General features: G+C 39.3%; 2 protein-coding genes across 3 annotated transcripts; both read right to left on the bottom strand.

The window, feature by feature from the left end:
- Positions 1–39,707: 39,707 nt before the first annotated feature.
- On the bottom strand, positions 39,708–68,497 carry ZNF684 (zinc finger protein 684). Of its 2 annotated transcripts, XM_063105342.1 has the most exons (7): positions 68,416–68,497; positions 51,477–51,639; positions 50,718–50,835; positions 50,136–50,174; positions 45,308–45,434; positions 44,873–44,968; positions 39,708–40,735 (listed from the first exon to the last, which is right to left on the bottom strand). In XM_063105342.1, the coding sequence occupies exons 3-7, from the start codon at positions 50,718–50,720 to the stop codon at positions 39,915–39,917; spliced, it is 1,086 nt and encodes a 361-aa protein (XP_062961412.1). In that variant the 5' UTR covers positions 50,721–50,835; positions 51,477–51,639; positions 68,416–68,497; the 3' UTR covers positions 39,708–39,914. The 2 variants fall into 2 exon arrangements, with proteins under 2 accessions (XP_062961412.1, XP_062961414.1); XM_063105344.1 differs by lacking the exon at positions 50,718–50,835.
- On the bottom strand, positions 62,828–68,502 carry EXO5 (exonuclease 5). The gene is made up of 2 exons (XM_063105341.1): positions 68,416–68,502; positions 62,828–64,310 (listed from the first exon to the last, which is right to left on the bottom strand). The coding sequence occupies exon 2, from the start codon at positions 64,278–64,280 to the stop codon at positions 63,162–63,164; it is 1,119 nt and encodes a 372-aa protein (XP_062961411.1). The 5' UTR covers positions 64,281–64,310; positions 68,416–68,502; the 3' UTR covers positions 62,828–63,161.
- Positions 68,503–72,089: the final 3,587 nt, after the last annotated feature.

Here is a 72,089-nt window from a genome sequence, read left to right as displayed (position 1 = left end):
AAGAAAAAAATTGACATGTCTACCACTCAAAGAGATTCCACACATCTTCTTCTCAGTTATTAATGTGTCAAACAAACAAAAATAACCCAGTAAAGATACAGATATTTTGACAAGTCAGGTCTTATGCACACATACAGAAGTTGGCACCCATTGTTAGAGAATACACATTCTACTCAAGCACAGATGAGACACTATGAAAACTGATCATTCATTAGTAGACCATAAAGCAATTATCAACAAAAAAAGTAAAATACTTGAAGGAGGTATGGAAGTTAACCATATATTCACATCTTCTTTAAGAAATAAAAGCTCACTTCCTTCAGGAAGTCTTCCTTAATCATCCCAGTCCACATTAACACTGATATCACTGACTGTACCCCTCAAACTGGCAAGTAAGTATGGCTTCCTTACATTTTATTTAATGTATACACAGGTAGTAATCACTATTTTATACATGTATACATTATCTCCCCCAAAGAAACCACACACTCTGAAGTAAGACCTGCACCCAATTCTACTTGTTTTGCTCTTACAAATCGGCACAGAGTAGCCATGACTAAGTGGATCAATGAACAAGCAACATGTTAGGTAGAGAAGAGATCAAACCTAAAGAAAGCCACCAGGCACGAAGACAGCATTCCCCTTGGAGTCCTTCATTTCACAGATTTGGTCTGGTCCTCTAGATGTGGACAATTGAAACTCAGTCCCTGGATGGGAAGACTTCTCCATTAACAACATGAACAGCAGAGGCAACAGACCCAAAAATGAATCCTGGCTCCACCATTTAATAGCTGTTTGAACTTGACAAGTTTCTTAACCTTACTTAGCTGGTTGCTACATGTAAAATGTGAATAACATCCACTTTTCACAGCTGTTGCATTAAAAGAAAAGTCAGTGTAAAGTGTGTCTAGCACGAAGTAAGTGCTCCATAAATATTGGTTTCCTTCTTTCCTACGGAAGAGAGAACTTATCTTTTTTCTTAAGAGTAGATACATTCTAGACTGAGAAAGAAGAACTGCATCTCACCTGGGAATTGGTCATCTCTTCTTCCTCCTGGGCAAGGTGAGGGTGTTAAAGAGGCGGAGCTGGAGGAGAAAGCAGCCATGAGAGACCAGTCCAGCCTTTACAGCTCCTAGGTTAGCCAGCTGGGACAACTCTTTCTGCCTTGCCTGAACCCTTCCCTCAACCACCCTGCCTATGGTGTCTTCTCTTCTCCAGACTACAGACTGTTCACCACCTTAGGCAAGTCTCCTTTCTGTTCTAAGTCAAAATTTCTATGTCCCTCTCTATTCTCTGAAAGTGGCCACGTGACGCAGGCCTTACTAAGTAACCTCTGCAGCCCCAGCAGCTCCAGAATCCCTTCCTCCTCCAGACTCTTTTTGCTCGGTAGCTTTGGCAGGAGGCCTAAGGTCACAGGTAAGACCTCTGAAGATGGGATCTAGCTGCCTGCGAGCTGCAACCTTCAGTAAAAGCATGGCTTCTTCCTGTGTGCTTAGGAGCAGCTTTTCCTCGGCTAGCGTCTTTCTCCTGAGCCCCAAAACTCTGTTCTCCCAGCAGGAATCCCACAGTCGGAAAGCCAGAGGGGTTCAAAGTTCCAGTAAGCACCTCCTAGGCCACATACCGGGAGGAACTCAGGCGAGGAACCTCTGGACTCAGGAACTGCAAAAGCAGGCGACTAAACCCTTGAAGGAGAAACCTGAGACACCAAAGGCTGGAAGCACCCCGCACACAATGCTCTGTGAGGGGAAATCACGCGGCTGACCCGCACCGCTCTTACCCTGGGACTGTGGCCCCGACCTGGGGCCCTCACAGTCCGGAGGAGCCGGCACAACTGCAGAGCCAAGGTTGGAGTAGAAGGAGAAAGGGATCCTGGAGCCACTTGGGCTGCAGATTCTACTAATGCTCCTGTCTGAGAAGAACACAGCTGGCTGAAGTGACTGCTTTAGAGAACCCGGAAGGATTCAGTCCTCCAAAGTAAAGTGGTGGGCGCCACACTCTTATGGAGACCCAAGGCGTCCCTCCAAGCCCTAGAGCGGCTGCATCTAGAGCCGCGAGGAGCCGACCACGATCACCTCCGGGGAAACCGGACTCGGAGCGCGCCCGCCCCGTGGAGCGCTCGCGGCGCGTCCCATAAGCCCCCGGGGGCGCGTCCCACAAGCCCCCGGGCGCCCCGCCTCTGCGCTTCCCCCCCAGTGGCCCCGACCTCACTCCGTGGCGCGCGGAAATGCCTATTTCAGCCTTGCCGGAGAGCACTCACTTTCCAACTTCCGTTCCTAGCTAGGATCCTACAATGGAGTGCTGAAGGCCTCGCTCTCCTTCAGATGCAGAGGCTCACGCCGCACCTGGGCTCCTAGTGGGGCGGGGCTGAGCCCGCGCCTTGACGCCTCCTCGCGTAGCTCTCGGTGTTTGGTTGGGGACTAAGAGGAGGGGAGGAGCAAGTGTCTCCGGCTTGACCAGTGGTCCTTTCTGGATTGTCACCGCACCGGCTCGCACTGACCTGCACAGGCACCTCTGGCAGGCGTTCAGAGGCAGGGTCGCCAGGGGCTGATATGTGAGACCCTCCTCCTGCACTGTGGTCTGATGGGGAGCTTCACCCCAGTGCGACGTCCTCCAGCCCGGTGGGTCCGCCCCCACCCAGCCAGTGCACTTGACGTGCTGTCCGCTTGGCCGCCCCTCTGTCTGCCTTGCTGTTTCTATACAGGCTTCCAACTCCCTTCTTACAAGCAGCCCCACTGTCCCTGAGGGAATTTTGGGGGAGAGAAATGCCACGGCATTTTCCGCCAAGGCTGTTTCATGACTGCTGATTCCTGTCCCCGCCCCGCAACCAGTTGTCTACTTCTATGAGAGAGCTGGCGTTGGCGGAGCAGGTCTGGAAAGCTGGTTGAGGATAGACAAGCCGGTTTGGTCACGTTTTAATAAGTCCTTGAAGTGGAGAGGTTGTCTGGCCCAAAATTATTTGCGGCCCTTTTCACAGTGTGGGGTACTTGATGCCTCAGCTGTTGATCCTAGTTTCCATCCTGGGCTAAAAATCCCACTTAACTGCTACATGAATGTATCAAATTTAAAACTATTTTCCCACTGTTGACTCTGTAGCTGCGGTAGTCATTAGCGCTATTCGTAAATATTTTGGGGTCCCTCATCCCAGCACATGATAGAATAGAATTGTAATTTTCCATTTCTAGAAGTGACCATGTGATTTGTTTGACCACAAAATATAAGCAGAAGTAATGTGTGCCACTTGCAAAAGGAATCTTTTTAGGGCCAATGCACAATGTGTCATGTTTCTTTTTCCTCTGCCTCAGAGATTATAACGTTCAGTGTGGCCTGAAACCTCTAAAATGGCCTCCAATGATCCCTCCCTTTTGGTATTTAAGTCCTTGTGTAATCCCCTCTCCTTGGTTGTGGGCTGAAGTAATGACTCACTGCTAACAGATTATGGCAAATCTGATGGAATGTCACTTCTGTGATCAGGTTACAAAAAGATCCTGGTTTCCATCTTGCTTGCCCTTTCTTACCCTCTCTCCCTAACTCACTGTCGGGCAGGAATCTCAGATCCTTCTACCCCTTCCTGTGCAGGTCGTGAGTCAGGTAATTGAAAGAAGTTGTAATTGAAAGAAGATTTTGGCAGCTTTATGCAAGGTAGACATACTTTATTCTTCAAAGGTGAGCTTCGTGGACATGCTTTATTCCTTCAAGACAAGCTCAGGTTCTGCCCCCACTCTGCTGACCCTCCATGCTCTGCCGACCAGCAGTTCAGAGCAGTTAGCTTTATACTCTTAGTACACAACAGCAGCCACAAGCCAAGCATTACATAATTACAACAATCATGCTGAATCAGTAAATGGGCACACATGTGCACTTACACTACTTTTATAACTTGTTATTGTGAATGTGCTGAATCTCGCCCATTTTAACAAATAGGAGGCGAGTGAGCCTGATTAAGCTGTTCTAATTTAAACTGTTTTCATTTTCCCTACACTCACTCTAAGAGAAGCCAGCTGCTTTGTTGTGAACTGTTAGCGTGGCACACTGAGAGGTGAGTGTGGCAAAGAAATGATGTCTCCAGCCAGATAGGACCTAAAACCTAACAACAGCGACTTTAAATTTGGAAGTGGCTCTTCTGAGGTCTGCCAGGCACCATTAAATGAGCTTGGAAGCCTGTCCTTCCCCCAGTTGAGCCTTGGGGCAACTGTAGCCCCCACTGATGCCTTGATTGCAGTCTTGTAAAAGACCCTGAACTAGAGGATCCAGTCCAGATTCCTGACCCACAGAAACTGAGATAATAAATGTTTGTTGTTTTAGGCCACTAAGTTTTGAAGTAATTTGTTATGCAGTAATAGATAACAAATACATTCAAGATGCTTCCAGAGTGAGGCAACATGGAGCTGAACCCCCAGCCTGTCCATCATGGGCAGGAAATAAACCTTTGTTGTCATAAGCCATTAAGTAGATTTTGGGGTTGGTTGATGTCTTAGTCAATTCAAGCTGCTATAACAAAGTACCATAGACTGGGTGGCTTATAAACAACAGAAATTTATTTCTCACAGTTCTGGAGGCTGGAAATCTGAGATCTGAGTGGCAGCATGGTCAAGTTCTGGTGAGGGCCCTTTTCCAGGTTGCACACTGCTAACTTCTTGTTTTATTCTTGCATGATGCAAAGAGTAAGAGAGCTCTCTAGGATCTCTTTTGTAAGGGCATTAATCCCATTCATGGGGCCTCCACCCTCATGACTAAATCACCTCCCAAAGGCCCTGCCTCCCAATACCATCACATTGGGGGTTAGGATCTCAATATATGAATTGGGGGGGCCACATTTAGTCCATAACAGTTGACTATAGTAGTAACCTTTGCAAGTGTAAATAACACAGTGAGAAATATCTTTATACATAAATAATTTACCACATTTCTCATTATTTCCTTAGGGTATATTTTTAGAAATGGAATTGCACTGTCAGATGCTATAAAGTTTCAAGACAATGCACGTTGTCAAATTATGGTTCAAAAGCTTATGCCAATTTACATTTCCATCACCTAGGGAGAGTCTGATTCACCAAACCCTGACCAGTTTTTATTTGCCTTTCAATTATAGCACATATATTGGTGTAAAGAACTGTCCGTTTTCCTCTTCTAAATATCTTTTGAATATAACACTTTCTCTCCATTTCCCAGTACTACAGTCTTAGTTTAGTTCTTTATCGTTCCTTACGTTGCCTACTCCAAATATTCTGCTACTTGTCTTGCTTTCTCAAATTATCTGCCACACAGCTTGCCTAAGTGATCTTTCAAAAATCTTTATCTGATCATTATTCTCCTGCTTAAACAACTTCAGTGCCAACCCCTATATAAGTTAACGTAGACTAAACTGCTATGACAAATAGACTTTAAAATGCATTGGCTCAGACAAAATAGAAGTATAGCTTTACCTCATTTCACAGTCCAGGATAGGTGCTCCATGTTGGTGGGCAGCTCTTTTCCGTCGGGTTATTCAGGGACCCAGACTGATGGTAGCTCTGCCCTGTTCAGCACATTACTTACAAGGTTGCTCTGGCTGACGTATTCTAGTCCCCAGAGAGCATCTCCACTACACCACCCTAGTCCAAACACCATCGTATCTTCATTGGACTCTGAGTCTATTGACTCTTAACTGGTTTCCCTACTTGCCCTCTTGCCATCCCTTCCATCTATTCCCCATGCTGCAGCCAGAGAACTTTCCAAAAGTAAATCAGACTACACCACTCTTCTGCTCAAAATCTTCCAAAGCCTTCCCATCATATTTGGAATGAAATCTCACATAATCTGGCACCCGTTTCACACTCAAAACTCATCTTTACTTCTCTACTTCAGCCACACTGGACTTCTTGCTGACACTCAACAGGCCAGGCTCACTCTTTCCTCAGGCTCTTTGCGTGATCCTTTCAGGGATCCTTCCTTCACTTAATTCAGGTCTCTGTTTAAAGGTCTCCTCTTCTCAGAGGCCTTCAGTAGCCACTCTATCTTAGTTTTTTATCACATTCAATCTCCTCATAGGTTTTTAAAATTTTATTTATTTATTTATTTATTTATTTATTTTACATTCTATGATATTGTTGCAGAGCAGTTGGGAGGGAGAGGGGACAGGGGAATGAAATGTGATGGAAGAAGGAGAAAGGAGGAGGAGCTGGATTGAGGCCTGTGGCACCCTCCCACATTCCCACAGGGGAGACCGGTGGCTTCAGCAGTGGCTTGGTCATTGCTGGGCTGGGCACAGATGTCAGCGGGGTGTGGCAAAAGCACTCACCTCCCACCACCCCAGCTTGGGAACCTGAGGCCCTTCTTGCTGCTGCTTGGTGGTCGTACCTGGGCTGGTTGCTCATGTTGGCGGGGGTGTGACTGAGGCCCAAGGCCCTCACCCTCAGGACTGATTATGGTTGTCAGGGGGCATGGCTTAGGCCCCCCGCCTTCCCCCATTTCTGGCTTGGTAGCCCAGGAGACTTCCGGTCCTTCTAGGTGTTTTAGGTATTCTTTGGTGAAATGAATTTACTAGTTAATATCAAACTTTCTCTCTGGTTGTGGGTGCTTTGTTTTTTCTTTCAGTTCTATGTTGGGTTATTTGCTATTCCCACTACTTAAACTCTGTGCTGGAATTAATTTGTTGTCCTTTGCTTACTTCTAAAATGGGGGAACTTCCTGTGGGGACCAATACTTGAGCTCTGTGGTTGAGCTAAATTGCTGCTTTGCTGCCGATACCTTAGGGAAGGATTTTTGTGCAGCTCAGGTTTTAATGGTTGACTTTATAGGTACTTCCAGGTCTAGTGAAATCCAGTACAACTGGGTTTTGTAGAAACACTGGTCTGGGCCTGAGTCTTTTCATCAAACTGCACCCCATACAATTCTGTATTCCTGACCAGTCTCCTCTGAGTGGACCTGTGCTGATTGTGGGGCAGATCAGCTGTCCTTGCCATGACCCATGTTCCCCTGGTGGGCTTGTCTCCCCCACTGCCCATGATCCAAACACTTCCCATATGATGGGCTGTGGGCTGGTCCCTTGGGATGACTCACCAGCCTCTGAGTGGCTCCTTTTTTTCAGTTGTTGTGGCTCCTCGCTCCTATGTGGGTCCATGGGAACCCTGTTAGTGGTCTTGCTGGCCTGGGGGCCACCAAGGCCCTCTTCTCCCCTGCCACCTCCAAGCAACTTCACCAGAAAGGCACAGCTGTGGCTTTTTGCCAGCTCCTTCTCCGTGCGCTCAGCAGCTCCAGCCTGGAAGTGGCCAGGATTTGAAACAGTCAGAGAAGTTTTTTCTTTCTCTCATCATGGCTTCTCCCACTTTCATGCACTCCGTATGTCTCTCCTCCTCTTCCTCTGAGATCTAGCGGCCCCAGCTTGGCTATTGTTGCTTTTTTATAGTTGTAAATTTGTTGATTTGTGGGAGAGAGTGATGCTGGGGACTGTCTATCCTGCCATCTTGACTGGAAACGACCTCATAGGTTTTAATAAATATATTACTTATCAATACCTGAGATTATCATATAATTGATTTTTTAAAAAATTTCGAGTACTGATTACTTGCCTTAGTTACTCACTGCTATATAATCAGTATTTACAGAACAGGGTCAGCAATCCGTGGCCTGTGGGTCAAATCTGGCCTGCTGCCTGTTTTTGTAAATAAAGTTTTATCAGAATACAACCACGCTCATTTGTGTACATGTCTGTGGCTGCTTTTGTGCTACAGCAAGAGTTAAGTAGTTGTAACAGAGACTGTATTGCCAATAAAGCCTAAATATTTACTATCTGGCCCTGTATAGAAAAAGTTTTCCAGCTCCTGATCTATAGCAATTAATACTGATACATTAGCTTTCTATTCTTTGCTCAGTGTATCTTGTTCCATTCCTTTATTTTTCAGCCTTTCTGTGTGGTTTTGCTTTAGTGTTCTTGTATGCAGCTTATATCTGGATTTTAAAAAAACAATCTGAGAGCTGCTGGGACCAAATGCCCCGAGGTGCCCATGCTGGAGCAGGTAGGCACCACCACGGGATGCCCCCAGCCCAGGCGAGTGTGCAATGCCCAGAGAGGACCCCCCCAGAGAGTCCCAAGAGCTGCCAAAAAGCTCCTCTCCAACATGTTATAGTCAAATTGGCAAAACTCAAAGACAAAGAGAGAGTCTTAAAAACTGCAAGAGAGAAGTGTCAAGTCACCTATAAGGGAGCCCCAATCAGACTAACATCAGACTTTTCATCACAAACCCTAAAAGCCAGAAAAGAATGGGATAATATATTTAAAATACTAAAAGAAAAAGATTGCCAGCCGAGAATACTTTACCCAGCAAGGCTATCCTTCCAAAATGAAGGACAAATCGTATATTTCTCAGACAAACAAAAACTGCAGGAGTTCACTACCACACAACCAGTGTTACAAGAAATTCTCAAAGGAGTACTGGGTTTGGTATCTGAAAAACAATCACCATTGCCATAAATACTCAAGAAAAATCAAAACCCACTAGTAAAATAAAAATGCTAACAATAAAGAGAAAAAAAAAGTTTATCTACCACCTCAAGAAACCAACAAATATAGAAGACAAACATTAATCAGAAAGAAAGTAACAAAAGACACTTAAGACATCCAAACAAAATCAATAAAATGCTAGGAGTAAATCAACACTTTTCAATAACAACTCTTAATGTAAAAGGATTAAATTCCCCACTCAAAAGACACAGACTGACTGACTGGATTAAAAAGGTGGACCCAACTATGTGCTGCCTTCAAGATGCTCACCTCATCTGTAAAGACACACATAGACTAAGAGTGAAAGGATGGAAAAAGATATACCATGCAAATAGAAATAAAAAACGAGCCAGAGTAGCTATTCTTATATCTGATAAAATAGACTTAAAACCAAAAGCCATAAAAAGAGATAAAGAAGGCCACTATATAATGATAAAAGGATTTATCCATCAAGAAGACATAACAATCATAAATATATATGCACCCAATGTTGGAGCAGCCAGATTTATAAAGCAAACACTATTAAACCTAAAGAATGAGATATACACTAATATTGTAATAGCAGGGGACCTGAACACTCCACTCTCAATATTGGACATATCATCTAGACAAAGAATCAGCAGAGAAACACAAGATCTAAACAACACTTTGGAGCAATTGGATTTGGCAGATATCTGCAGAACATTCCAACCAACAACCTCAGAATATTCATTCTTCTCATCAGCACATGGAACATTCTCCAGGATAGATCACATGTTAGGTCACAAATCAAGTCTCAACAAATTTTTTAAAAATTGGAATTATCCCATGTATTTTTTCAGATAACAATGGATTAAAATTAGAAATCAATAACAAATGAAACTCTGGAAACTATACAAACACATGGAAATTAAACAGCATTCTACTTAAAGACATATGGGTCCAAGAAGAAATTAAACAGGAAATCAAAAAACTTCTTGAAACTAATGAAAACAATGATACATCATACCAAAACCTGTGGGATGCTGCAAAAGCAATACTAAGGGGGAAATCTATCGCATTAAATGCTTACTTCAGGAGAATGGAAAGATGGCAAGTAAGCAACCTAATACTTCACCTTAAAGAACTAGAGAAACAAGAACGATCCAAACCCAAACTTAGCAGATGTAAAGAAATCAATAAGATCAGAGCAGAACTTAATGAAATAGAAACCCAAAAAACAATACAAAAGATCAATGAATCAATAAGTTGGTTTTTTGAAAAGATAAATAAAATTGACCAACCATTAGCATGGCTAACTAAAAAAAGAAGATAGAAGAAGATAGAAGACCCAAATAACAAAAATTAGAAATGAAAAAGGTGATATTACAACTGATACCTCAGAAATACAAGAAATCATTAGAGACTACTATAAACAACTATATGCTAACAAATTTGAAAATCTGGAGGAAATGGATAAATTTCTGGACACACACAAACTATCAAAACTGAGCCAAGAAGATGTAGAAAATCTGAACAGACCAATAACAATAAGAGAGATTGAAGCTGTTATCAGAAGGCTCCCAACAAAGAAAAGCCCAGGACCAGATGGGTTCACTGCAGAATTCTACCAAACTTTCAAAGAGGAATTGATACCAATTCTCTACAAACTATTCCAAAAGATTGAAACAGAGGCCGTTCTCCCAAACTCATTCTATGAAGCAAACCAGACAAAGATACAACAAAAAAAGAAAACTACGGGTCAATATCCTTGATGAATATAGATGCAAAAATCCTCAATAAAATACTAGCTAACAGAATACAGCAACACATATGCAAAATTATATACTGTGATCAAGTGGGATTCATCCCAGGGATGCAAGTTTGTTTCAACATACACAAATCAATAAATGTGATACACCACATCAATAAAATCAAAGACAAAGACCATAAGATCATCTCTATAGATGCCGAAAAAGCATTTGATAAAATTCAACACTCGTTCACGTTAAAGGCTCTCTACAAGTTAGGTATAGACGGAAAGTATCTCAACATAATTAAAGCCATATATGATAAGCCCACTGCCAATACCATCCTGAATGGGGAAAAGCTGAAAGCTTTTCCTATAAGAACAGGAACTAGACAAGGATGCCCACTCTCACCACTCCTATTCAACATAGTGTTGGAAGTACTAGTCAGAGCAATCAGAGAAGAGAAGGAGATAAAGGGCATCTAGATTGGAAAAGATGAATTGAAACTGTCCCTATTTGCAGATGACATGATCCTATATATCAAACAGCCTAAAGCCTCTACAAAAAAACTCTTAGAGTTCATACATGATTTCAGCAAAGTTGCAGGATACAAAATCAACACACAAAAATCAGTAGCACTTCTTACTCTGATAGTGAACATGGAGAAAAATAAATCAAGAAAGCTAGCACATTTACAATAGCCACCAAAAACATAAAATACTTAGGAATAAAGTTAACCAAGGATGTGAAAAATCTGTACAATGAGAACTACAAACCACTGTTGAGAGAACTTAAAGAGGACACAAGAAGTTGGAAAGATATCCCATGCTCTTGGATTGGAAGAATTAACATTGTGAAAATGTTCATACTACCCTGAGTGATATACGAATTCAATGCAATCCGAATCAAAATTCCAATGACATTTTTCTCAGAAATGGAAAAAACTATCCTAACATTTATATGGAATAACAAAAGACCACAAATAGCCAAAGCAATTCTGAGCCAAAAAAATAAAGCTGGAGGCATAACACTAATTGACTTTAAACTATACTACAAAGCTATAATAAACAAAACAGCATGGTACTGGCATAAAAACAGACACACGGATCAATGGAATAGAATAGAGAATCCAGAAATCAACCCATACACCTACAGCCTTCTGATTTTTGACAAAGGCACCAAGTCCATACACTGGGGAGGAGATGGCCTCTTCAGCAAATGGTGCTGGGAAAACTGGATATCCATATGCAGGAGAATGAAACTAGACCCATACCTCTCACCATATACCAAAATCAACTGGATTAAAGAATTAAATATACACCCTGAAACAATAAAATTCCTGAAAGAAAACATAGAGGAAACACTCTAAGAAGTAGGACCGGGCACAGACTTCATGAATATGACCCCAAAAGCATGGGCAACCAAAGGAAAAGTAAACAAATGGGATTATATCAAACTAAAAAGCTTCTGTACAGCAAAAGAAACAATTAACAGAGTTAAAAGACAACCAACAGAGTGAGAGAAAATATTTGCAAAATATACATGTGACAAAGGATTAATATCCAGAATATACAAGGAACTCAAACAACTTTACAAGAAAAAACAGGTAACCCAATTTAAAAATGTGCAAAGGAGCTAAATAGGCATGTCTCAAAGGAAGATATACAAATGGCCAACAGACACATGAAAAAATGCTCAACGTCACTCAGCATTCAGGAAATGCAAATCAAAACCACACTGAGATACCATCTCACTCCAGTTAGGATGGCTAATATCCATAAGACTATGAATGATAAATGCTGGCGAGGCTGTGGAGAAAAAGGAACCCTCCTACACTGTTGGTGGGACTGAAAAATGGTGCAGCCTTTATGGAAAATGGTTTGGAGCTTCCTCAAACAATTACAGATAGATCTACCATATGACCCAGCTATTCCACTGCTGGGAATATACCCAGAGGAATGGAGGTCATCATGTTGAAGGGATACCTGTTCCCCAATGTTCATTGCAGCACTATTTACAATAGCCAATAGTAGGAACCAGCCCAAATATCCATCATCAGATGAGTGGATATAGAAAATGTGGTATATTTACACAATGGAATACTACTCTGCTATAAAAAAGAACAAAATACTACTATTTGCAGCAACATGGATGGACTTAGAAAAAATATATTAAGTGATAGGTCAGGCACAGAAAGAGAAATACCACACGTTCTCACTTATTTGTGGGAGCTAAAAATAAATAAATAAATACACAAACAGGGGGAGCAGGAAGAAGACATAACAATCATAATTCCTTGAAGTTGTTAAGACAAGCAAACGGATATGATGTTGATGGGTGGGAGGGGGGAGAGGGAGAGGGGGAGCGGATTTGATAAAGGGACACAAAAATCAACCACATTGTATATTGATAAAATAAAATAAAATAAAATTTCAAAAAAATAAATAAACAATCTGACAGTCTCTGCTTTTGAAAAGTGTGGATTTTTAAGTCTCTTTCTTGTTAAGAGAAAAGGAGAAGGAATACAAAGCATTTCCTTCTCCCCCTTGATTAAAAAAGAAAAAAGATAGGGCCAGCTGGTTAGCTCACAGCACAGCATGGTGCTGGTAATGCCAAGTTCATGGGTTCAGATCTCCTGACCAGCCAGCTGCCTAAATAAATAAATAGCAAAAAAGAACAAAGACAGAAAACCTTGATGTAAGAGAAACAGTCACCTTGGCCTTAAAGAAACTTGCACTGCTGCTGTGCCATGAAAGTCTTTGTTCAAAAGTCAGACTCAATTAGTTCTTCCTCTATCCAACAGAAAGAAATAACTCTTCTACTGAATAAACATGTTTACTGCCTTACTAGCTATAATTAAGTTCTAGACTTGAAAGAATTCTTTAAAGAAAACATTTTTATGAGATAGTATTCGTTCATGAAATAATTTAATATCACCAATTTATTTTATTTTTTCCTTCCATTATCCAAAAAAATAAAAGCCAGAAGATCTTTTGATTGGGGGGGAGCACCTGATTAGCTACTGTTCGCAATGAAAGTTATAAAGTGCTTCCGACAGATTTAGAAAAAAACAGAAAATAAACACAGAACATTACTATTCCTCAGAATAGGTGATTTAATCTATCTGCATTTACTAGTGAAATACATTGACACACTCCTGCCATTGTAATTTTGCTTTCTGGTTACCATGTCTTTTCTATGTTGTTTTGGTTTTCCTGTCCTGTTTTCCACTGGAGTTATATTTCTCTTTATTCTCTTTTTTCTTTCCAGCGATTTGTGACAGTCTATTTCTTTCAGTGAGTGGCCTTCAGTTTTTAACATACATACTCAACAAGGTATAAAGTTAACACCTATCCTTTCCCAGAACAAGAACTTTATAACACTTTAACACCGTTTCACCCCACCTTTCCACCCCACCTTTCCAATGTTATTATCTAATATATTCATTTTATCTTATTTCCAGCCCTCTCCCCAATTAGTCATTGTTTAAATTACACTCAACACATTCAAATTCATCAACATGTTTACAATTTCTTTGCTCATCAATGTTTCTTGTGTTCTATTCTTTCTTTTTAGGTTCAATTTTCTTTTTACTGAAGAAATTCTTCCAGTGACATTCTGGGATTGGTATATACAAGGGACTCATCAGCCCTCTGAGACCCAAGCATAAACCTTAGGTTAAGAAATCCAGATCTGGGTCAGGAAGGAGACTGCTGGTACAGCAGGTGCTCTGTGTTTGGGAGGACAGCTTAGTAACCAGCAGCAGACAGCCCCAAGGCAAGGATCAAAATGTGCTAGATCCTGGAAACTTTGGTCCCTAAGGTGGAAATGTAATTTTGAGCCACCAAGTATTGGTGTGAGGATCTGCTGGGCATCCTGGCCCCCAACCTTTGAGGGTGATGAACACAAAGATTTATTCTTTCTGGGAGAAAGCCAGACATTGTAGCAGAGAAGTATATATATAATACAATTCTTCTTTTCTAAAAAACCATCCCAAACCCTCCCCTATTTATGTTTATGATAATAGGAGCATTGAGAAAGTGTCTGTGTATATGGGATAATAGTTGAGGGGTAGGGGAGAGGTAGGTAAAGCAAAGAAAGAGATTGTATTTTAATAAGTACATGACAAATATAACCTATATTACAAAATCCCACTTACGTAAAACCTTATTTTATATACAGACGTAAAGAGTTGCATGAAAAAGGTTCACTAAAATATTAATGATGGTTTTCTCAGAAAAATGAGATTTCAGGCGACATTTTCTTCATCAAAATGTTTTTGTATTTTAAATAAGCAGGTATTATATAAGCATAAAAAAATGAGACTCTCTTTTATATTGGAAAAAATCAATCTGATGTCTAAGTACAAACACTTTAAACAAAGAAAAAAGTGGCAAATTTGAGTGTTCCCATTACATGAGGGATAAAAGTAAAAATAAAAATATCTTAAAGTGTGTAACATATTCTAGAGAGAAGGTAGGTGTCAAAAAGGATTTCTGCTTAACATCAAGCATGACTATTTCTGACATTTTTGACAACTAGACAGAAGCACAGACTTCAAATAAAGAAAATAGCTTCTGGGGATCCAAGATCTTGTTTGAGCTGAGTGTAAATAACGTTTCGGTTTTCTTCATGCCAAATCATGTTCTGAGGTTCAGGTTATACAGGTAAAGAATTAAATTGATGGTAGAAAGTTTTCCACATGGCAAAATATGTGTGTCCAGTACTAGTACTAAGTGTCAAAGAAGTCTGGAAATGTCTGAAAATAATTTTTTCACCAAGACCAAGGGTTCATAAGGGTTCAGATCCCCATACCAGCCAGCTGCCAAAATAATACTAATAATAATTAATTAAAAAGATAATTTTTATTTTTATTTTTTCAGATTAATGATCTTATAGCTTTAAATACAGAAGTATTTTGCCTACAAATGTGTCTGAGGTTGAAAGAAAACATATTAAACATATTACTTGAAAGAATAACTAGTTATTGTTTTAAAACAGAAATTTGTTTCAATTTTTCAAACATCTATTTAATTTTGATTCACTATGGTTCATATTATAAATAATATCATTCTTAACTCTTATCTCTTAATTCTGGCATTTAAGAAAGAGATAAAGCAGTTTAATTGATAGAACTCAGATCATAAGTCCAAATAAAATTCCCAGGATTCTTCTTTTTTCAGTCTGCTAACTTGACACACAAGGCCTCTCTTTTTGGGGTCTCACATCATTATGGCAGCAATGAGATCCTACCCTTGTCCTCCCCACCCCCATGCCAAAGAGTCTTCTTGCTGTCCTAAAGTCTGGATTTGTTCAGATGCTGTTACTGCTAAGGATGGGAGCTGAGAAAGAGCTAGAATGGGAAGAGTAAATGTTAAATAAGCAAAATGACAGCTTCAAGAAGGAAATGAGGGAAAAGACAGTTGAACTTGAAAAAAGCTCCCTGCATTTATAACTATTTACCTCTACTCTTTAAATATATGTATACACACATACACATACACAAACACACACTTTAGTGTTTTGCATAGAGAAGAAGACATTCAATGCCCTCACCTGAGCAGAGGCAGTAGAAGACTACATAGAAGTCCCTGATTTCTATTATTTGAAAGGAGGCTCAGAAAGCCTCAGTAATTCCTACTACATAATAAACCAAATTCTTTCACTTACAATTGGCAATTATACAAATGGCGATTTTGAGGATTTGAAGAGACAGTGAAGGTGTTTACCAGAGACTTTTAATAGGTATACTTTTGGAAGGATTTTGTTCTATTTATTTTTTATTGCAGTAAAATATACATAAGACTTACTATTTTAACCATTTTTGTGTACAATTCATTGGCACTAAGTACATTCACAATGTTGTGCAACCATCACCATAATAGATATAATTTTGTATAATGTGCACAGCATATATTTCAAACCTACGGTTATATAAATTTCTTAAGCAATGCAGACATTTCTATAATTTGTATAAAAATCATAAGTCAGGGGCAGTGATATAGGTAATTATAGTCAATCTGAAACCTCATTTTTATTCGACTTTCACAGCTTCTTAAGCTTTATATGGTACTGGTACAGTAAAATTGTCTATTTATAACTCAAAAATTTCTGTAATCTTTTCAATAAAATCAGTAATATCACTTACAGAATGTAAATTTCAGAACATGCTTTTCCCTATCTATTCAATTGATAAGGTTTTTCTCATGATAAATTCTTTGCTGTTAAAAGTTTTCCCATATTACATTTTTTTATGATTTCTTTGATGGAGAACGAGGTATGTTTTCCAGTTAAAGGATTTCCCACATGTGTCACATTTATTTTGTTACTCTGCTGTATGAGTTATGTTTAAGGAGATGTGACTTCTTGATGAAGGCTTTGCCACATTCAGTATAACCATGGGGTTTCTCACCTGTATGAGTTCTCTGATGCATAACAAGTACTGATGAGTGGGCAAAAGCTTTGCCACATTCTCTACATCTGTACGGTTTCTCTCTTGGGTGCTTATAAAGGGATGAACTGTATGTCAAGGTTTTCCCACATTCCTTACATTCAAATGAGTTCTCAAATGCATGAGATTTCCTATGTTGGTTAAAGAAGTAGTGCCAAGTGAAAGCTTTCCCACACTACTGCATTCTTAAGGTTTCTCTCCAGTGTGAAGTCTCTGGTGGACCACAAGTTGTCCTTTATGCATAAAAGCTTTCCCACAGTCACTGCATTCAAAGTTGTTGTTTTTCTCCTTGTATGCTTTTTTTCATATCTAATGAGATGAAACTTGGTTTTGAAAGCTTTCCCACGTTCCTTGTATTTATAAGAGTTTTCTCCAGTATATCTTTTGTTATAAGTAAGTATAGATTAGGTTTAAAACTCTTTCCATGATTCACCTATATGTTGTTTTTGTCTTGAAGAAAAAATGTTTATACTCTGAATACAATTTTGGACTCTCTCCTTAGACAGTGTTTTTGTAAGGGTAAACATATCTTGGTTCAAAAAATTGTCTTTGCTTCCCTCCTGTCTCTCTAGCTCATTATGTAGGCAGACAAATTCTAAAAACGAGTAAAACAATACATTCTCAGTTACACTTTCCAATATCATGTTAGAAAGATATTTCAAAAAGTCTCTGATTTCATGCAAGAATGCCCAATCTTGCCACTTGTATTCAACATAGAACTGGAAGTTCTAGCTAGAGCAATCAGGCAAGAAAAGGAAATAAAAGGCATCAAAATTGGAAAGGAAAAAGTAAAAGTTTCTCTGTTTGCAGATGACATGATCTAATATGTAGAAAACCCTGAAGACTGAATTTTATTTAAAAACTGTTAGAACTAATAAATAAATGCAGAAAAAATGCAGGATACAGAATCAACATGCAAAAATCAATTGTTTCCATATACTAACAACAAACAATCCAAAAAAGTAAATTAAGAAAACAATTCCGTTTACAATAGCATCAAAAGAACAAGATATTTAGCAATTAGTTTAATCAAAGAGGTGAAAGACTTGTATGAAGAAAACTACAAAACACTGATGAAAGAAATTAAAGACACAAATAAGTGGAAAGACATCCCATGTTAATGTATTGAAGGATTTAATATTGTTAAAATTTCCATATTACAAAAAGTGATCTACAGGTTCAATGCAATCCCCATCAAAATTTCAAAATCATTTTTGCAAAAATAGAAAAAACAATAATAGAACTCATATGGAACCACAAAGGACCCCAAGTAGCCAAAACAATCTTGAGAAAGAAGAACAATTCTGGAGGTCTCACTTCCTGATTTCAAAACATTACAAAGCTGCAGTAATCAAAACAGTATGATACTTGCATAAAGACAGACATGTGGACCAATGGAATTGAATAGGGAGCTCAGAAATAAACCCACACTTATGCAGTCAAATGATCTTCAACAAGGTGCCAAGACTACACAATGGGGAAAGGATAGTCTCTTCAACAAATAGTGCTGGGAAAACTGGATATCCATGTATGAAAGAATGAAATTGGACCCTTATCTTATACCATACACAGCAACCAACTGGCAATGGATTAAAGACTTAACCATAAGACCTGAAATGATAAAATTCCTAAAAGAAAGCATAGGGAGAAAACTCCTTGACAATGGCCTTGGAAATGATTTCTTGGATATGACATCAAAACACAGGCAACAAAAGCAAAAATAGACAAGTAGGACTATGTCAAACTAAAAAGCTTCTGTGCAGCAAAGGAAACAATCATCAGAGTAAAAAGGCAACTTGTGCAATGGGAGTAAATATTTGCAAACCCTATATCTCATTAGGGGTTAATATCAAAAATATGTAAGGAACTCCTACAACTCAATACCAAAAAACAAATAGTCCAACTAGAAAATGGGTAAAGGACGTGAAAAGACATTTCTCCAAAGGAGATGGCCAACAGGTAAATGAAAAGATGCTCAACATTGCTAATCATTAGAGAAATGCAAATCAAAAGCACTATGAGATATCACTTCATATGTGTTAGGATGATCGTTATTTTTTAAAAAAGGCAAAAACAAAAGTGAAAAATAACAAGTGTTGGCAAGGATGTGGAGAAATCGGAACTCTGAGCAGTACTGATGGGGATGCAAAATGGTGTAGCCACTGCAAAAAACAGTATGGTGGTTCCTCAAAATATTAAAAATAGGATTACTGTATGACCCAGAAATTCCCCTTTTGGGTACATGCCCAAAAGAATTGAAAACAGGATCTTTAAGAGATATTTGCACTCTCATGTTCATAGCAGCATTATTCACAATAGCCAAGAACTGGAAGCAACCTAAATGTCCATCAATGGATGAAGAGATAAAGAAAATGTGGTATATCCATACAATGGAATATTATTCAGCCTTAAAAAAAAAGAGGAACTTTTGGGGCTGGCCAGTTAGCTCAGTTGGTTAGAACATGGTGCTGATAACACCAAGTTCCAGGGTTTGATCCCTGTACCAGCCAGTCACCAAAAAAAAGAAAATCTTGTCACATGCTGTAACATGGAGAAACCTTGAGGATATTATGCAAAGTGAAATTGACCAATCACAAAAGAACAAATATTGCATGACTCCATTTATATGAGGTATCAAAAGAAGTCCAACTCATAGAATTATAAGTAGAATGGTGGTTGCCAGGGGGAGGAGGACATGGAAAGCTGTTGTTCAATGGGTATCGAGTTTCAGTCATAAAGGATGATCTGCTGTATAAGGATGTGCATATACGGTAGCTAACAATAATGTACTGTGCACTCAAAAATTTGTTGAGAGTAGATTTCATGTTGTATGTGGGCACTTCAAAAAGTTCATGGAAAAATGGAATTAAAAGATAATACAAATCTTTCCATGAACATTTTGAAGACCTGTCACACGTATTTTTACCACACACACACATAAAAGTTTCTGGTTTCAGCTCTAGTTTCCAATTCTAGACAACAAAACAAAACAGCAGCCTGCTTTTGCCTTGCCCCTGGTCTTTTAAAAAATTGCTGAAATGGGAACTCTGGAAAACTGACATAATGAGAACAACAGGCTTTTTTATTTATAAATAATACTTTCCAACCTGTGAAAGAAAGTGAAATAAGCACAAAGTCATAATGATGAGAAAGGAAGTTTAAAAGGTCATTAGCAAGGATGCAGGGTGAGCTCTGAGGATGGGGCAAGACATCTAAGGGGAATGAATGAGATGGGTTATCAGGAGAATAAGGAGATAGAGGCATTACAGGGAAACGAGAGAAGGGGGATTAATCTGGAGGGTCAAGGTTCACAAAAACGGAAAATTAAATCGCCCTGTTGGGATCTTCCCTAGTCTCCTTCATACACTTCACTTTCTCCTCTTACTCATCCTGCACGAAACTACCAAATGAATTATTAAACCATTAACTCCCTTTTATATATAGGCACATTCTTGTATCCTCTGCCTCCGACCCCATGCAAACTACATTTGAGGCATATTTGTAGGAAATTGTCCAACTGTACCTCTATCTGGGATTCATTCTCAATACCTACATATACACAGGAACACAGAAGCCCAGCAGGACACTGAAAAGAGACCAGAAACAGATTCCGTTTGCTTCTATCATCCGTTTATTCTAGCAAGATTCCTGGATGTGAATTTGTCCTGTCAATTCTGCTTTTCCTAACCTCTTTCAATCTTCCAGATATACTAGCCCCAGAACCCTGCTTTCTCAACACCACACTCTTCCACTTAGATTTCACAGTTTGGTTTCTACACTTATGGCTTCCATTAACTCTGGAGATAGAACACAAGACTCCTTCCTTGTCCTTCCCAACCTTTGCCTTTATAGATTTTGTGGTTAAGAAGGTTAATTCTGACTACTGTTACCACGATGCCATACCACATCCAATGCAACATCGTCACCGCCAGGCCCAAAACCCTACAAATGCAAAGTCCACTGATACACTAAATGCTGTGGATGGGGAGAGACAACTCTTCACTATTTCTGAGATTTCCTTCCATCAAGAGGGAATCCTATGAGTGCCACACTTCTGTACTTTTACGTCATTCCTTTTTCCTCAAATCCACACAATCTGACTACATTATATGAACTAGCTGTATGGAAAAAGATCCCTGATCTTTGTACAGAAGGAAGAACAGTAAGGATTTTAGGAATTAAGAGAACAAAGCCAGGACCTAGATGAAAAAGGCAGTGCAAGGATCCAGAGTAGAGAGGGACACCCTCTACACAGCAGCTGAGCAAAGGGAGCGAGTACCTGTGTGCGGACAGTGAAGGTGTCATTTGGGGATCTGATGATGTTACGTCAAGTGTACCCTGACACTTCCAAAGGTGTACAGCTTTTAAGAGGTGCTTCCTGAAAAGTATTTAAGGTGTACAGCTTTTAAGAGGTGCTTCCTGGAAAGTATTTCAAAGTTGCCTGTCTCTCACTGACCAACCAGGATCTCAGTTTCAAAGGCTCCCATCTGATTTTCTCTCACCCACCTGGATAGCTCCAATGTGGACTCTCTCCCTCCACCATCCATGGCTCTTGTCCTTGTTCCACCTTGAAGATCACTTTTGTTTTAGTAACTGGACATCCTGTTCATGAAAAAAACAAAATAAAACATAGAGGTGGGGACATAGTGCTAGGGACACACAACTACCTCACAATTCAGGTTTGCCTCTTTGAGTCTCAGGGCTTTTAAAGGATGACAAATGGGCTTTAGAACAGAACAGACCCTTCTCCTCCATGTGGGAAGCAGAAGCATAAAGAGACTATCTGATCCCCAGAGGGGATTAACAATTTTTGACCACTAAAATTCAGGGCCAAGCTTATTAATGCTTCAGAATGTACACAGTTTTCACAAGTCTTAGACGGAGGACATTATATTAGTACATTCCAAGTTACACAGAGAAGTAGTCTTTACCCACTGAAATTAGGTTTCTCAAGTTCTCCAGCAACACATTACAATACAATTTCCTTTTAGCACAATCAAGCAACTGCCACCCCTGAGGTGAAGTCCACAGCCACATCCTGGAAGGTCATTGATTCCTATAACAGCATGTTCATCTTCAACCCACAGTGAGCACAACTGTGGGATGTGGAAGGGATTCAGAGCGATTCCTCTGATTATGTTCATTGTGCAGAGTTTGCAATAAGTTATACAGGATAACTAATAACTACTATGTATGTGATTCAGAATTAAAATCTGCAAAAGAACAAAGTCATATTAAAATTGTCCCACTATATACGTGTGTATATGAATATACATAGATATAATATATATGCACATACATATAGAGAGGGTGTGGGAGGAGGGGGGAGAGTGAGAGAGAGAGAAGGAGGGGAGAGAGAGGCAAAGAGAAAAAATTAAGTTTACTGAGCATTGCTTTGGCCTCACATAGTCTGCTTATACAAAGGAACACTTTCAAAAATTATCATAGAAAAACTGCTACTGCTTTTATAATAAATTTCCTATATAAACACTCATAAAAATTTTTTTCTTTAAAATCCAATGCCAGGAAAATTTTTATCTCTGGGACTGTTATACCTTATTTTCTCAGACAAGGCCAATAATTTCACTGATTGGGTGTCTTTTTTCTAAGACTGGCAAGATTAAATACAAATTTGCAGTTCAGCATTACACACTGTATGCAGACTCTATGGCCTCCATATCAATTTTCTAACTTTCTATTTTATTAAAAGTTATCAATTGAAATTTTTTGTTTTTATATTCTTATCTATTAATATTTTGCCATTATACTATATGGATTCTTATGAGTCAGTGTAAATTCACTGGAAATTTGAATATAGTCACGGCATACTTATTAGAAAACAAAGTGTACTTTGAATGAATAAATGGATGGGTGGATGGATATCTTGCCTAGAAATTGGTCATTTTCTGCTGCTCATTGAAAAGAATACAGATCTATGAAAACAAAACTCAGTGGAGTACCCTGCCTTTCCATCCTAGAAATAAGTACCTATACGCCAGCTACAGAAGAGGCTATTGTTGGAAGAATGCTCTTTCAAACAAGTCAGGGAAGTTCATGTTCCGGAAGCACCAACTTGTCCACTTGTGATTCTGATATGATCACAGGAAACTTGTACAAGGATGTTCTCTCTTGAGTAGATATGTACATGTCTGCCCTATTGATCTATTACAATTTGTCATTAATTCTGATCTAGTGATTTCTTTTCTCCCAGAAACTTACCCTAAAAAAAAAAAAAAAAAAAGATAGATACAAAGATTAAAAGCCTGGGCGCTGGAACCAGGCAAGTTGGTTGTCAATTCCGTTACTTCTCTCACTAGTGGTGTGACCCTAAGAAAGTTACTTAACTACTCTGTACCTCAGTTCTCATATCTGCAAAATGGTGACAATAATAGTAAATACATCATAGTATTTCTATGAGAATTAAATAGTTAATATATGGAAAGCATTCAAAACAATATATGGCACATGGTAAGCATTACATAAAATTGACAGTTTTCAAGATGGCGGCGGCTGCAGCGGCTGGCGTGGAGTAGCTGAAGTGGAAAAGGTGGCCACTGGGCCTCAGGCAGCCGGGAAACTTGTGGACCTTCCTCTCGCCATCTCTTAAGGGAGGACTGCTGCTGCTGGCCGGTCGTGGGGGGTGACCGCCACTTTACCCCCGGCAGGAGAGGCTGCCTCATTTACAGGCAACAGCTTTGAAGTGTGGAGCAGGAAAAGAACTGTTTCTTAGCTGTAAAAGCGAGTCTCGAAACAGGGAACGCAGCGCCAGGGCTGCTGTGGATGCAGCCAGGATCCCGGAGGCTGGGGCCGCGCTGAAGGCGGCCAGCTGCCCTATTCAGGATTCGAGGTTTCAGGCCGGCATTAAAGAAGATTCCTGGGGGGCCGAGCCCGTGGCGCACTTGGTAGAGTGCTGCGCTGGGAGCGCGGCAACGCTCCCGCCGCGGGTTCGGATCCTATATAGGACTGACCGGTGCACTCACTGGCTGAGTGCCGGTCACGAAAAAACGACAAAAGAAAAAAAAAAAAAAAAAAAAAAAAAAAAAAAAAAGAAGATTCCTGGGAGCGCCCGAGCCGCGCCGCGACGGAACAGCCCGAGGCGGCAGCGCCGAGAACACGGAAGGCAACAAACCAGAGACAGAGCGAGCGCCCGACCTGGCACAGCACTGTGAGTGATCCCTGGCACAGCTCTGTTCAGGGGGTGGATGCCCATGTGGCTCCCGCCTGCACCACCAGGCCACTCACCGCCCAGTGCTGCCTCCATTTTCCCAGGTGCGGGCAGCTCCGCCCTGCTCGGCCATCACTGAGCCTTCCCACTTGCTTGCCCCGGCACGGGGCTTCCCGGGGCCTGCGGGCCGGCCTCCCCTCCCACTCCCTCCGCGGTTCTCTGGCGGGGCTGGTGGCGTGGGGCGTCCCCGGCCAGTCTCAGGAGGGCAAGGAAGTACGGGCGGGCCGACTGTCACTCCACCACACCCTGGACTCCGGCCCCAGGTAAACTCCCTGTTACTGGAAGGCAGATACCATCTCTGTGGCCACCAGTTTGGAAAAAAGCCTAACGAATTTCTGGTTGGGAATAGTGTCGTAGGAGAGTTCCCAGGTCCGCTTGAACCTGCCAGAGAGCTGGCTGCAGGTGGGCACTAGACTCGGTTTATACTGGGGGGATACAGAGGTGAACAAGACCCGAGAAAGATCTACATAGTGCTACAAAGGCACCGAGAGAGACCGGTCGTCTGTGCCTAGCAGAAACCTGGTAGACTTCCTGGGCGAGGCGGTGCCGAGCAGGGTCTTGAAGGCCCAGCTGATAGACGAGGGGTGCAGAAGACACGCCCCAGCCCAGCACAGTGTGCACAGAGTGGGGAGACATACGGCCAGGGAGGCGGAGACTCGACAGAAACCACACACCCGGTGGGGTCGCCACTGCACGATCTAACAGCCTGGGCCAGAGCACACGGAACAGGGAGAAGTCCTGCACAGGAAGTGAAAGCTCAACAGAGATCACACACCCTGTGGTACCTGATCCACCAGCCCAGCAGAGTCCAAGCTGACCAGAAAGGTGGCTCCCCGGAGAAGCCCAAGACCCGAGGCAACCACACACACAAGGCACTAGAGGCCAACTGAGCAGTCACGGAGGGAGCCATATGAAATTGGCAACCACAGCAACATCCTAGTTAGTCATTAGTCTCAAACCGGTGGACTGTGAAACCCCCTGCCACAATGAATAAACACCAAAAAAAAGATACCAGAAATACAAAAAATCAAGAAAGTACACCACCAAAAGTTAATAAATCTCAAACTCTAGATCCTATAGAACAAGAAGCCCTTGAAATAACTGATAAGGAATTTCGAGTGATAATTCTAAGGAAACTGAATGAGATACAAGAAAACTCAGCTAGACATCATGATGAAATGAGGAAAAGTATACAGGATCTGAAAGAGGAAATGTACAAGGAAATCAATGTCCTGAAAAAAAATGTAGCAGAACTTGCTGAACTGAAGAAGTTATTCAACGAAATAAAAAACACAACGGAGAGTTTAACCAGCAGGCTTGTGGAAGTTGAAGAGAGAACCTCTGAACTTGAAGATGGGCTGTTTGAAATAACACAAGCAGACAAAAAGAAAGAAAAAAGAATCAAGGACATGGAAGAAAATCTGAGAGAGATATCAGACAACCTTAAGCGATCAAATATCCGAGTCATGGGTATTCCAGAAGGGGAGGAAAATGGAGATTCCATTGAAAACATATTCAACAAAATAGTGGCAGAAAACTTCCCAGGTATAGGAAAAATCAGAGATCTTCAGATCCAGGAAGCTCAACGATCTCCAAATGTATTCAACCCAAAAAGACCTTCTCCAAGACATGTCATAGTCAAATTGGCAAAACTCAGAGACAAAGAGAGAATCTTAAAAGCTGCAAGAGAGAAGCGTCAAATCACCTATAAGGGAGCCCCAATCAGGTTAACATCAGACTTTTCATCACAAACCCTAAAAGCTAGAAAGGAATGGGATGATATTTTCAAAATACTAAAAGACAAAGATTGCCAGCCAAGAATACTCTACCCTGCAAGGCTATCCTTCCGAAATGAGGGGCAAATAGTATATTTCTCAGACAAACAAAAACTGCGGGAGTTCACTACCACACGACCACCCTTACAAGAAATCCTCAAGGGAGTACTGGGTTTGGTTCCTGAAAAATAACTACCACTGCCATAAAAACCCAAGAAAAATCGAAACCTGCTAGTATAATAAAAATGGCATTCATGAAGAGAAAACAAGCTAACAAAAGCACTATCTACAACCTAAGGAACCAACAAACACAGAAAACAAACAGTAAATCAGAAAGCAAGGAACAAAAGACACCTAAGACAACCAAACAACCAATAAAATGCTAGGAATAAATCAACACCTTTCAATAACAACTCTTAATGTAAAAGGCTTAAATTCCCCAATCAAAAGACACAGACTGGCTGACTGGATCAAAAAGCAGGACCCAACTATATGCTGCCTACAAGAGACCCACCTCACCCATAAAGACTCACACAGACTAAGAGTGAAAGGATGGAAAAAGATTTACCATGCAAACAGAAAAGAAAAACGAGCTGGAGTAGCTATTCTTATATCTGACAAAATAGACTTTAAACTAAAAACCATAAAAAGAGACAATGAGGGACACTACTTAATGATAAAAGGACTGATCCATCAAGAAGACATAACAATCATAAATATGTATGCACCCAATGTTGGAGCAGCCAGATTTATAAAACAAACTCTATTAGACCTAAAGAAGGAAATAGACACTAATACCATAATAGCAGGGGACCTGAACACCCCACTGTCAATATTAGACAGATCATCTAGGCAAAGAATCAGTAGAGAAACACAAGATCTAAACAAGGCTCTAGACCAATTGGAATTGGCAGATATCTACAGAACATTCCACCCAACAACCTCAGAATATTCATTTTTCTCATCAGCACATGGATCATTCTCCAGGATAGATCACATATTAGGTCACAAATCAAGTATCAATAAATTCAAAAAAATTGGAATTATCCCATGTATCTTCTCAGACCACAATGGATTAAAACTAGAAATGAATAACAAACGAAACTCTGGAAACTATACAAACACATGGAAATTAAACAGCATTCTACTTAATGACATATGGGTCCAAGAAGAAATCAAGCAGGAAATCAAAAAATTTCTTGAAACTAATGAAAACAATGATACATCATACCAAAACCTGTGGGATACTGCAAAAGCAGTATTCAGGGGAAAATTTATTGCATTAAACGCTCACTTCAGAAGAATAGAAAGATGGCAAGTGAACAACCTAACACTTCACCTTAAAGAACTAGAAAAACAAGAACAATCCAAACCTAAAGTTAGCAGACGGAAAGAAATCATTAAGATCAGAGCAGAACTGAATGAAATTGAAAACCAAAAAACAATTCAAAAGATCAACGAATCAAAAAGTTGGTTTTTTGAAAAGATAAATAAAATTGACAAACCATTAGCATGGCTAACAAAAAAAAGAAGAGAGAAGACTCAAATAACAAAAATTAGAAATGAAAAAGGCGATATTACAACTGATTCATCTGAAATACAAGGAATCATTCGAGACTACTATAAACAACTATACGCCAACAAATTTGAAAATCTGGAGGAAATGGATAAATTTCTGGACACACACAAGCTCCCAAAACTGAACCGTGAAGACGTAGAAAATTTGAACAGACCAATAACAATAAAGGAGATTGAAGCTATTATCAGAAGGCTCCCAACAAAGAAAAGCCGAGGACCAGATGGATTCACAGCAGAATTTTGCCAAACATTCAAAGAGGAATTGACACCGATTCTTTACAAACTATTCCAAAAGATTGAAACGGACGCAAATCTCCCAAACTCATTCTATGAAGCAAACATCATCCTGATACCAAAACCAGGTAAAGATATAACCAAAAAAGAAAACTACAGGCCGATATCCTTGATGAATATAGATGCAAAAATCCTCACTAAAATACTAGCAAACAGAATACAGCAACACATACGTAAAATTATTCATCACGATCAAGTGGGATTCATCCCAGGGATGCAAGGTTGGTTCAACATACGCAAATCAATAAATGTGATATACCATATTAATAAAGTCAAACACAAGGACCATATGATCATATCTATAGATGCTGAAAAAGCATTTGATAAAATTCAGCACTCATTCATGACAAAGACCCTCTATAAGTTAGGTATAGAGGGAAAGTATCTCAACATAATTAAAGCCATATATGACAAACCCACAGCCAATATCATCCTGAATGGGGAAAAGCTGAAAGCTTTTCCTTTAAGAACAGGAACTAGACAAGGATGCCCACTCTCACCACTCCTATTCAACATAGTGTTGGAAGTACTAGCCAGAGCAATCAGAGAAGAGAAGGAAATAAAGGGCATCCAGATTGGAAAAGATGAAGTTAAACTGTCCCTGTTTGCAGATGACATGATCCTATATATCTAACAGCCTAAAACCTCTACAAAAAAACTGTTGGAATTGATAAATGATTTCAGCACAGTAGCAGGATACAAAATCAACACACAAAAATCAGTAGCATTTCTTTTCTCCAATAGTGAACATGCAGAAAGAGAAATCAAGAAAGCCTGCCCATTTACAATAGCCACCAAAAAAATAAAATACTTAGGAATTGAGTTAACCAAGGAGGTGAAAAATCTCTATCATGAGAACTACAAACCACTGCTGAGAGAAATTAGAGAGGATACGAGAAGATGGAAAGATATCCCATGCTCTTGGATTGGAAGAATCAACATAGTGAAAATGTCCATACTACCCAAAGTGATATACAAATTCAATGCAATCCCCATCAAAATTCCAAAGACATTTTTCTCAGAAATGGAAAAAACTATCCAGACATTTATATGGAACAATAAAAGACCACGCATAGCCAAAGCAATGCTGAGCAAAAAAAATAAAGCTGGAGGCATAACACTACCTGACTTTAAGCTATACTACAAAGCTATAATAACCAAAACAGTATGGTACTGGCATAAAAACAGACACACTGACCAATGGAATAGAATAGAGAATCCAGAAATCAACCCACACACTTACTGTCAGCTGATCTTTGACAAAGGCACCAAGCCTATTCACTGGGGAAGGGACTGCCTCTTCAGCAAATGGTGCTGGGATAACTGGATATCCATATGCAGGAGAATGAAACTAGATCCATACCTCTCGCCGTATACTAAAATCAACTCAAAATGGATTAAGGATTTAAATATACATCCTGAAACAATAAAACTTCTTAAAGAAAACATAGGAGAAACACTTCAGGAAATAGGACTGGGCACAGACTTCATGAATACGACCCCAAAAGCACGGGCAACCAATGGAAAAATAAACAAATGGGATTATATCAAACTAAAAAGCTTCTGCAGAGCAAAAGAAACAATTAACAGAGTTAAAAGACAACCAACAGAATGGGAGAATATATTTGCAAAATATATATCTGACAAAGGATTAATATCCAGAATATATAAGGAACTCAAACAACTGTACAAGAAGAAAACAAGCAACCCAATTAAAAAATGGGCAAAAGAGCTAAATAGGCATTTCTCTAAGGAAGATATCCAAATCGCTAACAGACATATGAAAAAATGCTCAACATCGCTCTGCATCCGGGAAATGCAAATCAAAACCACATTGAGATACCATCTAACCCCAGTTAGGATGGCTAAAATCCAAAAGACTCTGAACGATAAATGCTGGCGAGGCTGCGGAGAAAAAGGAACTCTCATACATTGTTGGTGGGACTGGAAAATGGTGCAGCCTCTATGGAAAATGGTATGGAGGTTCCTCAAACAATTGCAGATAGATCTACCATCCGACCCAGCTATCCCACTGTTGGGAATATACCCAGAGGAATGGAAATCATCAAGTCAAAGGTATACCTGTTCCCCAATGTTTATCGCAGCACTCTTTACAATAGCCAAGAGTTGGAACCAGCCCAAATGCCCATCATCAGATGAGTGGATACGGAAAATGTGGTACATCTACACAATGGAATACTACTCAGGTATAAAAACGAATGAAATACTGCCATTTCCAACAACATGGATGGACCTTGAGAGAATTATATTAAGTGAAACAAGTCAGGCACAGAAAGAGAAATACCACATGTTCTCACTTATTGGTGGGAGCTAAAAATTAATATATAAATTCACACACACACACACACACACACACACACACACACACACACACACAAACACACAAAAACTGGGGGGGGGGGGGAGAAGATATAACAACCACAATTATTTGAAGTTGATACGACAAGCAAACAGAAAGGACATTGTTGGGGGGGAGGGGGGGAGGGAGAAGGGAGGGAGGTTTCGGTGATGGGGAGCAATAATCAGCCACAATGTATATCGACAAAATAAAATTTAAAAAAAAAAAAAAAAAAAAAAAAAGCATTACATAAAATTGTTATTATTCAGCTGGCCAGTTTGCTCAGTTGGTTAGAGTGTGGTGATGATAACACCAAGGTCCAGAGTTTGAATCCTGTACTGGCCAGCCAAAAAAGAAAAAGTTAAATAAAATTGTTATCACTTTAAAAAAGGAAGAAGGGAGGAAGAGATAAAAAGTAATGTTTTCACATCATTTCCTACAATATGAAAACACTGACAATAGTCTCAATGTCCATTAAGAGAGTATTTATTTTTAAAAAATCATGATTTAGTCAAAGGGTAAAATACTAAGCAGTCATTAAAAAATGATGCTGTAAACCTACATGATCAAAAATTTCAATCATTAGCACATATTTTATAATTTAGATAAAAATTTTAAATCCTTTTAAAAAAATAATCTGAGTTTATCGAAACAGATATATTTTACAATTTGGAAAAGCTGATTCCTCTAAAAGTGAATAAAGTTGTGACCGTCTTCTGAAAAAAAAAAGATGCTGTAGAAAGATACTGTTATGAAAAGAGATTCCACTAATATTTGTAAGTGAAAAAAGTACATGAAAATATGTGTAACACTGTAATGGGCAAAAGGGCAGCTGACACTCAGTGATGTCCCCATTCTGTGTTCCTTGTTGAGCCCAGGCAAATGCTGTGGGTGGCATCGAACAGCTTAGTCACAAAGGGATTTGACTGTTCAGAGAGCTGGTATCCGTGATTATGATCTGACATTTCAAGCTGAGACCTCTGATTGAAAATAAAATAAAAGAAAATATATATAAAACAATCCACCCCTCACCCCCTTTAAAAAATAAGTGCACAGACACAGAGACACATACAATTCTGGTGAGTCATATATCAAAAGGTAAATAATTATTGTTTAAGCTTGTAAAGATAGCAGGATCACATGTAACTTTTAAATTATATTTTACATACTTGTACTTTCCAAATGTTTTATATTATTTTTTCACTTCATGTACAATGCTGTGCATTACAATGCATGTACTTTTCAAAGTACAACGCACACCTGTATTTTCTAAATGTGTTATAATGCATTCCGTTTTTTTTCAAATGAAGGTCTAAAAGGCCCTACACCATCTTCATTCCACCTTTTCTGACCTCATCTATTTCAGTCCTTCCATCATTTTCCTACGCTCACTCTGATCAGCCATTCAGCTTCCTTGCTGTTCCTCCAAAATACCAAGCCTGATTACTCAGACCTCTGTACACTACTTCTGCCTGGACTGTTCTTCCCCAGGATACACCCAGATACTGCATGGCTGACTCTCTAAATTCCTTTAGGTCCCTGCTTACCTCTAGCCACTGAGGCTTTCCTTAACCACCTCATAAAATAGTCCCCCTCGTTGTCACTTTGTATATACCCTTACTCTGGCTTTATTTTTCTCCATAGAACTTATCACCAAATGATAGATTATGTATTAGTTTATTTGGTTTTTATCTCCTTCCATGAAAAGTGGTGACTTTCTTTTGTTCAGTGTGGCACACCAAGCACCAGAACAGTGTCTGGTCCGCAACAGAGACCCAGAAAATATTTGCTGAATGGATTAATGAATGAATCTCTTTTATTTTGATTCTCTCCCAACAATAAGTCTCAAAAGAAAATTATTAAATAACTTTGGCTCGATTGAACCATGATGCAGGAAAAAGAACAATGGTCTGGGAATTGAAGACTGGATTTTAGGCCTGATTGATCCACTAACAAGCTGTGAGATTCTAGGCATTCAATTACCATCTCCGGGCTAGTTCTAGTCCTCCTTAAAATAAAGATACAGAACTGAAAAACCCCTAAAAGTCTTTCTAGCACTACCAGTTTGTGATTCTGTAAACTATTTCTGCATTTAGGTAAGGGAAGAAAGGGATCAGTAAATCCCCAAAGGCCAAGTGTGACAACTGAAATGGTATGGGGCCAGCTTGATCTTAAAAGAACCAATGAGGAAATAAGGGAATGCGCTGGTGTTAATGTGTTTGTGAGGGCCCACAAGAAACAGGGAGAGGGTGTATGTATTTAGGAAAGAATTTCTTCTGTGGTAGATCCTGATTCTTCCTTTACCATACCCTCATTTTCCTCCAGTGAGTTTCCTTTTCCTGTGGAGCCTAACTACATAGTTCCACACCCTCCATTCTGCTGTCATTCACACCTCTCCAAGCATTTGAGGTGACAGCACCTCCATAGACACAATCCTTGATGACCCATGGATGTAATGCCATGAGTCGAGTCCTACTCTTTTCAGATAGGAGAGACAAGGGTTGTTTCCTGTCTCTGCCCTGAAACGGGATAAAAAGTCCCAGGGCATGAGAGCCTGTTCCCAGGACCTCTTTCCCCTTTCCTTTTTCCTAGGAAAGATGGAAGGGGGGACTCCTTCGAATGCAACCTTCAGGTTGGCCACCAATTTTGTGAACTCACCATCACTTGTGGCCCTAGGTTGGCTCTTTGTAAATTTTAACCAGAGCTGCTAGAAACTGAACCAAGGCACGATTATGCAAGAGGGACCCACAGGTTCAATTACACAGTCTTCCCACAGAGACATCAAGAGTTCTCTCAAAAACAATGATCACAAGTTGAAATTCGCTTAGCGTTCACTCTTCAGAAGAATAAAAACTTTATTTTAGGCAGAGAACTATGTTGCAAATGGAAGGAACTTTCGGGTAAAATTGAACTGATTTCGAATATTATCATCTGCACTTAATAGCTATGTTACTTAAAGCAGGTAACTTCACACTTCTCTTTAAAAACATGAGGCTATTTACTAGCTCATAGAGTAACTGAAAGAAATAAATGGCATACTCTTTCAAAAGTGCTTAACGGTGTCTGGCTCCGGATACATTGGTTCCCTTCCCAGCAGCCTTGCAGGGGTTTACTGCCGTCTGCCCGACAAAAGGCCTGGCGTGAGGTGAGGTACAGAGGACGCACAGCGTGGACGCCCCACGGAGCTCAACTACCTACAACAGCAGCCAGACGGGCTCCACACCAGGGAAGCGGGAGCCCTGCCCTCGCTCGGCTTTCTCGGAGCCAAGCTGCCCCCGCGCATAGGGGGTGACCTACAATTTTACATCCTTCCCGTGAACCAACACCCCGGTCTTCGCTCCTCAACAGTCCCCCAAGCCCTTCAGGGGCACAGGGAAGAAGCACGCCCAGGAACGCAGACCGCTTCCCGAAGGCCCCGGTGCACGTGCGCGCAAGGAGCGGTCCAGCCCGGCTCCCACCTGCGCGGAAATGCACCTGACACTACACGTCCCAGAAGGCGCGTGGAGCTCATGTCCGGAAGGTGTCGCGGATTTCTTCCGCATTTAGTGGAGATTTCCAGCTTAGCGTCGCATGGGCTTTATGGAGAGCCGTGGTCATATTGAAAAGAAACGTGTACGTAATATTTACTTGTTAGTGCAGACATGCGAATTTTAAAAGATACTGGCAATAGAAAACAGTAATTTATTAAAAGAAAATATGCCATAACCAAGAACGGTTTCTTCTTTCATTTTTCTTGTCCCCCACATTTTTTTTTTTTTTTTTGCACCACGCTCTAACCGACTGAGCTAACCAGCCCATTTTTCTTTCTAGAAGATTTAAATTTATTTTATTAACACGGAATAACATAAATATATATTAACTGTAATTTTAAAATATAGATGTAATTAATTAATTCATTAGAGCACTGTTATCCTAGATATATATCTAATATTCATTCAACCAAGACAAATATCCTACTATGTACCAGGCATTGTTTTAGGTGTGCAGTAGTGAGCAAAACAGACAAAAATACTTGCCCTTCTGGAGCTAATGTCCTATTTTATTAGATCCTAATAAACACAGTCATGTGTCACTTAATGACAGGAATACGTTCTGAGAAATGTGTTGTTAGGCGATTTCATCGTGTGAATACCACAAAGTGTACTTACACAAACCTAGATGGTATCGTCAACTACTCACCTAGGCTATATGGTATAGCCTGTTGCTTCTAGGGTACAAACCTGTAAAGCCTGTTACTATAGTGAATACCGTGGGCAATTGTAACACAATGGTAAGAATTTGTGTATCTAAACATTTAAGCATAGAAAAGGTACAATAAAAAATGAATTTTAAAAATGTACAATAAAAATATGGTAAGAAAGATAAAAATGGTACACCTGTATAGGGCACTTACCATGAATGGAGCATACAGGACTGAAGTTGCCCTGGGTGAGTGAGTGGTGAGTAAATGTTAAGGCCTAGGACACTACACTACCATAGACTTTATAAACACTATACATATAGGCTGCATGAAATTTATAAACAAATAAAGGAAATGCACTACAACATTATGGCTACGACATCACCAGGTGAGGAGATTTTTTCAGCTCCATTATAATCTTATAGGACTGCTGTCATATATGTTGCCTGTCATCTGATATGTCATTATGTGGCTCATGGCTGTACTATGGAGAAAAACAGCACAATGAAAGAAGTTGGGAAGTAGGGAAGGGTTGCAATTTTTAAGATTGTCAAGGAAGGCCTCACTTAGGAGATATTTGAGAAAAGATCCAAAGGAAATGAAGTTGCAAGCTCAAGCCAGATGGAAAAGACAGCAAGAACAATGACCTGAAGCAGAAAAGGCCAAGATGTTTAAATAACGAGGGCCGTGGGTCTAGAGATGATCACTCTGGGTGCCATGTGGAGAATAAACTGGAGGGGAGCAAAGGTAGAACGAGTTCAGAAGTTGTACTGTAATCAAGAAGTGAGATGATGGTGGCTGGGACCTCATAGTAGCGGAGGTAATGAGAAGTAATTGAATTCAAAGTCTAATTTGAAGGTAGAGTCCATAGAATTTATTGTATGTAATGTATGAGAGAAAAGGGGGACTCAGATGTTTCCCAAGTTTTGGGTCTGAACAAGTGAAAGGGTGACATTGCCATCAGCTGAAATGGAGAAAATGATAGAAGGAGCACATCTAGGGAGAGACAAGGGATCAGGAGCTCAGTTCTGCACGTGTTGAATTTGAGGTGCCTACTAGAAACATCAAGTTGGAAAAGTTGGGCAAATATGCTTGAGTTAGGGGAGTCGTCCACAAGAAATAAATTTGGAAGTTATCATTACATAGGTACACTTTAAAACCATAAGACAGACAAAGTTATACTGAAGGAAGTGTAGAAAGAGAAGTCCAAGGATTGAGCCCAGGCATATTTCCAACTTAACAAGTGGTGGAGATGAGAAGAAATCAGCAAAGAGAGTAGGAAGGAAAAATCAGTGAAATAGTAAGACAGCTAGGAGAGTGTAATATCTTGTAAGCCAAGAAAAAAAAGTTTCAAAGAGAAAGGAGTGATACGTTGGGTCCAAAACTCTTGCTATTTAAGACTGATAACATCATTAGATATAGAAATTAGAATTTTATTGGTGGCCTTGACAAGAACAGTGTCAATGGAGTGGTGTAGGGAAATGCTATTTGGAATGGGTTTAAGAGACCATGGTCCACTCACACTTCCTGATTTCAAAACTTACTACAAAGCTAATTAAAACAGTGTGGTGCTGGTATAAAGACAGACATGTAGAGCAATGGAGTAGAATAGAGAGCCCAGAAATAAACCTTCACATAAATAGTCAAATGATTTTTGACAAGGGTGCCAAGACCATTCAGTGGCCAAAGGACAGTTTGTTCAACAAATGGTGCTGGGAGAACTGGATATCCACAAGCAAAAGTATGAAGTTGGACCCTTACCTAATACTATATACAAAAATTAACTCAAAATGGATCAAAGACCTAAATGTAAGACCTAAAACTCTAAAGCTCTTAGAAGTAAACATAGGGCAAAAGCTGCATGACACTGGATTTGGCAATGACATCTTGGATGTGATGCCAAAGGAACAGGCAACAAAAGAAAAAATACACAAATTGGACTTGATGAAAATCTTTAAATTCTGTGCATCAAAAGATACTATCAAAGACGAAAAGGCAAGCCACAGAATGGGAGAAAATATTTGCAAATCATATGTTTGATAAGGAATTAATATCCAGAATATATTGAGAACTCCTAAAATTCAACAACAAAGCAAACAATCTGATTAAAACACAGGCAAAGGATTTGAATAGACATTTCTCCAAAGAAGATATACACATGGACAATAGGCACATGAAAAGATGCTCAACATCACTCATCTTTAGGAGAATACAAATCAAAACTACAATGAGATACCGCCTCACACTCATTTAAATGGCTGCTATTAAAAAACAAAACAAGAAGTGTGGGTGAGAACGGAGAGAAATTGGAACCCTTGTGCACTTTGTAGTAACATAAAGAGGTACAGCCACAGTGGAAAACAGTATGGATTCCTCAAAATATTAAAAACAGGATTATCATATGATTCAGCAATTCCCTTTCTGGCCATGTACCCAAAAGAATTAAAAGCAGGATCTCAAAGAGATATCTGTACACCCACCATGTTCACAGCAGCATTATTCACAGTAGCTAACATGGAAACAACCCAAGTGTTCATCAGCACATGAATGGATAAGCAAAATGTGGTATATCCGTACAATGGAATATTATTCAGCCTTAAAAAGGAAGGAAATTCTGACTCACGCTATAACATGGATGAAGCTTGAAGACATTATACAGGGTGAAATAAACCATTCATAAAGTGACAAATACTGTATAATTCCACTTACATGAAGTACTTAGAGTAGCCCAAGTCATAGAGACAGAAACCAGAATAGTGGCTGCCAGGGGCTGGGGGAAGGGTAGAACGGGGAATTACTGTTTAATGACTATAGAGTTTCAGTTTTATGAGAAGGAAAGAGTTCTGGAGATGTACAGCGGTGATGGATGCACCACATAATGAATGCATTTAACACCACCAAACTGTACACTTAAAAACGGTTAAAATGATAAATGTTATGTTTTGTGTATTTTATCACAATAATAAAAGTGGTGGGGGGAGGGCCACTGCCCATAAAAATCTAGATTGTGGGAAATTTAATAAGAAAAAGACCTGGTTATTTGAGTAAATAGATAAATTTAAAGGAGAAAAAAAAAAAGGAAGATATATATTAACAGAGATTTAGAGTGCTAAAACTAGTACTCTCGTGAAAGTTTGATGAGGAACAGGATATTTCCTCTGCAAATTACTTCATTATAAAGGGAAAAAATGATAGTTTTACAACAGAGAAAACTGGTGGATCTGTCTTAACCAAGTGATCAAAGTTAAAATCACCAATAATGAGACAATTTGATGCTGTGTCTCCTGACATGAAACACTGAGAATATTACTTATGTGATGTTGTACTTGCCAAATATGCATAACTTGAAACTAATCATGAGGAAACCTCAGATCGCCCAAAACTGAGGGACATTCTTTAAAATAACTGGCTTGTACTCTTCAAAAATATCAATGTCATGAAAGATGTTGAAAGGCTGAGGAATTGTTCCAGATTAAAGTAATCTAAAGAAAAACGACAACTAAATGCAGGGGCAATCCTGGTTTGGATACTAGACTGGAAAAAAAAAATGTTAAAAAGAACATTATTGGTTATTTTCTTGGATCCTAGAACAGAAAGAGGACATTCGTGGAAAAACTAGTGAAATATGAATAAACTCTGGAGTTTAGTTAATAGTGATGCACCAGTATTGGTTTCTTAGTTGTATTCTGGTAATGTAAGATGTTAGCATTAGGGGGAAAAGGTGAGGGGTATATGGGAACCCTCTATACTATCTTTGATACTTTTCTGTAAATCTGAAATTATTCCAAAATTTAAAATTTATTTTAAAAAGAACATTATTGGGACAAGTGGGGAATTTTATGGATGACAGATTATAGTATTATACCTGAGCCAATACGGTTGCATGGAACTGAGAATAGAGTTTTGGTTTTTTGCCAACATCTTGTACAGTCTAAGAGAATGAGATCACTGACAGAAACTCTCTAGGTGGCAGCTTATACTTCTCCAGTACTGGAAATATATTTTAACTTAGTCTACTGTGTTTCTTCTTCCACCTAAGAAAGGGAGCAGATTTATGGAACCCAGATTACATGTATCCTGATATATTACAATTAAAATTTCCTGGCTCCATTTTACTCCCAATGGTCTGGAGCAGACCACTGCACACTTCATGCCACCCTGACCTATGCAGCTGCTCTTTCAAGGGCATCTCACACCAGGCTGGCAACAGTGGAGCCCCCTACTCCTCTTGCTCTTGTTTATGTAGTTTGGAGTTTCTCAGATGAGGGGCATGGGCAGGTCAAGGAGAGACAAAATGGGAATGGTAAGCATTAAGTAGGATGAAATGAGGACTTCATGTAGGAAATAAGAGAAAACAGTTAAAAAAGGGAAAACCTCGTGATATAAATACCTAGATTTTCCTGTGTGGTTGCAAATTGATTCTGAAGACAATTTCAACAAAAAGAAGGTTCCAGAAATTTGGAATAACTGTCAAAGTGAAATCAGCATATAGCCTCCTAAAGTAACTTGGAAAGACAAGATTTAAAATAGGTCTTTTAAGTTCTATCTTAATCTAGATCTTTAAGTTATCTGATGTCTAAGGAGATGGGTTCTAGTATGCTTGTTCAAAAGAGCACTATTGTTCATTTATAGTCACTACTCAACATTACACTTCAAAAAATGGCTAATAAAAGAACAATGCAACACAGTTTTAACACCTTGAACTTTAAAAAGTCCTGATTTCTGAATTCAGATTCAAGCTGAGTTTTGTCACCAGTCAAGAAAAGGCATAAATTTTTTGACATTAACACATAATATTCTGGAAAGCAATAAAAACTTTAGCTTAAATAATGATTGGTTATTCCTTTGAAGGGAATATACAGAATTTACAAAATGTCACATTCCAAAGTGAAGTTGCTAAGCAGACAAACTTACTCTTTTCAAACAACTTGATTAATGATGCATGCTGGTCATATGGAAAATCCCAGGCACCTTTAGGAGCTAAATCTGTATCGATTTCTTTAAAAAAAAAAAAACAAACCCAAAACTCTCTCCCCAAAAGTTGAAAAGTATTATGACACCCTTCTTTATTAAAATCAAATACAGACGATAACTCAATTAAATACTATTTGAGCTATGGTTACATCTTGTGTCGATATAACAATGAAAAAACAGAAACATTTGAAGTGCAAATGTTTTATTTATAAATTTAAATACTATTTTCCTCAACTGAATACTTAAGAGAATACGACTGCTTTGTCTCAATTAGTATCTTGTTAAAAACTTTCGTTTTGGTGTTTACATACATAGGAAAACACCTTTATAAAAAGTTTCGTAAGAAGTCTTCACTTCTATAATTGAGGAGTTTCTGGTTCAGTAACACTGCCATGCCCATTAAAACTGCCAGCAAATGGGTGTAAATATTACTGAAATTCATACTACATATTAAACCATATTTGCTCACCTGATTTTGCTTGTTACTGTCAGAATTGGAAGAAAAAATGGTGATATCTACTGTAGAAACTCTTAACAGATATAATTTAATATAATGTATAAGCATATATTCTATACTCACACTTGCATAATCGTATTGTTATAAAAATTAAAAATCAGGAACGGTAAAAGTAATTTTCACTGACTCCTTGATTATTTAATTTATGCTTGCTTTCCAAGCTCTATGCTATATTTCTTATAGTTCAGTGTTTCCTGTGATCTTTTCTGGAAAAGTTTATCAATTTCAGAATATAATTGACATTGATTGTTTTTTATGAGAATCTACTCTCCCAGATTCATTCAAATTGTGGACTTCTCCTTACCATGAATTCTCTGCTATTTAGTAAGATCAATCTAATATTTAAGGCCTTCTCATATTCATAAAGTGAATATTATGTATGAATTTTCTGATGTACAATAAGATTTGACTTCTGGGAAAATGATTTCCCACATTTGTTACATTCATAGGGCTTCTCTCCTGTATGAGTTATCTGATGTCTAAGGAGGTGAGACTTCTTGATGAAGGCTTTGCCACATTTAATACACCCATAAGGTTTCTCTCCCGTATGAATTCTTTGATGTGTAACAAGCACAGATGTGTTGCCGAAGGCTTTGCCACATTCGATACATTGGTAGGGTTTCTCTCCTGTATGAGACCTAGTATGTTTATAAAGGGATGAACTATATTTAAAGGTTTTCCCACATTCCTTGCATTCAAATGAGTTCTCAAGTTCATGAGATTTCACATGTTGATTAAAGGATGAGTTCCAGGTGAATGTTTTCCCACACTGACTGCATTCATAAGGTTTCTCCCCAGTGTGAAGTCTCTGGTGGACCATGAGCTGTGCTTTTTGCATAAAAGCTTTCCCACAATCATTGCACACAAAGGGTCTCACTCCATTATGCGTTTTCTGATGAGTTGCAAGGTGTGCCTTCCCGCTATAGGCTTTCCCACATTCACTGCATTCATAAGAATTTCCTCCAGTATAACTTCTATTATAATTAACTAAATCTATATTAGACTGCAAACTCTTCCCATATGATTTACATTTATATGTTTTTTTTCTTGCGGGATTAAGACTTGTGTTCATACTATAACAGTGGTTTCTCTCCATAGCCAGAATTTTATTGAATGTGAACAAAACTGACTTCAAAAAATTGTCTTTGCCTTCCTGATGCTTCTCTCGTTCATCAACAAGTGGGCAGTCAGTTTCTACAAAAGAGAATAAAACATTCCTAGTTATTTTTTTCACCGCCATGTTATAGAGAGAAGCATCTATGGTTTCAAATTCAGTCTCTCATTCTGAAACAAAGCCTGTATTTGCGCCTTGCTTCTCCTGAGCTTTAATAACAAAACTGTTAAAGAGAAAGTGGGAGCAGATGAATAACAATCATGAGAACAGATAGCTTAACTGTGACCTGTGTAAAGACAGTAAAATAGGCACAAGGTGCAGCGACTAGGGTACAAAGGAGGTCAAAAGGTTGCTCAACAAGGGTGGAGGGCTAGTTCATGGAATGAGGGCAGCCTATACTGGAGATCTGATTAATGGATAGGGTAACCAGGGAAACAGGAAAAAAGAGAGTAAAGGGAAAATATACAGAACAGTCTAGGTTTGGAAGAGGAAGATCAGAGGCAGAGTCCTCACTACTTAATTCCTAGATTACTCTGGTAGGATAGGTCTCTCTTTCTCTCATTTATGTCTCTTTTTCTTATTCACTCTGTACAATTCCAGTTTCCCTTAGGAACATTCATGTCTCCAGTCCTCTAACCCCACTGAGACCACAGCTGAGGCACATCTGTAGATAGGGCTTCAACTACTGACAGCTGGGATTCATTCTTACACATACTTATAAACCCAGGAGCACAAATGTCCAGCAGGTCACCCAAGGGCATAGATTCTGTCTATATGCTATCATTTTATTCTGGCTGGGTTTCTGTATATGACAACTGTCATATTTATTTTTGACAAATAATGTCTTTATTTCCTCTTTCAATCTGCCTAACGAACTACCCTCCAAAAAAGGTGCTTTGCAAAAAAAAAAAAAGAAAGTACATGGAAGGATTCATTTGAAAAAAATAAAATAATAAATAAATAAATAAAGGTGCTTTGCTCCTGAAGTCACATTTTTTCACTCCTATCCTCAAAACCCTAAAAATCCCAAATCTGTTGCTCCATTAAAAAAATTGGGGGGAGGGAGTTATAATTCCACACTCTCAAGTTTCCCTCCATGTGGAGTGTTAGTACAATACTCCCGGACTCTTGCTCTATGTCTTATCCTTCTCTGTGGAGCTGGACTGAATAGTGAGCTCTAGCCATTAGTATACATTTCTTTATAGAGTGGTTCTGAATATAGGGACTGGGTTCCTTTCTTCTTTCCTCTCTACTTCAACCAGTGGGAAGCAGCATACTGTGTTACCACTCCCAACAATAACCAACTGAAAATCCAGGATAATCAGCTCGGTAAACAAAACTATACAGTACATGACACTCACGCGATCTAAGCCTGCATTCCACTAGTCCTCAACAAATACCCTCAATTCCATGGATTCTAGACTCCTAAATAACGATGATCTTTTGCTCATGTTCCTTCCCCACCTTAACTTGTCCTCTCTCATCTCCTCTCATCCTATCTGCTACATAGATATTCTTTAGGGAGGAGTCACTGTTCCATGATCTCAAAAAAAAAAAAAAAAAAAGATTTCTCCAATCTTTGTATATTTTAGACTTTAAGCTCCATTTTCTTTGAATTTCTAAGATAGTCACTACTGCTGCCTATATATTCATTTTGACAATGAAGTAGAACAAAATGGCAATTTTTTTTTTTCTGGTGGCTGGCCAGTACAGGGATCCAAACCCTTGATCTTGGTGTTAAAGCACCGTGCTCTAACCAACTGAGCTAATTAGCCCAAAACTACAATGTTAATGTGCACTGAACAAATGTTTCACACTCACTTGTCAAAGATTTAAAATATTTTTAAATGAGCATGTTTTGCTGTTCCAACTACCACTTATGCACTTAGAAAATGGTAATGCATTCTTTGCTTTCTTTGAATCCTTCTCAGGAAATATTTTAAAAAGCCTTGTTGAGTGGAAGAACAAGACACATCCTCCACAATGTGTGCTTTTACAATAATGAATTAATGAAATGTTCACTGAATGCCAATTATGTGCTCAGCACTGGTGGAAAGGAAGAAAGTAATACAGGTCATTCTCTTCAGGGCACTATCATGAAAAAACATGCCTTGAAAGCCACAAGGGTTTTTCTAAAAATCCAAGACAGTATACATCAAGTTTTCATGAAAGAGACATAGTTGAGTTGATTTGGGAGTTCAAAGTAGACATTAACCTAGGTTGGAGTTAGAATGAAAGAGGAAAAAACTGAAGATAGACTTAGTAGCACGCTGGTTGTAGTTAGGTGGAACAAACCAGAATCAAAAGGTCTGATGCAGGCTGGCCAGTTAGCTCAGTTGGTTAGAGCACAGTGCTGACAATACCAAGGTCTCCAGAGTTTGATCCCTGTACCAGCCAGTCACCAAAAAAAAGGGGGTGGGCCATTTAAATACCATGAAACAGGTTATTAAAAAATTCCTTATATTGTTAGGAGAGTGACAAGAAATATAGAATGATATGGATAAATCTTGGAGGAACACCTAAGATAAACCAGAAAATATAATGGAATTGGCCAAATAGGAACATAAATAACCCAGACACAATATCAGTAATTAGAATTTATTTGGTTTATGTCAGTATAAGGTGGGGCCCCAGGGAATCTAAAATACACTTAATTGATGTCCTAATCACTTGAAACATACTTCTTTTATGGTCTTTGTGGAAAGGGAGACTATGAAGCAATGGGCCAGTCATTATTCGCTAATGTAATGTAAAGATAAAGGTGAAGGTTGAAGAATTTTAAAAATTAGTTACTTTGAAAAAACAGAAAAAAAGGCCAGGTGGGATAAGGTTATGGGAACAGAAATTCGGTGAGACAAACAGGCTAAAGATGGCATAAAACAAATAACTTTAGCCTTCAGAGTGATGAGACTTCTGAGGGAGTCACTATGGAGAGAAGCTGAGAAGACAGAAGAGAAGGCAAGAAGCAAAAGGTGAATAAACAGTAATGGTGAGGCTAGATTAGCAGGGAAACAACTAAAATAAAGCTGGAGGAGAATATCAAAAGGATATCAATAGTACCCAGTGAAGCATAAAGATGCACTAGAAGGTAGATACCCCAAGTTATCAGCGAGAGTAAAGATGAGCAAAATGGAGTATAAGATGCAAGAAAAGGTATAAGTTAAAAAAAAAAAAAAGAATTAGAGAATGATGTTACTAAAAGTTTTGAAAGAAAAAAACTAACATACACTGAACACTTACTATATTTGCCGATTACCTGAAGTTGAACATTGATATGGGTTGACTGTTTGTCCCCTCCAAAGCTCACGTGGAAGACTGATCCCCAATGTAGCAGTATTTAAAGGTAGGGCCTTCAGAAAGTGACTGGATCATGAGGGCCCTGCCCTTGTGAATGGATTAATGAGTTATCATGGTGTGGAGTGGTGGCTTTATAAGGAGAGCACCTGAAAGCACTCTCACCATGTGATACCCTGATTGTCAGTGGCTCCATAGAGAGTTCCCTCCAAGAAGAAGGCCCTCACCAGGTGCTCCCCTCAACCTTGGACTTTCCAGCTTCCAAAACTATAAGAGATAAATTCTATTTCTTTATAAATTACCCAGTTTCAAGTATTCTGTCATCAGCAAGAGAAAACAAACTAACACACATGTATTAGCTCATATAACCTTTATAGGCAATCTGAGGTAAGGATTAATATTATCCCTATTTTATAAATAAAGAAAATTATGCCACAAAATAATTTGCCCAAGGTAAGACAGAGATTGGTAGAGTAAGGCTTCAAATCCACATAATTTGACTACATTTATATATATATTATATATGTATATATATATATCTGTAATCATGTTGAGAAGGAAAGAAAAACAGAGATTTTAGAAATTAAGAGAACAGAAACAAAGCAAGGACTTAGATGAATCAGGCAGTGCAAGGATCCAGAGTAGAGAGGGACACCCTCTACACAGCAGCTGAGCAAAGGGAGCAAGTACCTATGTGAGGACAGTGAAAGTGAAGGTGTCATTTGGGGATCTGATGATGTTACGTCAAGTGTACCCTGACACTTCCAAAGGTGTACGGCTTTTAAGAGGTGCTTCCTGAAAAGTATTTAAGGTGTACAGCTTTTAAGAGGTGCTTCCTGGAAAGTATTTCAAAGTTGCCTGTCTCTCACTGACCAACCAGGATCTCAGTTTCAAAGGCTCCCATCTGATTTTCTCTCACCCACCTGGATAGCTCCAATATGGACTCTCTCCCTCCACCATCCATGGCTCTTGTCCTTGTTCCACCTTGAAGATCACTTTTGTTTTAGTAACTGGACATCCTGTTCATGAAAAAAACAAAATAAAACACAGAAGTGGGGACATAGTGCTAGGGACACACAACTACCTCACAATTCAGGTTTGCCTCTTTGAGTCTCAGGGCTTTTAAAGGATGACAAATGGGCTTTAGAACAGAACAGACCCTTCTCCTCCATTTGGGAAGCAGAAGCATAAAGAGACTATCTGATCCCCAGAGGGGATTAACAATTTTTGACCACTAAAATTCAGGGCCAAGCTTATTAATGCTTCAGAATGTACACAGTTTTCACAAGTCTTAGACGGAGGACATTATATTAGTACATTCCAAGTTACACTGAAAAATTACCACCCACTGTCCTTACCCACTGAGATGAGGTTTCTATAGTTCTCCAACATCACATCCCAATACAGCATTCTCTGATCACAGTCAAGAAGCTGCCACTCCTCTGGGGTGAAGTCCACAGCCACATCCTGGAATGTCATTGGTTCCTGTAATAGCATGCTCATCTTCAAACTCAAGTGTGCACCGTTAGGGGACTTGCAAGGGAATCATGGCATCCTCTTATCATATCATGTTCACTGTTGAGATTGTAGCAAGTTATATATGATAACTACTATACACTTGATTCAGAAACATACTATGTGATAGAAACAAAAATCATATTAAAAACATCCAATTAGTGGGCCGGCCCGTGGCTCACTCGGTAGAGTGCGGTGCTGATAACACCAAGGCCACGGGTTCGGATCCTATATAGGGATGGCCGGTTTGCTCACTGGCTGAGCGTGGTGCTGACAACACCAAGCCAAGGGTTGAGATCCCCTTAACTGGTCATCTTTTAAAAAAAAAAAAAAAACATCCAATCAGTGTCAGAACAATTCAATGGAGGAAAGAAAAGTCTTTTCAACAAATGGTGCTGAGACAACTGAATATCCACACACAAAAGAATGAAGTTGAACTCCCCATCCACCTCCCATCATGTACAAAAATGAACTAAAATAGATCAGAAGCCTTAAATGTAAAAACTAAAAGTATCAAAGTTTTACAAGGCAGTGGTTTCTTAAATATGACAGAAAAAAAGTAAGAGACAAAGGAAAAAATAAATTGAAATTCATCAAAATTAAAAACTTCTGTGCTTCATAGGACACCATCTAGAAAGTAAAAAGAAAACCCACAGAATGGGAGAAAATATTTGTAAATCATATATCTGATAAAAGATATATCTAGAATATATAAAGAACTCTTACAATTCATCAATAAAAATACAACCCAATTTCAAAATAGGCAAATGCTTTGAACAAACATTACTCCAAAGACATAAATATGGTCAATAAGCACAAGAAAAGACACTCGACAACATTAGTCATTAGTGAAATGCAAATCAAAGCCACAATGAGATACTACTTCACACTCAAGAGGATGGCTAAAATCAAAGGCAGACAATAAGAAGTGTTGCCAAGGATGTGGAGAAATTGGAACTCTTATACATTGCTGGTGGGATTGCAAAATGGTGTAGCAGCTATGCAAAACAGTTTGGCATTTTCTCAAAATGTTAAACATAGAGTTCCCATGTGAAACAGCAATTCCACTCCTAAGTATATACCCAAGAGAATTCAATACATGTCTGCACAAAAACCTGTACACAAATGTTCATAGTAGAATTACTCATAGTAGCCAAAAAGTGGAAGCGGTCTGGTATCCATGAACTGACAAATGGTAAGCAAAATGTGGTATATATCCATAGTATAAAATATTATTTGGCAATAAAAAAGGAACAAAATGTTAATATATCTACAATATGGATGAACCCTGAAAATATCGTGCTGGGTAAAAAACGCCAGTCACAAAAGATTACATATTATACTATTCCATTCATATGAAATGTTCAGAATAGAAAAACTATAGAAACAGAAAGTAGATTAGGGTTGGGGGAAGGGAGGAATGAGGAGTAACTACTAATAAATATGGGGTTTCTTTCTGGGGTGATAAAAATGTTCTGAAATTAGGGCTGGCCAGTTAGCTCATTTGGTTAGAGCACAGTGCAGATAACACCAAGGTCAAGGGTTTGAATCCCCTTACTGGCCAGGCGCTAAAACAAAAGTTCTGAAATTAGATAATGGTGATGGCTGTACAATTCTGTGAATATACAAAAAAACCATTGAATTGTATATACTTTATTGGGTCACTGTTGTGATATATGAATTGTATTTAAATAAACCTATTTTAAAATACCACTTATATATTCATTCACTCATAAAATATTTAATGAGGACCAATCAGACACTGTACTAATAAATAAAATTATAACTCAAAAGGAATAAATTAAAACTCAAAAGGAATAAGCAAAAATTTTAACTTGGGGCCAGCCCGTGGCTCACTTGGGAGAGTGCATTGCTGATAACACCAAGGCCACGGGTTCCCTATATAGGAATAGTCAGTTAGTTTCCTTGCAAAAGCGTGGTGCTAACAACACCAAGTCAAGGGTTAAGATCCCCTTACCAGTCATCTTTAGAAAAAAAAAATTTTTAACTCAAAAGGAATAAAATTATAACTCTCCCCAGAGATCTTATAGTCTATTAGACTCTACAAAATAAACTTAAGTGCAATAAGATTTACATGAGGATATAAGGTTTACACGCAAGACTCACATAAGCAAAATAAAATAGGAATACATGGATTTTTGTACATGATAAGCCAAAATCATATTTAAGGGGCAAATATTTAAAGTACTGAAATTAAAGGCATGTGACTCTGTGTCTATCACAAAAGAGACAGTTAAGACCATATACATCAGGGACTGGGAAGCTACAACCCATGGACTGGCCTCCTGTTTTTGTAAATAAAATGTTATTGGAACAAAGTCACACCTATTCATTTACTTCAGCTGCAAGGGCAGAGTTGAGTATTTGCCACAGAGGTGATATGGCCTTCAAATCTAAACTATTTACCATCTGGCTGTTTGAGAAAAAGTTAAGTTACTAGGTAGAATTTATCCTAGGAATGCATAGATAGTTCGATATTGGGAAATGCATTAAAAATTCTCTAAACTGCTATATTAAGGAATCCAAAATACATAATTTTATTGACAGGTATAGAAACAGGGTATGAGAAAACTGTTCCCAATTTACAAAAATAATCTTTACAATCTAAAAACCTTTAACTTGACTAAAACCGAAAAACAAACAAAACTATCTACCAGAATACAAGAAGAAATGGTGAAACACTGGAAGCATTCCCATTAAAATTGGGACAAAAAAGATTTCTGCCTAGCAATTACATTCACAATTGTAGTTACTAGAAGTCCTGAACAGTGCAATAAGACAAGAAAAAAAGGTGGGGGTGGGGGGAGATACAAATATTGAGCAAGAAGGTGCAAAAATCCCTTTGAAGAGTATATTATTGTCTACCTAGAAAATCTAAGAATCAACTAAAAAATCTCCTGGACATAATAAGAGTTCTGTAAGTTGGGTGGATATAAAGTCAACATAGATAAATCTATGCTTCTGTATATGACAGAATAGCCAATTAGAAAATATAGTGAAAAAATATCCATCCCATTCTCAATAGCAACTTAAACCATGTATAAGAATAAATATAACAAGAGATGTATAAGAAACCTGTAAAACTGTAATGAAGGACCTATAAGAAAAACTGAGTAAGTGGAGAGGATTAATTATTGAAAAGTTATGAATTCTCTCTAAATCTGGAAGTTTAAAGCAATCACAATAAAAAATACCCAACTGTAGTCAACTGTTACGTTGCCTCAGCATCCATTTTGAAAACAAGTTTATCCACTTTGAATACAAGCATCCATTCAAATACAAGGCTCAATCATCCTTGACAGTTTCCAATTCCACACCACACCCAAATGGCTCAAGCTGGTGGCCAGAGATAAGAACTTAGAGGCATGTCTCCTGCCTTGCAGACTGGGCTCCCTGCATTCCTGCTGCTTCCTTTCAATGCTTCAGGCATTTGCCCCCGAACTTAAAGTAACCACCCTATCCCTCATGTATACTGCTAGCTGCCATGCTCTTCTCTCTCTCGACCTGACTCTTCATTCCTGGCTTGTGTGACCCAGGGATGCAAGACTGCACTCCTGACTCAATATACCCTTGTTGCCCATAATTTGTAAATAAAAATCTTTGAACTTGTTTCCTATTGTAGTGTTGTACTGAATTTGAGCCTTCCCTCTGAAGAACTAGGGCTGTCCCAGGCTGGATTTTCCTGGGGTGAGGGGTTTGGGGGGGCAGGACACACAAGGTTGGGCTCCCAGTGCCAGAGCAACAGACAGGCAGGCATAAAATGGATGGGCACAGTTAGACAAGAGCCACAAGGGTGTCTGCTAATAACAACAAGTTTCCTGTGTGAGGGACCCCTTGGTTGCAGGTTGGGCAACTAGGCATTAGGCTGTTTCCCAGGTAAAAGAAGTGTCCTGTGAAAGACATACTGTAACCACCCACGTCTAGCTTCCCTTCATTTCCCTTTAGGACAGGGTTGCCAGCTGCTCTGGTACTGGAATCCCAATTTAGCTGGGGGCTCTCAAAGCACTAACAAACTGTTTTATGTACCTTGACAATATTCCTTAAATTCAATGACCTTAAAATCCATATGGAAGAGAAAATGCTCAACACAGCTGGAAACTGTGGAAAAGGTAAAAGGTTCATTTACGGATTCAGGTGGACATTAAAAAGTCTATGTACCTGGGCTTGTAAATTGAGTTCATTTAGTGCTGCTTGGCACTATGTTCTCTGCTTACTCTAGGGAACACTCTGAGAAAGTCATAAGAAATCTGATGTTATATTTGTCATAGGCTATTGCTATGAATATTATTTCTAACACTATATATGAAAACCCATTGGAAAATATTTTCTTCAGAGAATTGTGCCAAGAAAGAAAACATAATTATCTGGGGAATTATTTTGCTTTATCCTTGCAGACAATGTCAATATTTTAACTGGTTGTCTATCTATTTACTATAATTTCCAGGAAGACTGAGTGCACATTTGCAGCTCAAAGTTACTCCAACTATGTGTAGATCCTTATGACTTGGGTATCAACTTACTGATTTTCTAAATTTCCTTTTGGACCTGATCTTCGATTCAACCTACATTTTCCTGACTATACATTTCCTTTTTATTACATGGATTTTGGGGGGAGATTTAAATGACTGAATAAACAGATGGATGCCTTACCTGGAAGGTGATCATTTTATGCAGCTCTTGGACCAAGATCTATGAAAGTAGAAGTGGAGAGAATAGAAAGACATGAGATACCTGGACTGCAATGTACAACTCTGTTCTATCAGAACAAAGTAAACTGCAGCCTCAGAAAATGCCACCTACTGGGAGAACGACATTTCTAGCAAGTCAGAAAAGTCCAAGTTTCATAAGCACGGATCTCTAGTTGTGATTCTGTTATGATAGAGCTTAGATAAGGATGTTGCACATTTCTGTTCTACTGATCTAACACCAAGTTGTTAACCTTTGAACCAGTGTTTTTTTTTTTTCCCTCTCAGAAATTTATCCTAAGGAAATAATGGATAAGTTAAAAGACTAAAATCTTGATCCCTAAAGCTCAGTAGGTCTAGAAATTATTCCTTCCTGTGATTATCTAGTCTCTGCTCTGAAGCTGGGGTAAGAGATCTCAAATTAGGTTGGGCTTTCTTGGGAAAGCTAGATTCAGGGACCCAGGGAGATTTTGTTTGTTTGTTTGTTTTGTTTTGTTTATGCTGTAGCCTTCAGTTTAGACTCCATTCTCTCTCTCTGGAAACTTACCATCTCTTATGAGCTCATTCTGGGCTTTTTGAAATTCCAACCAGCACTGCTGGGTTGCTAGGAAGGCTAAAACGGGCAAGAGGGACTCTGAGCTTCGTTTACACAGTCTTCAATACATCTGCAGATACACCACAAGACTAAAAAATGACCACAAATTGCAATTTACTCAGCATTCATTGCTCAAATACTTTAAAAGGAGAATAAACCCAACGTGATAAACCCAACTGCTGTGAGAACACCCTAAGAATGCATAACAGTTCCTCTTTCTTCCTGGATCCCTTGAAATGGCTTGAAATTTCCTGTGTCAGGCTCGTGTAGGGCCACCTGTCCTCTTAGAACCACGAAAGTTAAATGCACAAGAATACAAATTGAGCTGGACCCCGCCCCACCGGGGCTCTGGTAACCTACCCAGTGCCAGTGAGAGCTCTACTGCTTTCTGAGAACCACTGCAGAGTACGACAGGACTCACACACCCAAACACAAAGTTACCGCATTTGGGGATTATAAAGTTTTGTCTTCAGCCAGGTAAACCCACAAGACAGTCTCCGCCTTTCTCCCTGCCCTTGCATACTTCTCCCGAGTCCATACCTACTCTTCCGCCGCCTAGCTCTCAGCTCCGGGTCTAAGCCCGGGATCAGATTACAGCGTCGTCCAGGTACTAAAGGGGCAACCCCCACCCTCTGTTCACGCTGCGCAGGTCTGAAGATTGCAGAATACCGCCTACGGCCCTACTGCGCGTGTGCGGAAGTAACTGCTCACCTAGAGTTCCCAGGCTCCTCCGGGGTATAGGCCAGCCATCGGAGACCACATTTCCCATAAAGCCTGTGGAGCTCTTTTCCGGAAAACGTCAGATTCTTTTTCCTCCTTTGGGGAGATTCTTGGGTTGGTATTACTAGGGATGGCCAAAGAGCTGCGCACGTAGCTACACACAAAGATAAGCGTACATATCACTTTCATTTGAAAAGACAGACATAAGAATTTTTAAATACTGGAAAGTCGAAATCAACAGTATGCTAAAAGAATAATTTACTCTTACTCAGTAGGGTTTCACTAGATTAGGTCAGGGAGATGTAGAGGACCCAACAAAGAAGACTGAGAGAGAATAATCGGTGAGGTAAATGTAAAAGTACGAGGTTTGGATCTGAAAAACCAAGGGAAGAAATTATTACAAGAAGTAGAGAGGACCCACCGTGTCAAATGCTGCTGATAGGTCAAGTACGTTGAAAACTAAGGATTAACCAATTGCTTTTAGCAATGTTTAGGTCACTAGTGATGTTGAAACACGCCATTATAGTGAAACGGTGGAAGTTTGATAAAGTCTGATGAGAGTTTGTACAAGTGGGAGTAAAGAAAGGTAAGCAGAGTTCATAAGTACAGGTGCAGATAGGTGGGCAGATTTACTGTTAGGAAAATGAGGGAAAAGTACACTTGAGTACTTCTGTTTTCTCAATGAAACAGGAAGCTGAAAGTGAAGATAGGGAGAAAGTATTGGAGGTTTGAAGAAAGAAAAAATAATACTGTATTAAATTGATTCTGATACATTTTTTCACATTTCAACATCTGTGAAATTGCTATCTTACATCACAGTCTAATAGCAACATTGTTCTTATTAGTACATAAAATAATGATACATCTTATAATCAATATTATCTAAGAGTTTGTAAAATGTTAGTTATTTAAGAATGTGGAAAAGTGAGTGGATTAAGGAAATGTAGTACTATTGCCTGGCACCATTAAGAACACACTTGATATTAGTTCACCTTACTGACATGTTCAACGTGAATATTAGTGATATTAATTCACCTTACTGGCATGTTCAATGTCATAGACATATTTTTATATCTGCAAAAAAATTCTTTCTTGACCTATAGCCCACTTGAGCAATGCTTTCATTTCCCAGCCTTCCTTCACAGAAAATTTTCTCTAAAGAGTTGCTTCTTGTTGCTGCCTATGCTTTCTTACCTCCAGTTCTCTCTTCAGTACACTCTCATTGGCTTCTTGACCCTAAACTCTCTTGAAACTGCTTTTGTTGAGTTACTAATGAAGTTCACTTGACAAATTAAATGGATTTTGTCCTCACTATATTTAACTTCAACAACATTCAACAAAATTGAAATACTTCCTTCTCATGGTTTCTAGAACATCTCATGCAGCTAGTTTCCCCCACCTCACTGAGACTACTTCTATATATATATATTTTACTAAATACCCTTCCTCTGTTCCACCTCCAAATGTTGGAATGCTCAAGGGTTTGGCCTTGAGCCTTTTCTTTTTGAAATGTGTTCTCTCTCTAAATGATCTCATTAGGTCACATGGCTTTAAATACCATTTATGTGATAATGACTGGCAAATCTTTATTTCCAGACCTCATCTCTCCTCTCAACTCCAGACCCTAATTTCTTATACCTACCTGAAATCTCTCCTTGGATATCTAAAATCGACCATCAACTTCACCTGTCCAAACCAAACTCTTAATTCCTGGCCACCAACCAAGCACTTCCTAGTTCAGTTAACTCACCATCATACACCTGGTTACACAAGCAGAAACTTAGAAGCCATTCTTGATTCCTCTTGTTCCTTTTCCTTTCTCTCATAGTATATATGTTCTATGAGGGCATATATTTTTGTTTGTTTTGTTTATGACTGTATTTCCAGAGCCTAGCACACAATAGGTGCTCGATAAATATTCCCACCTCACGCTCATTAGAATGGCTGCTACCCAAAGAAAACAAAACCAGAAAATAACAAGTGTTGGGCCGGCCCGTGGCTCACTCGGGAGAGTGCGGTGCTGATAACACCAAGGCCCCGGGTTCGGATCCCATATACGGATGGCCGGTTCGCTCACTGGCTGAGCGTGGTGCTGACAACACCAAGTCAAGGGTTAAGATCCCCTTACCGGTCATCTTTTAAAAAAAAAAAAAAAGAAAGAAAATAACAAGTGTTGGTGAGAATAGGGAGAAATTGGAACCCTTGTGCACTGTTTGTAGGAATGTAAAACGGTACACCCACTGTGAAAAACAATATGCCAGTTTTCCAAAAAATTAAAAACAGAATTACCACATGGTTCAGCAATTCCCTTTCTGGACATACACCAAAAGAAATGAGAGTAGGGTCTTGAAGAGATATTTGTACACCCATGTTCATAGCAGCATTATTCACAATAGCCAGGTGGAAGCAACCCAAGTGCCCAGCGATGAATGAATGGATAATCAAAATTCAGTATATCCACACAATGGGATATTATTCAGCCTTAAAAAAGGAAGGAAATTCTCACACATGCTACAACATGGATGAACCTTGAGGACATTACGCTAAGTGAAATAAGCCAGTCACAAAAAGACAAATACTGTATGATTCCACTTACACGAGGTACTTAGAGTAGTTAAAATCATAGAGACAGAAAGTACAATAGTGGTTGCCAGGGGCGGGGGGGAGGGTAGAATGGGAAGTTATTGTTTAATGGGCATAGTCTCAGTTTTACAAGTTGAAAAGAGCTATGGAGATGCATGGTGGTGATGGCTGCACAATATTATAAATGTATTTAATCCCACTAACTGTACACTTAAAAATGATTAAGATGGTAAATTTTGTTATATGTATTTTATCAGAATAAAAAATATTGGGGAAAAATATAATTTAACTGTTTAAAGTAATGATAATAGAGTGTTTGGGGGATTTATAACATATGTAGAAGCAAAACATATAAAAATAATAGCACAAAAGCCAAGGAGAGATAAGTGCAATTCTACTGCTATATAGTTCTTATACTCTGATAAGCAAAGTGGTATAATGTACCTTGAAAAGTAGACTCTGATAAGCTAAAGAGGTATTCTAGAAACTACAAAGGCAACCACTGAGACAAAATAAACATATACGAGAGTACTTCAAAAAGTTCATGGAAAGATTTGTTATCATTTAATTCTATTTTTCCATGAACTTTTTGAAGTACCTTCATATAGCTAATAACCCAACAAAGGAGATTAAGATGAAATCTTAAATACTTAATCCAAGGGAAGGTAGACTAAGAGGGAAAAAGGAACAGGAACAGAAGGAACAAGTAGAATAAAACTTAGCAAGATGGAAAATTTAAACCAGTTATATCATTACATTAAACGAAAATTTTCTGAGGATCCCAGTTAAAAGGAAGTGATCATCAGATTGTATAAAAGTGATACCCAAATATGTGCTTCCTAAAAGAAACTGACTTTAAATATAAATAGGCTTTGATATCAGGTTAATGTTGGTTTCATAGAATGAGTTAAAAAGTGTTCCCTTATCTTTAATTTTTTTGAAAATTTTGAGAAGGATGGGTAGGAGTTCTTCTTTAAATGTTTGATAGAATTAACTAACCAGTGAAGCCATCAGACCCAGGGCTTTTCCTTGTCAAAGATTTTTTATTTTTTATTCAAACTCATTACTAGTTATAGTGCAAGAAAGTTCTCTGCATGGCCTCGGACCTACCTGGTTCTCCCCACTTTCTCACTTGTAGTTCTCAGTAAGTGTAGAATGTGCTGGGAATGCAACATCCTGATATAAGGAGGAGCCACCAGGCTCTGTTCCTGTCCTCTCCTAGAAATAGGGTATCTTTTAACATTTTAGTTGAGCTTGTCATGTAGTCCCCTTGTATAAAATCCAGGGTTGGCTTGCTTTCCAAGGTCCTTCAGCTGCAGTGCAAGTGTGGCATGCACAGACAAGCCCCATCCACCCTAGGCATCTTTCCTGAGCCTTGGGGACTGGATTGCCCTGCATCCTATGCTTCTTTTGTTCCCTTGCTGCCTATCTGTAAGCAATACATGCACTGGATGTAATTTGTTTCTTGTGAGAGTGTTCTGTTTCATCAGGCTCGTGAAAGTAATCAGTGCACAATGAATCTGCTTTACATATAGGTCTATTCAGATTTTCTATTTCTTCATGATTTAGTCTTGGTAGGTTTGTGTTTCTAGGAATGTGTCCACTTTATCTAGAATATCCAATTTTTTGACATACATTTGTTCATAGCACTTAAAAATTTTTTTATTGATTATATATATTTGCGGGGTACAGAATTGAATATCAATACATTGTATACAATATGTAGTGATTAAATCAGGATAATTAATATATTCATGTATAGAAAACGTAATCAATCTTTGTGACGCAACTAGTTTCTTGCCAACCCACCTCTCCCCCTTTCCCATCTCTAATAACCACAGTTCTATTTTTGAAAGTTTAATTTATTACTGTGATTGTTTCTTTCTTTGTCTTCTTTTTTTCTTTATTTTAGCTCCCACTTATGAGTGAGGACATGTGGTATTTCTCTTTCTGTGCCTGGCTTATTTCACTTAACATAATTTTCTCTAAGTTCATCCATGTTGCTGTGAATGGCAGAATTTCATTTTTTTTTTTTTTATGGCAGTGTAGTATTCCATTGAGTATATATACCACATTTTCTCTATCCAGTCATCTGTCAATGGACATTTAGGGTGATTCCAACTCTTGGTTATCATAAATAGAGCTGCGACAAACATGGGAGTGCAAGTATTCCTTCGACATGATGATTTCTATTCCTTTGGGCATAAATTCCATTTGTATGGCGGTTCTATCTGCAGTTGGAGGAACCACCGCACAGTTTTCCATAATGGCTGCACTAATTTACAGTCCCACCAACAGTGTAGGAGGGTTCCCCTTTCTCCAGATTCTTGCCAGCATTTGTTATTCTCTGTCTTTTTGATAATAGCCGGTCTAACTGGCATGAGATGATATCTCAGTGTGGTTTTGATTTGCATTTCTCTGATGCTGAGTGATGTTATTTTTTCATGTGTCTGTTGTGTTTCATATGTTCCATTTGTCTATCTTCATATGAGAAACGTCTATTCAGCTCCTTTGCCCATTTTCAAATTGGATTACTGTTAGGTTTGGCAAGATGGAGAAAAGAGACAGAGACCCAAGCCAGGCACCATTTCAGCCAAGAAGCTTTATTCTATACAGCGTGGAGGGGAGACCAAGTTAGATCAGCTCCCCCAAACAAAGGAAAGTAGGAGGTTTATAAGCCTTGGAGGGTTCTGGCAGAGTAATGGGCAATTTTGAAATCAGTGGTATGCCAGGTGACACAGCCCTGTAGTCTGCTGACATCTGCTTGGTTAGGACATAGGCTTCTAATTAGTGCCACCACTATATCAGTGCAAAGTGTTTCAGCCCAAAGCCGGCTACTGCAGCCCACAAAAAGTTCCTTTGATGGTTAACAGTCATTTTTACCCCTCCCAGCAGAGGAATTTTGCCGACCAGTTCCCAGAGCAGAAAAGGGAAAGGGGAGGGGGAAGAGTGTGAAAATTTGTTTAATGTGGCTGTGCTGATTTTAAGCCAGCCATGAAGCCTAATGGTTACTTGTTTTCTTACTGTTATTTTAGTTCTTTGTATATTCTGGATATTAATCCTTTGTCAGATGCATGGTTTGCAAATATTTTCTCCCATTCTGTAGGTTGTCTTTTCACTCTGTTAATTGTTTCTTTCACTATGCAGAAGCTTTTTAGTTTGATATAATCCCATTTGTTTATTTTTTCTTTTGTTGCCTGTGCTTTTGGGGTCATGTTCATAAAGTCTTTGCCCAGTCCTATATCCTGAAGTGTTTCCGTGTGTTTTCCTTGAGGAGTTATATAGTTCCAAATCTTATATTAATGTCTTTAATCCATTTTGAGTTAATTTTGGTATATGGTGAGAGGTACAGGTTCAGTTTCATTCTATTGCATATGGATGTCCAGTTTTCCCAGCAGCATTTATTGAAGAGGCAATCTTTTCCTCAATGTATGTTCTTGTTGCCTTTGTGAAAGCATAGCCCTCTCTTGCAATCCCTTATATTTTTGTAGAATTGGCAGTAATGACCCTTCTTTCATTTCTGATTTTAGTAATTTGAGTCTTTTTTTCTTAGTCCACCTAGCTGGAAGTTGGTCAAAGAACCATCTTTTGGTTTTACTGACTTTCTCTATTGTTTTTCTATTCAATATTTTGTTTATGTTTACTCTAATCTTTATTATTTCCTTTCTTCTGCTCACTTTGGGTTTAGTTAGTTCTTCTTTTTCTAGGTCTATCCTGGAAAATGTCCAATGTGCACTAAAGAATGTGTATTCTGTTGTTGTTGCATAGGGTGTTCTGTATGTCTGTTAGATCTAGCTGGTTTACTGTGTTTTTGAAGTCTTCTGTTTACTCATCTTCTCTCTGATGGTTCTATAAATTATTGAGAGTGGGGTACTGAAGTCTGCAACTATTACTGTAGAATTATCTATTTCTCCATTCAATTCTGTTAGTTTTTGCTTCATATATTTTGATGGTGTGTGACTAGGTGAGTAAATACTTATAATTGGTTTTTTGTTTGTTTTTTTGGCAGCTGGCCAGTACAGGGATCCCTTCACCTTGGTGTTATACCATGCCCTAAACTGAGCTAACCAACCAGCCCTATAATTGTTTTATCTTCTTGCTGTGATGAACCATTTATCAAAGTACACTGTCCTTTCTAATCTCTTATAACCTTTTTTTCCTTAAAATCTATTTTGTCTGATCAGTATAATCACCCTTGCTCTCTTCTGGTTATTATTTGCATGGTTTATACTTTTCCATCCTTTCACTTTCAACATACTTGTGTCTTTGTATCTAAAGTGAGCCTCTCGTAGGGAGCACATAGTTGGATCATGTGTTTTCATCCATTCTACTAATATTTGTCTTTTAATTGGAGAGTTGAATTTATTTACATTTAAAGTAATTACTGATGGGCCGGCCCGTGGCTCACTCGGTAGAGTGCGGTGCAGATAAAGTAATTACTGATAAGAAGGGACTTATTCTGTCATTTGCTATTTTTTTCATATGCCTTATAGCTCTTTTTACCCCTCATTTCCCAAATTACTGTCTTCTTGTGTGTTTAGTTATTTCTTGTAGTACAACATTTGAATTTCTTTCTCATTTCCATTTGTGTATATTCCATATCTATTATTTTTGTGTGGTTACTAAGAGGATTACATTTAACATTCTAACATTGTAACACTCTATTTGAATTTATACCAGCACTTCAATATCGTATAAAAACTCTACTCCTTTACAGTTGTCCCCACCCTTTTCAGTTGTCACAAAATTACTTCTTTATACATTGTGTGCCCCGCAACATAAATAATTCCTTTAAATGCATTAGCCTTAAATTATAAAGAAAACAAAATGTGAAGTTACAATACTAGCTTTTAGACTATCAGTTTTTAAAAAAATCACGCCTGTTAAGTCACATAGAAAACAAAAAGTTGAATTATAAACCATTGTTACAATATTAGCTTTTACAATTGTCCCTGTATTTATCTTTACTGGGATACTTATTTCTTCATATGGCTTTGTGTTCTACTGTCCTTTCATTTCAACCTGCAGGACTCCCTAGAGCATATTTTACAGGGCCGGTATAGTGGAAACAATCCTCAGCTTTTGTTTATCTTGGAATGTCTTAATTTCTCCCTCATTTTTGAAAGACAGTTTTGCTAGATGTAGGCTTCTTCGTTTTTGTTTTTGCTTTTGTTTTCTTTTAGACCCCTGCTTTCTGTCCTCCAGTTTCTGATGAGTAATCTCCTGATAATCTTATTGAAGATCTCTTGTATGTGGCGACTGTTTTATCCGTATATCATTTTCTTGACTTTCTCCATGTTTTCCTTTAGTTCTTTGATCATCTTTAAGACAGTTGTTTTAAAGTCTTTGTCTGGTAGATCAAGTCATTCTCAGAGACAGTATCTATTGGCTTATTTTTTTTCCTTTGAATTGGCAATACTTTCCTATTTCTTTGCATACCTTGTGATTTTTTTGTTGTTGTTGTTGAAAGCTGGAACTTTGACTCTAATAATGTCTAACTCTGGAAATCAGATCCTCCACATTTCCCATGATCTGCTGGGTTTTATTTCTTTGGTTGTTTTAGGCTGTGTCTGTGCCACAAATCAGCCTAAGGTGTAAACTTAAGATCTTCTCAGGTCTTTTCTGAGTTTGCACCTCCCCACAGTATGCATGATGACTTTCTGATTTTCCTCATACTTATATATGCAGTAGCTTTTGAATGTCCTAGTCTTCAATGTCTGGCTCCCAAAAGGGGAAAAAGAGAAAACGAAGGAGGGAAAATGGCACCAGCCCTTTAAATCTCCTGGAAGTCACTTCAGCCAGAGGGGAAAGAGCTTGTAACAAAGTGGGGAGGTGTAGCCACAATGGCCACTGCCTCTTTGTCTACACCTCTGTGATCAGAAGCAGCAGTCAGCAATCAGAGAACAAATTCTTGCTATTTGAAGGACAGGGTCTTTTTGCCCTCTCTGGCTCCCACAGCTGTGTGCATACTGTTCCAAGAACATGTGCACAGCTGCCTGCCATGGGACTGAGGTGTAGCTGCTACTGTACTAAGAGGTGAAATGGACCAAAATTAAGTGCAATTTACTATCCAAGCCCTGGAAGTTGAAAGCCTTGGCTAGACTCGAGGTCCAAAAATAGTTATGTCTGACAGACTGCCAGTGCAACTGCTGTATGGGTGGGGAAACAGATTTCTGGAGCTTCCTACTCCTCCATTTTCCCAGAACCCTCTCCATGTTCTCCCCTTTTTGAAGTCATAGAATCTTCAGTTTTGTCTGGACATATGCGTGCCCAGAATAAAAATTACATATCCCAGCCTCCCTTGCAGCTACCTATGTCTGGATGACCAAATTTTGGCCAGTAGGATGTAAGTGGAAGTAGTGGTACAAATTTAGAATGTCCTTAAAAGGTATCCTTCTCTATTCCAACTTTATGTTGAATGTATATTAGGTACCTGGAGTTTGGGCACACATTTTGGACTATGAAGAAGACACATGCTGATACCAGAGAAACAAGAAGGAACCTGGGCTCCTAACATCATGGAGTGCCATCCATACCAGACCTGGACTAATTGTATTTAAGCTCCTTTTAAATGAGAGAGAAATAAATTTCTATTTTGTTTAACAAGTATTGCTTTTTGTTGATTTCTATTATGAACAGTTGAACCTAATCCTAATTAAGGTATTGAACATATGTATTTTCTAGCCCAGGACACAAATTATTTTTTAAAAATCAAGAAATAGCTTTGTTGTGATGTCTTTTCATTTATCTACTCACTGAACAAACATCCAAGAGGGCAGTAATTGGAGTTCAGACACCCTAACAGAATTCACAACGGAGAGATGACATTATTAGACATGTGGAGGATTGTTACAGCCATTTTGGTTGCCATAACAAAATATCTCAAACTGGGTGGTTCATAAACAAAAATTTATTTCTCACAATTCTGGACACTAGGAAGTCCAAGGTCAAGGTGCCAGCAGATTCAGCATCTGGTGAGGGCCCATTTTGTGGTTCACAGATGGCACCCTTTCGTTGTGTCCTCACATGGTGGGAGGGGCAGATGAGCTCCACTGGGCCTCTTTTATAGACACTAATCCCATTCATGAGGGCTCTTCCCTTATTACCTAATCATCTCCTGAAAGGCCCACCTCCTAATACCATCACCTTGAGGGGTTGAATTTCAACATATTAATTTTGAGAAGACACAAACATTCAGAACACAGCAGTGATCCTGGAGTGATCCCAACTATAGATGCCTCAACCATAAAGAAACCATAAAGTGATAACCAAAAGATGTGAGAAACCATAAAGTGATAATCAAAAAATGTTAACTTAAAATAAGGTTTGAGATCTTCGGGAATTACAAAATTCTGATAGGGTCACTACCTGAAATCAGGTGATTTTCTTTTTCCTCTTTTTAAGTTTTCTAGTATAACTTAAGATGCTGCTACGGAACCTGATCAAGTTATTTTCTTGGAGACTATTAGCTTAACTAATACTGTTTATCCCATAAGGTCCAGTTTTCTATGCCACCAATTTAAATCCAAACTTACTAGGGCCCATAATAATATACAGTCCTGGAGGCTTAACAACAGCAAGAAAAACTTTATAATGCAATAGTTAAGAGCATAAGCACTGCAGTCAGACATATCTAGGTTGGTGTCTACAACTTTCACATGTGGGACCTTGGAAAAACTAAATAACCCTTCTAATCCCTATCTAAGGATAATGGATACATAGATTTAATCATATAAAGTGCTTGGCACAGTGCCTGGCACATAACTGTCACTCAGCAAATGGGAAGAGTTATCACAAGATTCCCAGTATCCGTAAGAATGTGTGTGGCTCAGAAGGACCTCCAGAGGTAATCTATTGTATCTCCTTTAGGTGCCTAGGTTTTGCCAGCTCACCTATAACATGGAGTCACATTAACAATATCCACTATGTTCTTCTGGCCTTTAACCTTCCAGTTAATACGAAAACTCCACGACTGCCAACTGCCCTCGCCATTCATTCACTTTTGCAAATTCTCCACTCCATAAACAAGTCCTTACCTTCCAGGTGATGTCCATATCATTCCTTCCTCTGGCCTCTTTGGTGACTTTTGTAGCTAAGGGCTCCACTGCCTTCTCAGGTGCATTGAGATTCCTCTCCACTACCTTTACATTTTCCTTAAAATGTTTTTTTGTTGTTATTTTTCACTTTACAAAAAGAGTTTCATGCTGTATGTAATCTTTTGGAACTTAATTTTTTCACCTAATTTTGTGCTAAGACTCATGCATATTGTTGCATGTCACTGTAGCTCATTTGTTTTGGCTACTCTACCACATCATCCACTCTTCTGATGGGCACTTAGGTAGTTTTCAGGTTTTTGCTACCGTGAAACAACTACAACATATATTCTTGCTCATATTTCCTGTTGTACACATATAAATTTCTCTTAGCATACACCCTGCAGTGGTACTGCTGGATCATACTATGTGGATGTTACATGTCTCTTAATGTACTATAGCTTTTATATACACTTTTTATGATTTTCTGTTCCTACTTCATCTTCCCTTATCTTTTTTGAGAATATTTATTATACTTATTTTAAATTCTTCATCTGCTCATTCTAATTCTGCTTCAGAAATATGCTACGTATGCATTTAAAGGCCTGGAATAACATCTATATGTAGCAGTCATCTTTGAAGGATTGAGATTATGAAAAAAAAAAAAACATCAGTTCAACTGTCCTGGACAGCATTTCATTTTATTTTATTATGTAATATGTAGAAAGCCTTGACAGAGAAAAAATAGAGATTTATCAGAAACTGAAGAATTTTCTTAGGAAAGCGATGTTTGCTGAAGGCTACTTTTGTTCCAGCCATGATGTGCATCTGTCTTCTTGGAGATCCATGGCAAAGCTTGAGGGACAATATAACCCCACATCTTTCCAACTCATACTTAAGCCTTGGTCCTAGATTTGAATGTGGTTAGAGGTTGTGGAAATATAAAAAAGAACCAAAATAAAAACACTCTTCATGAAAGGCAAGCTCAGAGACTGATCCTCTCTTACCCAGGTACATCAGGAGCAGGAAGGATCCATGTTCCTGAAAGCATACTTTCTATTCATTTGGCTTTTTTGACTTGAGGCTCCAGTGTGGAGCTGAGTGCTCCATTGCCCTTCCTCCACTCACAGATGTCTGCATAGTTACATGTCCCGCACTTCCAAGCCTCCTCCACATCAACCCCTTGAGGCTCTCGGTGGCCCATCCAGTAGGCCATATGATGCTGTACCTTGCCTCTCACCTCCTTCTCATCAAAGGCTACAATCTCTGTACCCAGCATGGTGCCCGTCTCTTGGTGGATATACTCAATCTTCAGGATATCAATAACTGGGAGGTCAGACAGTGTTAGAGACAGGAAGACCAGTTCCATGAGGTCACCTAAAGACTTCACAGAGAATCCTCCCTGATGGGCATGCCTTAGCACTGAAGGCCCCAGTGGCTTTTCTGGACACAACTTTGCATGGTGGATTAGGCTGGCAGGGGCCACTTTCCCTTGTACCATGGCATCAAAGATATATTTGTATAGGCTGACTTGAAAATAGTCTTTCCTTTTCTGAGCTTCCACAGGGAGCACAGGGTGCCTGCGTGTCTTGAGCTCAGCCAGTTCCAATTCCCCCTTAGCTGTATAGTGCAGCTCATCAATCAATCCCACAAGAAGCACACCCTCCACTTCCCCAAACACTGGAAACTCTCTGATGCGCCCTTCTGACTGCAGGATAGGAATCATTGATAGTATGTTCAGAAACTTAATTGCCCAAGCATCTTCTTTAGTGGTGATAGGGACAGTCACAAGATCATGAAGTTCTAGTTCTTTTGCTAGGTGAATGCTGGCACCAGTGTTCAAAACAGCTGCCTTCTCAGGTGTCAAGACACCAGGAAACTCCTTCCCATATACCATTTGCAATTCACACCAGTTCTGATTAGACAGGTCAGTGACATATAAATATTTAAGGTGGAATCTCTCCATGGGTGATGAGACATCCAATCCTCTTTTCCAATTTTGTACACTTATGGGCTTGCCATCCTTCCCTGGGAGATCAGAAGGACCAGGCTTCCTAAGTGAAGCAGTTGACTCTTGAGCATCTTCCAGGTCCAGAAATTCTAGGAACTCTGAGTCACTCAAGTCTGAGAACCCTGAGGCTTCTGCTGACACTGTCTCCTCTTCTCCAGTCTCTGCCATGGCACAGCTCAGGATTGGGCAAGGAAGGCCCTGCATAACATGTTGAAGAAATTAAAATTTCTCAAAAGCACTTTCAAATTTCAATGAGATAAAGGGAATCAAGGAATCATGACAAATTATTTATTTACATTCTTTAAAGAAGCCAATTTATTTATGACTAATTAGTAATGCCATAGAATTGTAGTACACGTACATTTTACAATAGAGTTTCTTGTATCATCCAAATATATTTGTTTTGCAGAATTTTTTTAAGTGGAAAAATAGTTTTATTTCTCGATCTGCCACTAACATATTGTATGTGACTTTAAGCAAAGCACTTTCCATGGCTTCAATTTCTTCAGAATTAAAAGGAGACTTGAGGGCCGACCCTGTGGCTCACTCAGGAGAGTGCGGTGCTGGGAGCGCTGAGGATGCGGGTTCAGATCCTATATAGGGATGGCCAGTGCGCTCACTGGCTGAGCGCGGTGCGGACGACACTGCGCCAAGGGTTGCGATCCCCTTACCGGTCACAAAAAATAAAATAAAATAAAATAAAATAATTTAAAAAAATAAATGGAGACTTGAGGTTTGCCTTTTCTGCTTCAAAATTCTACTGATTTGAAATATTACTTCATTATTTTAAGTGAATATAGATCTTTGTAAATGTTGGAGCAATGTTTGACAGTTTACCATGGGCCATTTCTACAGTTCCTTTGATACAAAGTCCTTCACCAGAAAAATAAATCTCAATTACAGACAGTTCCTCGAGAAGAAGTAGCTCTACAATGACTATTCTTAAGTGCAGTATATTTATATTTATATATAGTTGATCTTTGAATTTTGTCATACTATGTTCCTGAGAACTGTACTTCCACCAAAAAAAAAAAAAAAGAGTAAAAAATCTCTTACTGGACTTTAATTTACCCTTCCTGACTTAACAAATAATCTTCCTAATACAGAAATTGGTGTTTCCCACTCAGTTTCTTTTCTCCCTCCACAAGAAATTAGCTTATAATGGATAATATCTGTCTATAAGCACTATTAAAAACCCAAACTTATTGCTATAAATAACAGTAAGTATTTATTATATAGTTATTGTGAGCTAGACACTGAGCCAAGTCCTTTATATACAATATCTCACTAAACTACCATGGTATGGGTACTCTTTTTTTTCTAACTTTTTACTATGAAAATTTTCATACATACAGTAGAAAGAACAATGAACATCTGTATACATTCCATGCATATTAACAACTGTAAATTATAGACATCATAACACTTCAAATCTAATACTTCAGCACACATCTCGAAATGACATTCTCCTACATAACTACAGTATGATTATCACATCTAACAAAATTAATAATTCCCTAACATGCCAGTCCATATTCAAATTCCCCCAACTGCCCTAAAAATATCCTGGATAGCTTTTTTAAACCAGAAAACAAAGACCACACATTATGTTTGATTGTTTTGTCTCTCAAGTATTTTTTAATTAAAGCCTTACTTTGAGACATGATGGAAAAATCTTAATAAGTACACATGGGAAAAGTAAGACATGATCACAGTTGAGTGAAGACAATCTAACCAGAAAGCCTGTCAGCTAATGCAGAAGCTGAAATTTTGGGAGTATGACAAGCTGCAGGATTGAAAGAAATGGATAATTAGTATTCCGCTCCTTCCTCACCCTCCTCTTCAACAGAATCCACACCAGCCTCCACATAATTCTTCTCAAGGACAGTCATGTCCTCACAGGCCTCAGAAAACTCTCCTGTCTCCATTCCTTCATCCACATACAAGCGAACAAAGGCACACTTGGCAAACATCAGGGCACACTTGTGGTCCAGTCGAGCCCAGGCCTCAAGAATGGCTGTGATATTGCTCAGCCTGCACACAGCTTGCTGTAGCTTGGACAGGTCTCCACCATGTACCACAGAAAGAGGCTGGTAATGAATGTCAACCTTGATGTCAGTGGGGCAAAAGTCTACAAACTGGATGCTGTGCTAGGTCTTGATAGTGGTGGTACAACAGGCAGCAAGCCATGTGTTTGCCATGATGAAGGTCACATTTCACCATGTGGTTGGCTGAATCAAAATAAGCACTGGTGATCTCTGCTACGGAAAGCTCAAATATTTGTAATCTTAAGAAACTAGGCAAATTATCTCGTGAAAGTACTTTTTAAGCCATCCTCTTAACCTCACATATCTGACCTTGCACAGAGAGAAAACTAAATAAGGTATGAGTAGTCTACTAGTATTTGACTCTGGGTGCCTGGAAAATAAATAATTTGACACAAAATTTAAGTTGACAGAGGCAACTATGAGCCAAGTGTCTTAATCTAATAAGCAATGGATAAGGTGAATGCATCAACTCCCATGTCAAAGCTGAAGAACCGATGCCCTAAAAATGTCTTAATATTAGTTATGGTTTTGCGGAACTAGTTTTTAAAGTCTAAATGTCATAGATAGCTAGAAGAAAAGTTATTTGTAACAAACAAAAGTAATACAATGCTAAGATTTTGGCTTATATCCTATAAAGTTATTCCTAAGTTATTGCTACATTTGCCTAAGTGTCTTAAACTACAAACGTGCTCTAAATGATAGTTTCAAAATGAGTAACTTTATTTGGCGTATGAAGTCTCTAAAAGTTGGAGAGAATCTTTATTTACCACCAAGAAATTAAAATAACAAAATGCATACACTGAGGTTCTTTTTGAGGAGGAAGGGGATATTAAGTCCAAATCAATTAACCTGAAAATATTTTTTTTCAAATATCTAAACCTGGCTGTCCAACATGGTAGCCACCAGCCATGTGTGGCTACTTATATTTAAATTAATTAAAATGAAATAAAATTTAAAACTAATTTTCTCAGTTGCACTAGCCACATTTCAAGGTTTCAGTAGCTACACATGTGGCTAGTGGGTATGTTATAAGGTACAGATACAGAACATTTCCCTGATCACAGTTCTATTGAACAGCACTGATTTAGATGATTTCATGTGTATGATTAACTCTCCAAAGAAAGAGTAAGCTCTTGAAAGGTACAGACTTTCTACTTGTTTTACAAACAACATTAAGAACAGGGTAGTTCTGGGCCGAGCCCGTGGCGCACTTGGTAGAGTGCTGCGCTGGGAGCGCGGCAACGCTCCCGCCGCGGGTTCGGATCCTATATAGGACTGACCAGTGCACTCACTGGCTGAGTGCCGGTCACGAAAAAACGACAAAAAAAAAAAAAAAAGAACAGGATAGTTCTAAACAGATAAGTGGAATGTTTTATGGAGAAGACACAAAGGGGATTCTCTGTGAAATTACTCATCTAAAAGAAGAAAACACACTGGGGATGGACAATTTAGACTCAGATGCGTGGTCTGGACTTTTCTATGCAGAAAAAAAATCAAGGAGAGAGCATGATGCTGTGCTTTGTCTCCCAAAATGTAGTTAGTATCTCTTCGACACGTGAGATGATTTTACATGGTGCATGGACCAACATTTTTAGATAAATCTTAGAATAACTATAAAGCTATCAGAGCACCCATGAACACCCTAATGTCATAGATATTGTTTCTTAGTATAAGTTTTGTTTTTAAAAAAGGTAAGCAAAAAAAGAAAAAAATATGAAAATAATAATATAGATACAACATACATATGGCAAAAATTGTTAGGAGGTAAGTAAATGGAACACCAGCATAGTGTCAAGAGTCTGGGGAACCTACAGATCTGATTTTGAGCTATGTAGTTCAGTAGAAGGCTATTTGTCTTTCGAGTGCAGTTCTTGGACATTTTGTTTTCTTGAAGCCACTGACACATCTGTAAAATGAGGGTACTCCTTCTAACCTTACTCAGCTATCCAACCATTGAGTGATAAAACATAGTAAACATATTAGCACTCAATGAATGTGGATCTCCTTCCCCTTCCCAAGGAAGAGATGAGACAGTCTATCTATGCCATTTGACAAATTAGACTAAACTTCAGGAGAAAGGAGAATCCTATTAAACTGGGACTTAATTGATCTTCCTCCTCACAGGGAAGGGCAGAATGCTGAAATGACAGGGCTAGGGAGAAGGAAGCTCTAAAGACCAGGTCTGCATCGAGGAACCCAGATTAGCAATCTGGGGCCTTGCTATGGTAGAACAGGGACTTTTGGTCTTTCCTTACCTGAACATTCCCTCACGTTGTGGTGTTTCCTATTCTCTGATCCACACTGAACAGACTGTTGCTCACTTCAGATCCCAGGGTAACGCTCGCCTCTCTCCTGGGGCAAACTCTGCATGATTTCCCATAACCTGGATGCTGTTACTTGATCCAATCTCTGCTCCCTGCAAGTAAAAGGTTCAAAAGTAACTAGGTCCACTAGGAGATTCGAGATGTTTCCTCTTCCAGCTCCATCCTTAGCCCAGAAGCTCAGGCAGGAGACCTCAGGTGAGAAGTTCTTCCTCTCTGAGGGGTTCCTGACTGCCTGCAGAACTGCCACTGCCTTCACCTTCAACATCCTTACTTGTCCAGTGCAGCCCGGACTTGTGAGCTCCGAGGGCGTTTGCTTTCAGGGGGGGACCTTTCCTCTGGCCCCAAATCACTGTCTCCCCGGGAGTGCTACTCATGCCCCAAAGCATACTGAGCACTTCCTACAATGTCCTGGAGGAGCTGGAATATGAGCAAGGAGTCGCCGGCCTTAGGAAGGGGTCCCAGCCGACCGCCGGGTCTTCTGAAAGCCAAGGTCCAGAACGGGAACCAGGCCTGCGAGACGAGGCGAGACGAGCCGCTGCTGGGGAGCCGCTCCCACCCGGGGAGGGGGACGCGGCGACCGCGGGGAAAGATCCCTGGGCCCCGAGGCTCAGTCCCCTCGGTCCCCACCCCTATTCGCCGAATTTCTCCCAACCTCAGATGCTTCTCCGAAACCCGGACTCCACCTGGCTCCGCCACGGCCTCGGAACTGCTCCCCGACTCCTCCCCAGACGAACGTGAGAAAGCAGCGCAAAGACAGCTGCCTGCCCTACGCAAACTTACCCAGAGCCCAGTCCCAGAATGCCCAGCGGCTGCCAAGGCCCGCCCTTCCCAGAGGCCTCCACGGCGCCGCCGAGTCCTCGCGAGACAGTGGCTGAGCTGGGAAGCCCGGCGCCTGGCGGAGGAGGGTGCTGGGAGCTTGAGGGGCGTCTTCTGGGAGTTCTCTAATGCTGGGCGGTCCCTGCCTGTGCGCCGCCGTCTGCGGGCGGAACCACGCTGTCACCTGAGCTGTAAGCTCAGTCTCGGCCGGGCTCTCTCGGCTGCTGCCAGGCTAGTCCGGGACAGATCTGGGCACATCCCTTCCCCCCGGTGCACCTGGCGTCGGCGCGCTAAGTGCTACACCTTGGCTTTGCAGCTCCTGGAGTCTGTATCCCCATCTGAGCACCTCGCACCAGCCTTCCCAGATGAGAGAACAGCCACGAACTCACTTTTGAAAGATACTGGCGCTCCCCTCATCAATGTAGTTTTTGTTTGCTTACTTTTAACTAACGTTTTTATCGGGAAATGCAACATAATTGTATTCTAAAATGTAAAAAAAGGGAAATAGAATAATTATTGAACAGACATGTCATCATTAGAGCAAAAGTGGAACAGTGTCAGGCCCTTCGCAAGTACCCTTCCTGAGGCAACCACTAGCCTGAATTTTATGACACTTCCTTGCTTTTCTTTACAGTTTTATCACCCATATTTGGAAACTTGATTTATGACAAAGGCAGCATCGCACAGGGATGAAGAAAAGGTGGTCTTTTCAACGAAGCTTCTATGACAATATGGTACCCTTATGACAAAAATAAAAAACGAGACCTCTATCTCACTTCATCACAAAAATCAATTCCAGGTGGTCTAAAGGCCTAAATATGAAATGCTAAACTATAAAGCTTTTAGAATATAAGAAAATATCTTTTGGACTTCAGAATTGGGAAATACTTTAAAAATAAAAGTAGAAAAACGTTAAATTTAAACTACAGAGGACATTTTGTGCAGTTGGGAAAATTTTAAAGTAACTTGTTTTTGCATAATGTAAATCAATTGTAGATATACTGAGTATGATAATGATTTTGTGGTTATGTAAGTGTGACGCTAGGGCTAGGGCTCACAGACCCCTCGAGTCTGTTGCACAGACTGGGTCACAAACCCTCCACACACAGGTCTATGAGCTAGGTAATAGGAAAAAGGTCCTGGGAGCCGTGGGTAAAAAATTAATAGGCTTTATTCAGAGATTGGAGCAACCATCCTAGTGGCTTCTCTGAGAGTTCTGAGAAGCACCGTGGAGCAGAGCTGTTAGTCCAATACTGAAGTCCATAACCCAGAAGGCCTCAGTGCCCATAGGCAATTACATTAAGTAGTAACAAGGAACACCTGAGGATATTTACAGCAAATGCTTGGCAAGATTCTGAACACCTGAGGGGCCATGACCATTTTCCTATATTTTCCCAACAGTAGGAAAAGGTCCTTTTTTCTTAGAATTGTGGAAGTTGAGGAAAAGCTTTTTAATCAAGTGAGATAAGAGAGAACATTGCTGGATTGAGGCTGGAAGTTTCTGCCTCCTCCCCAACATAACCTTCTTTTAGCCACGATGTAACTCCCAATGCCAAAAAAAACCCTCCCCAACCCCTTCACACACGGTCTACTCTTCAACCAGAGTTTGCGGTGGAGGTGGGGGCAAAGCCATTGGGTAGAGTAAAGCAGAAAAAGAGATTGAAAAATAATTATGGAATCTGTGGGGAAAAGAAATATCCAAGACAACGGTACCGAAAGTTTTCAATCTGAAGACTATGGGCCTCAAAGTTTAGAAAAAGATGCCCTTTTCCCAAAAGGCTGTCCTGAAGTCTGGGTCTTTAAGGCCCATCCATATACGAAAGTCATTGATTTGGTTCTTCCTTCTCTGGAGAGTATCTGTAACCATGAAATACTGTTAGACACAAATGGTCCATTTTTCTGTTTCCATCTTCCCTCCTTGATCTTTTGCAGCACAGGATTTGTTATTGCTTCATGTTGAGCTATGGTTATTCCACAGATTTCAGAATAATCTTATAAAATTTAAATCCCATGATGTCACTCTCTGGCCTAAAATTCTGTAGGATAAGGCCTATCTCTTTAGTTTATTTAGTAAATTCAGCCAAGAATTCAAGAATTCGTCCAGGAAGGCATATGTTTTATGAAGTGTGTTAAGTCATTCCTGGATGATGTGATGCAAACTAAATCTGGGAGGATAAGTAGGGGCTAACTAAACAAAGAAATTGGGGAGAAGAGGAAATTGCATACTTGAGGATCAGAAACCATGAAATAGCATGGAATATTTAGGGGACCATAAGATCGTTATGCCTGGAGCTGCATATGCTTGGGTGGAAATTTGGAAGCCACTCCCAGAAAAATAGGCAATGCTCTATACCAAGTGTTCTATACTAAGAAATTTGACCTTTATCTTCAAGTTATGAGAAACCATTGAGAGATTTTAAACAATAAAGTGGTTTGATTAGATATGTGTTTTAGAATGATCACTCTAGCAGCATGTGGAGGATAGATGAGTCCAGATTAGATATAGAAAAACAAGCTGGGAATCTATTTAAGCAGTTAGGAAGTGCTAACAACCTGACTAAGGTACTGTCAGTGGGAATGGAGAGGAGATAGACTGAGGAGATCCAAAGTAGAAAGTACAGGACTTGTCTGATTGGGGGAGGTAATGGATGAAAGGAACGTCAAGCTGGCAAATTAGATAGATGGCAGGTCCACTTCCTGAATTAAGGAAGACGGATTTTATTGAAAAGATAATGAGTTGAGTTTTGGACATGTTGACTTGAGGTGACTGTGGAATATCCAAGTAGAGA

This window comes from Cynocephalus volans, chromosome 8, assembly GCF_027409185.1.
Source record: "Cynocephalus volans isolate mCynVol1 chromosome 8, mCynVol1.pri, whole genome shotgun sequence".
NCBI lineage: Eukaryota > Metazoa > Chordata > Mammalia > Dermoptera > Cynocephalidae > Cynocephalus > Cynocephalus volans.
The sequence above is the reverse complement of the archived record's forward strand: the minus strand, read 5'-3'. Positions and strand labels throughout refer to the sequence as shown.

Excerpts from the sequence above, each read along its gene's own strand:
- ZNF684 (XM_063105342.1), bottom strand. Across the intron at positions 45,435-50,135 it reads ATAAAATGATCACCTTCCAG|GAACCAATGACATTCCAGGA; the intron begins GTAAGGCATCCA and ends ATGCTATTACAG. Across the intron at positions 44,969-45,307 it reads TAGAAACCTCATCTCAGTGG|GATGTCCAGTTACTAAAACA; the intron begins GTAAGGACAGTG and ends TTTCATGAACAG.
- EXO5 (XM_063105341.1), bottom strand. The coding sequence starts at position 64,280 with ATGGCAGAGACTGGAGAAGAGGAGACAGTGTCAGCAGAAGCCTCAGGG.